A 72,089-nucleotide genomic window follows, 5' to 3' on the forward strand; every position below is an offset into this window, starting at 1 on the left:
TATTATTATTATTATTATTATTATTATTATTATTAACATCAATCTGCACAGAGAACTAAATGATCCTGCAGTGTGTCTGTGTTTCTTTCTTTTTTAGTTGCTATGATTCCTAGGATTTCTCTATCTGCCATGAGCTTGTATGTGTTTCTCTCTTGTTATATACTACTGTACCATCTATGAAACTGTATCACTGAAATTTCCCCATTGTGGGACTATTAAAAGGAATATCTTATCTTATCTTATCTTATTTTTATAGCTCATACACCAAAGTCTTGTAGAAATTTTGTGACATTTTACATTTTCCGACACAAAGCTAAGGGTAGAGCTTAGAACTCCTGACAAAGACAAAAGTGTGTTCCTTTTCCTCCCGATCCCCTACATGCTTTGCTGTGGGGTAGATATTTGATAAGTGTGCAGTGCTTAGCAGTCCTGGTTTCCATTTTCAGAAAGAGCAGCGGGGGAGGGGAGCTTCTGCTGTACAAGGTGCCTTACAGGAATTGATACATAGTAATGTAAATGTGAGTGTAATAGTGTTACTGATACATAGTAGTGTAAATGTGAGTGTAATAGTGTTATTGATACATAGTAATGTAAATGGGAGTGTAATAGTGTTACTGATACATAGTAATGTAAATGTGAGTGTGATAGTGTTACTGATACATAGTAGTGTAAATGTGAGTGTAATAGTGTTATTGATACATAGTAATGTAAATGGGAGTGTAATAGTGTTACTGATACATAGTAATGTAAATGTGAGTGTGATAGTGTTATTGATACATAGTAGTGTAAATGTGAGTCTAATAGTGTTATTGATACATAGTAATGTAAATGCGAGTGTAATAGTGTTGTTGATACATAGTAGTGTAAATGTGAGTGTGATAGTGTTATTGATACGTAGTAATGTAAATGTGAGTGTGATAGCGTTATTGATACATAGTAGTGTAAATGTGAGTGTGATAGTGTTATTGATACATAGTAGTGTAAATGTGAGTGTGATAGCGTTACTGATACATAGTAGTGTAAATGTGAGTGTGATAGTGTTACTGATATATAGTAGTGTAGATGTGAGTGTGATAGTGTTATTGATACATAGTAATGTAAATGTGAGTGTAATAGTGTTATTGATACATAGTAATGTAAATGTGAGTGTGATAGTGTTATTGATACATAGTAATGTAAATGTGAGTGTGATAGTGTTATTGATACATAGTAATGTAAATGTGAGTGTAATAGTGTTATTGATACATAGTAATGTAAATGTGAGTGTGATACTGCTATTGATACATAGTAATGTAAATGTGAGTGTGATAGTGTCATTGATACATAGTAGTGTAAATGTGAGTGTGATAGTGTTACTGATACATAGTAGTGTAAATGTGAGTGTAATAGTGTTATTGATACATAGTAATGTAAATGTGAGTGTGATAGTGTTATTGATACATAGTAGTGTAAATGTGAGTGTAATAGTGTTATTGATACATAGTAGTGTAAATGTGAGTGTAATAGTGTTATTGATACATAGTAGTGTAAATGTGAGTGTAATAGTGTTATTGATACATAGTAGTGTAAATGTGAGTGTAATAGTGTTATTGATACATAGTAATGTAAATGTGAGTGTGATAGTGTTATTGATACATAGTAATGTAAATGTGAGTGTAATAGTGTTACTGATACATAGTAGTGTAAATGTGAGTGTAATAGTGTTATTGATACATAGTAATGTAAATGGGAGTGTAATAGTGTTACTGATACATAGTAATGTAAATGTGAGTGTGATAGTGTTATTGATACATAGTAGTGTAAATGTGAGTCTAATAGTGTTATTGATACATAGTAATGTAAATGTGAGTGTGATAGTGTTATTGATACATAGTAATGTAAATGTGAGTGTAATAGTGTTATTGATACATAGTAATGTAAATGTGAGTGTGATAGTGCTATTGATACATAGTAATGTAAATGTGAGTGTGATAGTGTCATTGATACATAGTAGTGTAAATGTGAGTGTGATAGTGTTACTGATACATAGTAGTGTAAATGTGAGTGTAATAGTGTTATTGATACATAGTAATGTAAATGTGAGTGTGATAGTGTTATTGATACATAGTAGTGTAAATGTGAGTGTAATAGTGTTATTGATACATAGTAGTGTAAATGTGAGTGTAATAGTGTTATTGATACATAGTAGTGTAAATGTGAGTGTAATAGTGTTATTGATACATAGTAGTGTAAATGTGAGTGTAATAGTGTTATTGATACATAGTAATGTAAATGTGAGTGTGATAGTGTTATTGATACATAGTAATGTAAATGGAAGTGTAATAGTGTTATTGATAAATAGTAATGTAAATGTGAGTGTGATAGTGTTATTGATACATAGTAATGTAAATGTGAGTGTAATAGTGTTATTGATACATAGTAGTGTAAATGTGAGTGTGATAGTGTCATTGATACATAGTAATGTAAATGTGAGTGTAATAGTGTTACTGATACATAGTAATGTAAATGTGAGTGTAATAGTGTTACTGATACATAGTAGTGTAAATGTGAGTGTAATAGTGTTATTGATACATAGTAATGTAAATGGGAGTGTAATAGTGTTACTGATACATAGTAATGTAAATGTGAGTGTGATAGTGTTATTGATACATAGTAGTGTAAATGTGAGTCTAATAGTGTTATTGATACATAGTAATGTAAATGTGAGTGTAATAGTGTTATTGATACATAGTAATGTAAATGCGAGTGTAATAGTGTTGTTGATACATAGTAAATGTGAGTGTAATAGTGTTATTGATACATAGTAGTGTAAATGTGAGTGTGATAGTGTTATTGATACATAGTAATGTAAATGTGAGTGAGATAGCGTTATTGATACATAGTAGTGTAAATGTGAGTGTGATAGTGTCATTGATACATAGTAATGTAAATGTGAGTGTAATAGTGTTATTGATACATAGTAGTGTAAATGTGAGTGTGATAGTGTTATTGATACATAGTAATGTAAATGTGAGTGTGATAGCGTTATTGATACATAGTAGTGTAAATGTGAGTGTGATAGTGTTATTGATACATAGTAGTGTAAATGTGAGTTTGATAGCGTTACTGATACATAGTAGTGTAAATGTGAGTGTGATAGTGTTACTGATACATAGTAGTGTAAATGTGAGTATGATAGTGTTACTGATATATAGTAGTGTAAATGTGAGTGTGATAGTGTTATTGATACATAGTAATGTAAATGTGAGTGTAATAGTGTTATTGATACATAGTAATGTAAATGTGAGTGTGATAGTGTTATTGATACATAGTAATGTAAATGTGAGTGTGATAGTGTTATTGATACATAGTAATGTAAATGTGAGTGTGATAGTGCTATTGATACATAGTAATGTAAATGTGAGTGTGATAGTGTTATTGATACATAGTAGTGTAAATGTGAGTGTGATAGTGTTACTGATACATAGTAGTGTAAATGTGAGTGTAATAGTGTTATTGATACATAGTAATGTAAATGTGAGTGTGATAGTGTTATTGATACATAGTAGTGTAAATGTGAGTGTAATAGTGTTATTGATACATAGTAGTGTAAATGTGAGTGTAATAGTGTTATTGATACATAGTAATGTAAATGTGAGTGTGATAGTGTTATTGATACATAGTAGTGTAAATGTGAGTCTAATAGTGTTATTGATACATAGTAATGTAAATGTGAGTGTGATAGTGTTATTGATACATAGTAATGTAAATGTGAGTGTAATAGTGTTATTGATACATAGTAATGTAAATGTGAGAGTGATAGTGTTATTGATACATAGTAGTGTAAATGTGAGTGTGATAGCGTTACTGATACATAGTAGTGTAAATGTGAGTGTGATAGCGTTACTGATATATAGTAGTGTAAATGTGAGTGTGATAGTGTTATTGATACATAGTAATGTAAATGTGAGTGTGATAGCGTTATTGATACATAGTAGTGTAAATGTGAGTGTAATAGTGTTACTGATACATAGTAATGTAAATGTGAGTGTAACAGTGTTATTGATACATAGTAATGTAAATGTGAGTGTAAGGGTGCATTCACACTGAGTAAACGCTAGCTTATTCTGAACGTAAAACACGTTCAGAATAAGCGGCGTCTAAAGCAGCTCCATTCATTTCTATGGGAGCGGGGATACGAGCGCTCCCCATAGAAATGAATGGGCTGCTTCTTTCACTCCGTGCAGTCCCATTGAAGTGAATAGGGAGTGCCGGCGTGTACGCTCCGGCATGAGCAGAGCTTGCCGTATACGCCGGCACTCCCCATTCACTTCAATGGGACTGCACGGAGTGAAAGAAACAGCCCATTCATTTCTATGGGGAGCGCTCGTATCCCCGCTCCCATAGAAATGAATGGAGCTGCTTTAGACGCCGCTTATTCTGAACGTGTTTTACGTTCAGAATAAGCTAGCGTTTACTCAGTGTGAATTCACCCTAATAGTGTTATTGATACATAGTAATGTAAATGTGAGTGTGATAGTGTTATTGATACATAGTAATGTAAATGTGAGTGTAATAGTGTTATTGATACATAGTAATGTAAATGTGAGTGTGATAGTGTTATTGATACATAGTAATGTAAATGTGAGTGTAATAGTGTTATTGATACATAGTAATGTAAATGTGAGTGTAATAGTGTTATTGATACATAGTAATGTAAATGTGAGTGTGATAGTGTTATTGATACATAGTAATTAGAGATGAGCGAACAGTGTTCTATCGAACTCATGTTCGATCGGATATTAGGCTGTTCGGCATGTTCGAATCGAATCGAACACCGCGTGGTAAAGTGCGCCATTACTCGATTCCCCTCCCACCTTCCCTGGCGCCTTTTTTGCTCCAATAACAGCGCAGGGTAGGTGGGACAGGAACTACGACACCGGTGACGTTGAGAAAAGTAGGCAAAACCCATTGGCTGCCGAAAACATGTGACCTCTAATTTAAAAGAACAGCGCCGCCCAGGTTCGCGTCATTCTGAGCTTGCAATTCACCGAGGACGGAGGTTTCCGTCCAGCTAGCTAGGGCTTAGATTCTGGGTAGGCAGGGACAGGCTAGGATAGGAAGGAGAAGACAACCAACAGCTCTTATAAGAGCTAAATTCCAGGGAGAAGCTTGTCAGTGTAACGTGGCACTGACGGGCTCAATCGCCGCAACCCAGCTTTCCCAGGATCCTGAATGGAATACACTGTCAGTGTATTCCCGTATACCCGATATATACCCCGATACCCGTTCCAACGGTGTGCCCCCCCACCTTCACCCCAGAAATACCCTGCAAGTCCCCTAGCAATAGAATTGGGGCTATATACACCCACAATTTTTACTACTGGTATACAGTGCCATTGTCTGACTGGGAATTCAAAGAATATATTGGGGTTATAAATACCCTCATTTCTTGCTACTGCCATATAGTGCCAGTTTCTGACTGGTAATTCAAAGAATATATTGGGGTTACATGCACCCACAATTTTTACTACTGGTATACAGTGCCATTGTCTGACTGGGAATTCAAAGAATATATTGGGAATACAAATACCCTCATTTCTTGCTACTGCCATATAGTGCCAGTTTCTGACTGGTAATTCAAAGAATATATTGTGGTTACGTGCACCCACAATTTTTACTACTGGTATACAGTGCCATTGTCTGACTGGGAATTCAAAGAATATATTGGGGTTATAAATACCCTCATTTCTTGCTACTGCCATATAGTGCCAGTTTCTGACTGGTAATTCAAAGAATATATTGGGGTTACATGCACCCACAATTTTTACTACTGGTATACAGTGCCATTGTCTGACTGGGAATTCAAAGAATATATTGGGAATACAAATACCCTCATTTCTTGCTACTGCCATATAGTGCCAGTTTCTGACTGGTAATTCAAAGAATATATTGTGGTTACGTGCACCCACAATTTTTACTACTGGTATACAGTGCCATTGTCTGACTGGGAATTCAAAGAATATATTGGGAATACAAATACCCTCATTTCTTGCTACTGCCATATAGTGCCAGTTTCTGACTGGTAATTCAAAGAATATATTGGGGTTACGTGCACCCACAATTTTTACTACTGGTATACAGTGCCATTGTCTGACTGGGAATTCAAAGAATATATTGGGGTTATAAATACCCTCATTTCTTGCTACTGCCATATAGTGCCAGTTTCTGACTGGTAATTCAAAGAATATATTGGGGTTACGTGCACCCACAATTTTTACTACTGGTATACAGTGCCATTGTCTGACTGGGAATTCAAAGAATATATTGGGGTTATAAATACCCTCATTTCTTGCTACTGCCATATAGTGCCAGTTTCTGACTGGTAATTCAAAGAATATATTGGGGTTACGTGCACCCACAATTTTTACTACTGGTATACAGTGCCATTGTCTGACTGGGAATTCAAAGAATATATTGGGAATACAAATACCCTCATTTCTTGCTACTGCCATACAGTGCCAGTTTCTGACTGGTAATTCAAAGAATATATTGTGGTTACGTGCACCCACAATTTTTACTACTGGTATACAGTGCCATTGTCTGACTGGGAATTCAAAGAATATATTGGGAATACAAATACCCTCATTTCTTGCTACTGCCATATAGTGCCAGTTTCTGACTGGTAATTCAAAGAATATATTGGGGTTACGTGCACCCACAATTTTTACTACTGGTATACAGTGCCATTGTCTGACTGGGAATTCAAAGAATATATTGGGAATACAAATACCCTCATTTCTTGCTACTGCCATATAGTGCCAGTGTCTGACTGGGAATTCAAAGAATATATTGTGGTTACGTGCACCCACAATTTTTACTACTGGTATACAGTGCCATTGTCTGACTGGGAATTCAAAGAATATATTGGGAATACAAATACCCTCATTTCTTGCTACTGCCATATAGTGCCAGTTTCTGACTGGTAATTCAAAGAATATATTGGGGTTACGTGCACCCACAATTTTTACTACTGGTATACAGTGCCATTGTCTGACTGGGAATTCAAAGAATATATTGGGGTTATAAATACCCTCATTTCTTGCTACTGCCATATAGTGCCAGTTTCTGACTGGTAATTCAAAGAATATATTGGGGTTACGTGCACCCACAATTTTTGCTACTGGTATACAGTGCCATTGTCTGACTGGGAATTCAAAGAATATATTGGGAATACAAATACCCTCATTTCTTGCTACTGCCATATAGTGCCAGTTTCTGACTGGTAATTCAAAGAATATATTGTGGTTACGTGCACCCACAATTTTTACTACTGGTATACAGTGCCATTGTCTGACTGGGAATTCAAAGAATATATTGGGAATACAAATACCCTCATTTCTTGCTACTGCCATATAGTGCCAGTTTCTGACTGGTAATTCAAAGAATATATTGGGGTTACGTGCACCCACAATTTTTACTACTGGTATACAGTGCCAATTTCTAACTAGGAATTCAAAATGCGCAAGGCTCCCGGAAAGGGACGTGGACGAGGCCGTGGGCGAGGTCGGGGGAATGGTTATGGGGAGCAAGGTAGCAGTGAAGCCACAGGGTGTCCCGTGCCTACTCCTGTGGGGCAGCAAGCATTGCGCCACTCCACAGTGCCAGGGTTGCTTGCCACATTAACTAAACTGCAGGGTACAAACCTTAGTAGGCCCGAGAACCAGGAACAGGTCTTGCAATGGCTGTCAGAGAACGCTTACAGCACATTGTCCAGCAGCCAGTCAGACTCTGCCTCCTCTCCTCCTATTACCCAACAGTCTTGTCTTCCTTCCTCCCAAAATTCCGAAGCTTTACAGAACAATAACCCAAACTGTCCCTGCTCCCCAGAGCTGTTCTCCGCTCCTTTCATTGTCCCTCAACCTGCCTCTCCACGTCACGATTCCACGAACCTAACAGAGGAGCATCTGTGTCCAGATGCTCAAACACTAGAGTCTCCTCCATCTCCGTTCGATTTGGTGGTGGATGACCAGCAACCCACCCTCATCGACGATGATGTGACGCAGTTGCCGTCAGGGCATCCAGTTGACCGGCGCATTGTGCGGGAGGAGGAGATGAGACAGGAGTTGGAAGAGGAAGTGGTGGATGATGAGGACACTGACCCGACCTGGACAGGGGGGATGTCAAGCGGGGAAAGTAGTGTGGATGTTGAGGCAGGTGCAGCACCAAAAAGGGTAGCTAGAGGCAGAGGCAGAGGTCAGCAGCTTAGGCGAAGCCAGGCCACACCCGGAATCTCCCAAGATGTTCCAGTTCGTACCCAGCCCCGAAAAACTCCCACCTCGAGGGCACGTTTCTCGAAGGTGTGGAGTTTTTTCAAGGAATGCGCCGAGGACAGATATAGTGTTGTCTGCACAATTTGCCTCTCGAAATTGATTAGGGGCTCTGAGAAGAGCAACCTGTCCACCACTTCAATGCGCCGTCATTTGGAATCCAAGCACTGGAATCAGTGGCAGGCAGCAACGGCAGGACAAAGGCCGCCTGCCGTTCACGCCACTGCCACTGCCTCTGCCACTGCCTCTGCCTCTGCCACTGCCACTGCTGACTGTGCTGGCGATGCACTCCAGAGGACGAGCCAGGACACCACTTCATCTGCCTCCGCCACTTTGTTGACTTCTACCTCATCCTCCCCTGGTCCTGTCTTATCTCCTTCTCCTGCACCATCAAAGGCACCATCAGGCGTTTCTTTACAACAACCCACCATCTCTCAGACATTGGAGCGGCGGCAGAAATACACTGCTAACCACCCACACGCGCAAGCCTTGAATGCCAACATCGCTAAACTGCTGGCCCAGGAGATGTTGGCGTTCCGGCTTGTTGAAACTCCCGCCTTCCTGGACCTGATGGCAACTGCGGCACCTCGCTATGCCGTCCCTAGCCGTCACTACTTCTCCCGGTGTGCCGTCCCCGCCTTGCACCAGCACGTGTCACTCAACATCAGGCGGGCCCTTAGTTCCGCGCTTTGCACAAAGGTCCACTTGACCACCGACGCGTGGACAAGTGCATGCGGACAGGGACGCTACATTTCACTGACGGCACACTGGGTGAATGTAGTTGAGGCTGGGACTGCTTCCCAAACTGGCCCGGTGTACCTCGTCTCCCCGCCTAACATTCCTGGCAGGGACACGAGAAGAACACCCCCCTCCTCCTCCTCCTCTACCGCCTCCTCCTCCGCCACCGCCTCCTCCTCCGCCACCGCCTCCTCCTCCGCTGTTAGATTGACCCCAGCTACGAGTTGGAAACGTTGCAGCACTGGCGTTGGTAGACGTCAGCAGGCTGTGCTGAAGCTGATCAGCTTGGGGGACAGACAGCACACTGCCTCCGAGGTGAGGGATGCCCTCCTCGATGAGACGGCAATATGGTTTGAGCCGCTGCACCTGGGCCCAGGCATGGTCGTTTGTGATAACGGCCGGAACCTGGTAGCAGCTCTGGAGCTTGCCGGACTCCAACATGTTCCATGCCTGGCCCACGTCTTCAACCTAGTGGTGCAACGTTTCCTAAAGAGCTACCCCAATGTTCCAGAGCTACTGGTGAAAGTGCGGCGCATGTGCGCCCACTTTTGCAAGTCGACAGTAGCCGCTGCTAGCTTAAAATCTCTCCAGCAACGCCTGCATGTGCCACAACACCGGCTTTTGTGCGACGTCCCCACACGCTGGAACTCAACGTTTCAGATGTTGAATAGAGTGGTTGAGCAGCAGAGACCTTTGATGGAATACCAGCTACAAAACCCTAGGGTGCCACAAAGTCAGCTGCCTCAGTTTCACATCCATGAGTGGCCATGGATGAGAGACCTTTGTGACATCCTACGGGTCTTTGAGGAGTCCACAAGGAGGGTGAGCTCTGAGGATGCGATGGTGAGCCTTACAATCCCGCTCTTGTGTGTTCTGAGAGAATCCCTGATTGACATCAGGGATAACTCAGATCACACAGAGGAGTTAGGGATAGCATCCGATCCGTCACAGCTGGAGAGTAGGTCCACACATCTGTCCGCTTCACTGCGTTTAATGGAGGAGGAGGAGGAGGAGGAGGAAGAAGAGTTGTCCGATGATGTGATGGTGATACAGGAGGCTTCCGGGCAACTTCGAATCGTCCCATTGTTGCAGCGCGGATGGGTAGACATGGAGGATGAGGAGGAAATGGAGATTGAACTTTCCGGTGGGGCCAGAGGAGTCATGCCAACTAACACTGTGGCAGACATGGCTGAGTTCATGTTGGGGTGCTTTACAACCGACAAGCGTATTGTCAAAATCATGGAGGACAACCAGTACTGGATCTTTGCTATCCTTGACCCCCGGTATAAAAACAACATCTCGTCTTTTATTCCGGTAGAGGGGAGGGCCAATCGCATCAATGCTTGCCACAGGCAATTGGTGCAGAATATGATGGAGATGTTTCCAGCATGTGACGTTGGCGGCAGGGAGGGCAGTTCCTCCAGTAGGCAACCAAGTTCTCACCGGTCCACACAAACGAGGGGCACACTGTCTAAGGTCTGGGACACCTTGATGGCACCCCCTCGCCAAAGTGCCGCCACGGAGGGTCCTAGTGTCACCAGGCGTGAGAAGTATAGGCGCATGTTGCGGGAATACCTTTCCGACCACAGCCCTGTCCTCTCCGACCCCTCTGCGCCCTACACGTATTGGGTGTCGAAGTTGGACCTGTGGCTTGAACTTGCCCTATATGCCTTGGAGGTGCTGTCCTGTCCTGCCGCCAGCGTCCTATCTGAGAGGGTGTTCAGTGCAGCCGGTGGCATCATCACTGACAAGCGCACCCGTCTGTCAGCTGAGAGTGCCGACCGGCTCACTTTGATAAAAATGAACCACCACTGGGTAGAGCCGTCATTTTTGTGCCCACCTGTGTAAAGCACCCCAACATGAAACTCCATGTCTGTACTCAACCTCTCCAATTCCTCCGCATCCTCATACTCATCCACCATAAGCGTTGCACAATTCTGCTAATACTAGGCTCCCTCCACCCTGATTTCCCCCAACTCTGCTGGTTAGAGGCTCCCTCCACCCTGATTTCCACCAACTCTGCTGGTTAGAGGCTCCCTCCACCATGAATTTGCCCAAACTGGGCTGTTTAGAGGCTCCCTCCACCATGAATTGGTCCAAACTGGGGTTTTTAGAGGCTCCCTCCACCATGAATTGGTCCAAACTGGGCTGTTTAGCGGCTCCCTCCACCATTAATTGGTCCAAACTTGGCTGTTTAGAGGCTCCCTCCACCATTAATTGGTCCAAACTGGGCTGGTTAGAGGCTCCCTCCACCATGAATTGGTCCAAACTGGGCTGTTTAGCGGCTCCCTCCACCATTAATTGGTCCAAACTTGGCTGTTTAGAGGCTCCCTCCACCATTAATTGGTCCAAACTGGGCTGGTTAGAGGCTCCCTCCACCATGAATTGGTCCAAACTGGGTTTTTTAGAGGCTCCCTCCACCATGAATTGGTCCAAACTGGGGTTTTTAGAGGCTCCCTCCACCATGAATTGGTCCAAACTGGGCTGTTTAGCGGCTCCCTCCACCATTAATTGGTCCAAACTTGGCTGTTTAGAGGCTCCCTCCACCATTAATTGGTCCAAACTGGGCTGGTTAGAGGCTCCCTCCACCATGAATTTGCCCAAACTGGGCTGTTTAGAGGCTCCCTCCACCATGAATTTGCCCAAACTGGGCTGGTTAGAGGCTCCCTCCACCATGAATTGGTCCAAACTGGGGTTTTTAGAGGCTCCCTCCACCATGAATTGGTCCAAACTTGGCTGTTTAGAGGCTCCCTTCACCATTAATTGGTCCAAACTGGGCTGGTTAGAGGCTCCCTCCACCATGAATTGGTCCAAACTGGGTTTTTTAGAGGCTCCCTCCACCATGAATTGGTCCAAACTGGGGTTTTTAGAGGCTCCCTCCACCATGAATTGGTCCAAACTGGGCTGTTTAGCGGCTCCCTCCACCATTAATTGGTCCAAACTGGGCTGGTTAGAGGCTCCCTCCACCATGAATGTGCCCAAACTGGGCTGTTTAGAGGCTCCCTCCACCATGAATTTGCCCAAACTGGGCTGGTTAGAGGCTCCCTCCACCATGAATTGGTCCAAACTGGGGTTTTTAGAGGCTCCCTCCACCATGAATTGGTCCAAACTTGGCTGTTTAGAGGCTCCCTCCACCATTAATTGGTCCAAACTGGGCTGGTTAGAGGCTCCCTCCACCATGAATTTGCCCAAACTGGGCTGGTTAGAGGCTCCCTCCACCATGAATTGGTCCAAACTGGGGTTTTTAGAGGCTCCCTCCACCATGAATTGGTCCAAACTTGGCTGTTTAGAGGCTCCCTCCACCATTAATTGGTCCAAACTGGGCTGGTTAGAGGCTCCCTCCACCATGAATTGGTCCAAACTGGGTTTTTTAGAGGCTCCCTCCACCATGAATTTGCCCAAACTGGGCTGTTTAGAGGCTCCCTCCACCATGAATTGGTCCAAACTGGGCTGGTTAGAGGCTCCCTCCACCATGAATGTGCCCAAACTGGGCTGTTTAGAGGCTCCCTCCACCATGAATTTGCCCAAACTGGACTGGTTAGAGGCTCCCTCCACCATGAATTGGTACAAACTGGGGTTTTTAGAGGCTCCCTCCACCATGAATTGGTCCAAACTTGGCTGTTTAGAGGCTCCCTCCACCATTAATTGGTCCAAACTGGGCTGGTTAGAGGCTCCCTCCACCATGAATTGGTCCAAACTGGGCTGTTTAGCGGCTCCCTCCACCATTAATTGGTCCAAACTTGGCTGTTTAGAGGCTCCCTCCACCATTAATTGGTCCAAACTGGGCTGGTTAGAGGCTCCCTCCACCATGAATTGGTCCAAACTGGGTTTTTTAGAGGCTCCCTCCACCATGAATTGGTCCAAACTGGGGTTTTTAGAGGCTCCCTCCACCATGAATTGGTCCAAACTGGGCTGTTTAGCGGCTCCCTCCACCATTAATTGGTCCAAACTTGGCTGTTTAGAGGCTCCCTCCACCATTAATTGGTCCAAACTGGGCTGGTTAGAGGCTCCCTCCACCATGAATTTGCCCAAACTGGGCTGTTTAGAGGCTCCCTCCACCATGAATTTGCCCAAACTGGGCTGGTTAGAGGCTCCCTCCACCATGAATTGGTCCAAACTGGGGTTTTTAGAGGCTCCCTCCACCATGAATTGGTCCAAACTTGGCTGTTTAGAGGCTCCCTTCACCATTAATTGGTCCAAACTGGGCTGGTTAGAGGCTCCCTCCACCATGAATTGGTCCAAACTGGGTTTTTTAGAGGCTCCCTCCACCATGAATTGGTCCAAACTGGGGTTTTTAGAGGCTCCCTCCACCATGAATTGGTCCAAACTGGGCTGTTTAGCGGCTCCCTCCACCATTAATTGGTCCAAACTGGGCTGGTTAGAGGCTCCCTCCACCATGAATGTGCCCAAACTGGGCTGTTTAGAGGCTCCCTCCACCATGAATTTGCCCAAACTGGGCTGGTTAGAGGCTCCCTCCACCATGAATTGGTCCAAACTGGGGTTTTTAGAGGCTCCCTCCACCATGAATTGGTCCAAACTTGGCTGTTTAGAGGCTCCCTCCACCATTAATTGGTCCAAACTGGGCTGGTTAGAGGCTCCCTCCACCATGAATTTGCCCAAACTGGGCTGGTTAGAGGCTCCCTCCACCATGAATTGGTCCAAACTGGGGTTTTTAGAGGCTCCCTCCACCATGAATTGGTCCAAACTTGGCTGTTTAGAGGCTCCCTCCACCATTAATTGGTCCAAACTGGGCTGGTTAGAGGCTCCCTCCACCATGAATTGGTCCAAACTGGGTTTTTTAGAGGCTCCCTCCACCATGAATTTGCCCAAACTGGGCTGTTTAGAGGCTCCCTCCACCATGAATTGGTCCAAACTGGGCTGGTTAGAGGCTCCCTCCACCATGAATGTGCCCAAACTGGGCTGTTTAGAGGCTCCCTCCACCATGAATTTGCCCAAACTGGACTGGTTAGAGGCTCCCTCCACCATGAATTGGTACAAACTGGGGTTTTTAGAGGCTCCCTCCACCATGAATTGGTCCAAACTTGGCTGTTTAGAGGCTCCCTCCACCATTAATTGGTCCAAACTGGGCTGGTTAGAGGCTCCCTCCACCATGAATTTGCCCAAACTGGGCTGTTTAGAGGCTCCCTCCACCATTAATTGGTCCAAACTGGGCTGGTTAGAGGCTCCCTCCACCATGAATTGGTCCAAACTGGGCTGTTTAGAGGCTCCCTCCACCATGAATTTGCCCAAACTGGGCTGGTTAGAGGCTCCCTCCACCATTAATTGGTCCAAACTGGGATGTTTAGAGGCTCCCTCCACCATGAATTTGCCCAAACTGGGCTGTTTAGAGGCTCCCTCCACCATGAATTTGCCCAAACTGGGCTGTTTAGAGGCTCCCTCCACCATGAATTTGCCCAAACTGGGCTGGTTAGAGGCTCCCTCCACCATGAATTGGTCCAAACTGGGTTTTTTAGAGGCTCCCTCCACCATGAATTTGCCCAAACTGGGCTGGTTAGAGGCTCCCTCCACCATGAATTGGTCCAAACTGGGCTGTTTAGAGGCTCCCTCCACCATGAATTTGCCCAAACTGGGCTGGTTAGAGGCTCCCTCCACCATGAATTGGTCCAAACTGGGGTTTTTAGAGGCTCCCTCCACCATGAATTGGTCCAAACTTGGCTGTTTAGAGGCTTTCTCCACCATTAATTGGTCCAAACTGGGCTGGTTAGAGGCTCCCTCCACCATGAATTTACCCAAACTGGGCTGGTTAGAGGCTCCCTCCACCATGAATTGGTCCAAACTGGGGTTTTTAGAGGCTCCCTCCACCATGAATTTGCCCAAACTGGGCTGGTTAGAGGCTCCCTCCACCATGAATTGGTCCAAACTGGGGTTTTTAGAGGCTCCCTCCACCATGAATTGGTCCAAACTGGGCTGGTTAGAGGCTCCCTCCACCATGAATTTCCCAAAACTTGGCTGTTTAGAGGCTCCCTCCACCATGAATTTGCCCAAACTGGGCTGGTTAGAGGCTCCCTCCACCATGAATTGGTCCAAACTGGGGTTTTTAGAGGCTCCTTCCACCATGAATTGGTCCAAACTTGGCTGTTTAGAGGCTCCCTCCACCATTAATTGGTCCAAACTGGGCTGGTTAGAGGCTCCCTCCACCATGAATTGGTCCAAACTGGGTTTTTTAGAGGCTCCCTCCACCATGAATTTGCCCAAACTGGGCTGTTTAGAGGCTCCCTCCACCATGAATTGGTCCAAACTGGGCTGGTTAGAGGCTCCCTCCACCATGAATTTCCCAAAACTTGGCTGTTTAGAGGCTCCCTCCACCATGAATTGGTCCAAACTGGGCTGGTTAGAGGCTCCCTCCACCATGAATTTGCCCAAACTGGGCTGTTTAGAGGCTCCCTCCACCATGAATTGGTCCAAACTGGGTTTTTTAGAGGCTCCCTCCACCATGAATTGGTCCAAACTGGGCTGTTTAGAGGCTCCCTCCACCATGAATTTGCCCAAACTGGGCTGTTTAGAGGCTCCCTCCACCATGAATTTGCCCAAACTGGGCTGTTTAGAGGCTCCCTCCACCATGAATTTGCCCAAACTGGGCTGGTTAGAGGCTCCCTCCACCATGAATTGGTCCAAACTGGGTTTTTTAGAGGCTCCCTCCACCATGAATTTGCCCAAACTGGGCTGGTTAGAGGCTCCCTCCACCATGAATTGGTCCAAACTGGGTTTTTTAGAGGCTCCCTCCACCATGAATTTGCCCAAACTGGGCTGGTTAGAGGCTCCCTCCACCATGAATTGGTCCAAACTGGGTTTTTTAGAGGCTCCCTCCACCATGAATTTGCCCACACTGGGCTGGTTAGAGGCTCCCTCCACCATGAATTGGTCCAAACTGGGGTTTTTAGAGGCTCCCTCCACCATGAATTTGCCCAAACTGGGGTGTTTAGAGGCTCCCTCCACCATGAATTTGCCCAAACTCTGCTGGTTAGAGGCTCAATCCACCCTGATTTTCAAAACAAATGTTGGTGCCAACCTTAACTTACCACAAGGGCCAAATTCACTGCTGGTGACAAGCTCTCCTCACTGCAAGTGCCAAATACACATGTTTCAAGGTGTTTTCCTACTGTCAGAGAGGTGGTATTGAGTGTGTAAAGTGTGTAGTTGTTAGGCTGTGATGTTGGGGTAATAGAGGGTCTTTGGTGTGTTAGATGCCCCCAGACATGCTTCCCCTGCTGTCCCAGTGTCATTCCAGAGGTGTTGGCATCATTTCCTGGTTTGTCATAGTGGACTTGGTGACCCTCCAGACACGGATTTGGGTTTCCCCCTTAACGAGTATCTGTTCCCCATAGACTATAATGGGGTTCGAAACCCGTTCGAACACACGAACATTGAGCGGCTGTTCGAATCGAATTTCGAACCTCGAACATTTTAGTGTTCGCTCATCTCTAATAGTAATGTAAATGGGAGTGTAATAGTGTTATTGATACATAGTAATGTAAATGTGAGTGTAATAGTGTTATTGATACATAGTAGTGTAAATGTGAGTGTGATAGTGTCATTGATACATAGTAATGTAAATGTGAGTGTAATAGTGTTACTGATACATAGTAGTGTAAATGTGAGTGTAATAGTGTTATTGATACATAGTAGTGTAAATGTGAGTCTAATAGTGTTATTGATACATAGTAATGTAAATGTGAGTGTAATAGTGTTATTGATACATAGTAATGTAAATGCGAGTGTAATAGTGTTGTTGATACATAGTAATGTAAATGTGAGTGTAATAGTGTTATTGATACATAGTAGTGTAAATGTGAGTGTGATAGTGTTATTGATACATAGTAATGTAAATGTGAGTGTGATAGCGTTATTGATACATAGTAGTGTAAATGTGAGTGTGATAGTGTTATTGATACATAGTAGTGTAAATGTGAGTGTGATAGCGTTACTGATACATAGTAGTGTAAATGTGAGTGTGATAGTGTTACTGATACATAGTAGTGTAAATGTGAGTATGATAGTGTTACTGATATATAGTAGTGTAAATGTGAGTGTGATAGTGTTATTGATACATAGTAATGTAAATGTGAGTGTAATAGTGTTATTGATACATAGTAATGTAAATGTGAGTGTGATAGTGTTATTGATACATAGTAATGTAAATGTGAGTGTGATAGTGTTATTGATACATAGTAATGTAAATGTGAGTGTAATAGTGTTATTGATACATAGTAGTGTAAATGTGAGTGTGATAGTGTTATTGATACATAGTAGTGTAAATGTGAGTGTAATAGGGTTATTGATACATAGTAGTGTAAATGTGAGTGTGATAGCGTTATTGATACATAGTAGTGTAAATGTGAGTGTGATAGTGTTACTGATACATAGTAGTGTAAATGTGAGTGTAATAGTGTTATTGATACATAGTAGTGTAAATGTGAGTGTAATAGTGTTATTGATACATAGTAATGTAAATGTGAGTGTGATAGTGTTATTGATACATAGTACTGTAAATGGGAGTGTAATAGTGTTATTGATACATAGTAATGTAAATGTGAGTGTGATAGTGTTATTGATACATAGTAATGTAAATGTGAGTGTAATAGTGTTATTGATACATAGTAGTGTAAATGTGAGTGTGATAGTGTCATTGATACATAGTAATGTAAATGTGAGTGTAATAGTGTTACTGATACATAGTAATGTAAATGTGAGTGTAATAGTGTTACTGATACATAGTAGTGTAAATGTGAGTGTAATAGTGTTATTGATACATAGTAATGTAAATGGGAGTGTAATAGTGTTACTGATACATAGTAATGTAAATGTGAGTGTGATAGTGTTATTGATACATAGTAGTGTAAATGTGAGTCTAATAGTGTTATTGATACATAGTAATGTAAATGTGAGTGTGATAGTGTTATTGATACATAGTAATGTAAATGTGAGTGTAATAGTGTTATTGATACATAGTAATGTAAATGCGAGTGTAATAGTGTTGTTGATACATAGTAATGTAAATGTGAGTGTAATAGTGTTATTGATACATAGTAGTGTAAATGTGAGTGTGATAGTGTTATTGATACATAGTAATGTAAATGTGAGTGTGATAGCGTTATTGATACATAGTAGTGTAAATGTGAGTGTGATAGTGTTATTGATACATAGTAATGTAAATGTGAGTGTGATAGCGTTATTGATACATAGTAGTGTAAATGTGAGTGTGATAGTGTTATTGATACATAGTAGTGTAAATGTGAGTTTGATAGCGTTACTGATACATAGTAGTGTAAATGTGAGTGTGATAGTGTTACTGATATATAGTAGTGTAAATGTGAGTGTGATAGTGTTATTGATACATAGTAATGTAAATGTGAGTGTAATAGTGTTATTGATACATAGTAATGTAAATGTGAGTGTGATAGTGTTATTGATACATAGTAATGTAAATGTGAGTGTGATAGTGTTATTGATACATAGTAATGTAAATGTGAGTGTAAGGCTGCATTCACACGGAGTAACGCCAGGCGTTTTTTGTGTGTATTTTGTGTGTATTTTTACAGCCGTAAAAAGCAGTCTCCATTGAGTTCTATAGTAAAATGCTGGCGTTTTTTTACGTCCGTAAATTTACGTCCGTAATTTTACGTCCGTAAAATTACGGACGTAAAAATACAGGCGTATTTTACTATAGAACTCAATGGAGACTGCTTTTTACGGCTGTAAAAATACACACAAAATACACACAAGAAACGCCTGGCGTTACTCCGTGTGAATGCAGCCTAATAGTGTTATTGATACATAGTAATGTAAATGTGAGTGTGACAGTGCTATTGATACATAGTAATGTAAATGTGAGTGTGATAGTGTTATTGATACATAGTAGTGTAAATGTGAGTGTGATAGTGTTACTGATACATAGTAGTGTAAATGTGAGTGTAATAGTGTTATTGATACATAGTAATGTAAATGTGAGTGTAAGGGTGCATTCACACTGAGTAAACGCTAGCTTATTCTGAACGTAAAACACGTTCAGAATAAGCGGCGTCTAAAGCAGCTCCATTCATTTCTATGGGAGCGGGGATACGAGCGCTCCCCATAGAAATGAATGGGCTGCTTCTTTCACTCCGTGCAGTCCCATTGAAGTGAATAGGGAGTGCCGGCGTGTACGCTCCGGCATGAGCAGAGCTTGCCGTATACGCCGGCACTCCCCATTCACTTCAATGGGACTGCACGGAGTGAAAGAAACAGCCCATTCATTTCTATGGGGAGCGCTCGTATCCCCACTCCCATAGAAATTAAAGGAGCTGCTTTAGACGCCGCTTATTCTGAACGTGTTTTACGTTCAGAATATGCTAGCGTTTACTCAGTGTGAATTCACCCTAATAGTGTTATTGATACATAGTAATGTAAATGTGAGTGTGATAGTGTTATTGATACATAGTAATGTAAATGTGAGTGTAATAGTGTTATTGATACATAGTAATGTAAATGTGAGTGTGATAGTGTTATTGATACATAGTAATGTAAATGTGAGTGTAATAGTGTTATTGATACATAGTAATGTAAATGTGAGTGTAATAGTGTTATTGATACATAGTAGTGTAAATGTGAGTGTAATAGTGTTATTGATACATAGTAGTGTAAATGTGAGTGTAATAGTGTTATTGATACATAGTAATGTAAATGTGAGTGTGATAGTGTTATTGATACATAGTAATGTAAATGGGAGTGTAATAGTGTTATTGATACATAGTAATGTAAATGTGAGTGTAATAGTGTTATTGATACATAGTAATGTAAATGTGAGTGTAATAGTGTTATTGATACATAGTAGTGTAAATGTGAGTGTGATAGTGTCATTGATACATAGTAATGTAAATGTGAGTGTAATAGTGTTACTGATACATAGTAATGTAAATGTGAGTGTAATAGTGTTACTGATACGTAGTAGTGTAAATGTGAGTGTAATAGTGTTATTGATACATAGTAATGTAAATGTGAGTGTGATAGTGTTATTGATACATAGTAGTGTAAATGTGAGTCTAATAGTGTTATTGATACATAGTAATGTAAATGTGAGTGTGATAGTGTTATTGATACATAGTAGTGTAAATGTGAGTCTAATAGTGTTATTGATACATAGTAATGTAAATGTGAGTGTAATAGTGTTATTGATACATAGTAATGTAAATGGGAGTGTAATAGTGTTACTGATACATAGTAATGTAAATGTGAGTGTGATAGTGTTATTGATACATAGTAGTGTAAATGTGAGTCTAATAGTGTTATTGATACATAGTAATGTAAATGCGAGTGTAATAGTGTTGTTGATACATAGTAATGTAAATGCGAGTGTAATAGTGTTATTGATACATAGTAGTGTAAATGTGAGTGTGATAGTGTTATTGATACATAGTAATGTAAATGTGAGTGTGATAGCGTTATTGATACATAGTAGTGTAAATGTGAGTGTGATAGTGTTATTGATACATAGTAATGTAAATGTGAGTGTAATAGTGTTATTGATACATAGTAGTGTAAATGTGAGTGTGATAGTGTTATTGATACATAGTAATGTAAATGTGAGTGTAATAGTGTTATTGATACATAGTAATGTAAATGTGAGTGTGATAGTGTTATTGATACATAGTAGTGTAAATGTGAGTGTGATAGTGTTACTGATACATAGTAGTGTAAATGTGAGTGTGATAGTGTTACTGATACATAGTAATGTAAATGTGAGTGTAATAGTGTTATTGATACATAGTAATGTAAATGTGAGTGTGATAGTGTTATTGATACATAGTAGTGTAAATGTGAGTGTAATAGTGTTATTGATACATAGTAGTGTAAATGTGAGTGTAATAGTGTTATTGATACAAAGTAATGTAAATGTGAGTGTGATAGTGTTATTGATACATAGTAGTGTAAATGTGAGTCTAATAGTGTTATTGATACATAGTAATGTAAATGTGAGTGTGATAGTGTTATTGATACATAGTAATGTAATTGTGAGTGTAATAGTGTTATTGATACATAGTAGTGTAAATGTGAGTGTAATAGTGTTATTGATACATAGTAATGTAAATGTGAGTGTGATAGTGTTATTGATACATAGCAGTGTAAATGTGAGTGTAATAGTGTTATTGATACATAGTAATGTAAATGTGAGTGTGATAGTGTTATTGATACATAGTAGTGTAAATGTGAGTGTAATAGTGTTATTGATACATAGTAATGTAAATGTGAGAGTGATAGTGTTTTTGATACTTAGTAGTGTAAATGTGAGTGTGATAGTGTTATTGATACATAGTAGTGTAAATGTGAGTTTGATAGCGTTACTGATACATAGTAGTGTAAATGTGAGTGTGATAGTGTTACTGATACATAGTAGTGTAAATGTGAGTATGATAGTGTTACTGATATATAGTAGTGTAAATGTGAGTGTGATTGTGTTATTGATACATAGTAATGTAAATGTGAGTGTAATAGCGTTACTGATACATAGTAGTGTAAATGTGAGTGTGATAGTGTTATTGATACATATTAATGTAAATGTGAGTGTGATAGTGTTATTGATACATAGTAGTGTAAATGTGAGTGTGATAGTGTTACTGATACATAGTAGTGTAAATGTGAGTGTGATAGTGTTACTGATACATAGTAATGTAAATGTGAGTGTAATAGTGTTATTGATACATAGTAATGTAAATGTGAGTGTGATAGTGTTATTGATACATAGTAGTGTAAATGTGAGTGTAATAGTGTTATTGATACATAGTAGTGTAAATGTGAGTGTAATAGTGTTATTGATACAAAGTAATGTAAATGTGAGTGTGATAGTGTTATTGATACATAGTAGTGTAAATGTGAGTCTAATAGTGTTATTGATACATAGTAATGTAAATGTGAGTGTGATAGTGTTATTGATACATAGTAATGTAATTGTGAGTGTAATAGTGTTATTGATACATAGTAGTGTAAATGTGAGTGTAATAGTGTTATTGATACATAGTAATGTAAATATGAGTGTGATAGTGTTATTGATACATAGTAGTGTAAATGTGAGTGTAATAGTGTTATTGATACATAGTAATGTAAATGTGAGTGTGATAGTGTTATTGATACATAGTAATGTAAATGTGAGTGTAATAGTGTTATTGATACATAGTAGTGTAAATGTGAGTGTGATAGTGTTATTGATACATAGTAATGTAAATGTGAGTGTAATAGTGTTATTGATACATAGTAATGTAAATGTGAGTGTGATAGTGTTATTGATACATAGTAGTGTAAATGTGAGTGTGATAGTGTTACTGATACATAGTAGTGTAAATGTGAGTGTGATAGTGTTACTGATACATAGTAATGTAAATGTGAGTGTAATAGTGTTATTGATACATAGTAATGTAAATGTGAGTGTGATAGTGTTATTGATACATAGTAGTGTAAATGTGAGTGTGATAGTGTTATTGATACATAGTAATGTAAATGTGAGTGTAATAGTGTTATTGATACATAGTAGTGTAAATGTGAGTGTAATAGTGTTATTGATACAAAGTAATGCAAATGTGAGTGTGATAGTGTTATTGATACATAGTAGTGTAAATGTGAGTCTAATAGTGTTATTGATACATAGTAATGTAAATGTGAGTGTGATAGTGTTATTGATACATAGTAATGTAATTGTGAGTGTAATAGTGTTATTGATACATAGTAGTGTAAATGTGAGTGTAATAGTGTTATTGATACATAGTAATGTAAATGTGAGTGTGATAGTGTTATTGATACATAGTAGTGTAAATGTGAGTGTAATAGTGTTATTGATACATAGTAATGTAAATGTGAGTGTGATAGTGTTATTGATGCATAGTAGTGTAAATGTGAGTGTAATAGTGTTATTGATACATAGTAATGTAAATGTGAGAGTGATAGTGTTATTGATACTTAGTAGTGTAAATGTGAGTGTGATAGTGTTATTGATACATAGTAGTGTAAATGTGAGTTTGATAGCGTTACTGATACATAGTAGTGTAAATGTGAGTGTGATAGTGTTACTGATACATAGTAGTGTAAATGTGGGTGTAATAGTGTTATTGATACATAGTAATGTAAATGTGAGTGTGATAGTGTTATTGATACATAGTAGTGTAAATGTGAGTGTAATAGTGTTATTGATACATAGTAGTGTAAATGAGTGTAATAGTGTTATTGATACATAGTAATGTAAATGTGAGTGTGATAGTGTTATTGATACATAGTAATGTAAATGTGAGTGTAATAGTGTTATTGATACATATTAGTGTAAATGTGAGTGTGATAGTTATTGATACATAGTAGTGTAAATGTGAGTGTGATAGCGTTATTGATACATAGTAGAGATGAGCGAACAGTGTTCTATCGAACACATGTTCGATCGGATATCAGGGTGTTCGCCATGTTCGAATCGAATCGAACACCGCGTGGTAAAGTGCGCCAAAATTCAATTCCCCTCCCACCTTCCCTGGCGCCTTTTTTGCACCAATAACAGCGCAGGGGAGGTGGGACAGGAACTACGACACCGGGGGCATTGAAAAAAATTGGAAAAAGTCATTGGCTGCCGAAATCAGGTGACCTCCATTTTAGACGAATAGTGGATTTCAAATCCGGGTCATATGAGAATGTGAACTTTGTGACTATGAGACAGGGATAGCTGTACAGGCAGGGATAGCTAGGGATAACCTTTATTTAGGGGGGAATGTTATTAAAAATAACTTTTTGGGGCTCTATCGGGTGTGTAATTGTGATTTTTGTGAGATAAACTTTTTCCCATAGGGATGCATTGGCCAGCGCTGATTGGCCAAATTCCGTACTCTGGCCAATCAGCGCTGGCCAATGCATTCTATTGGCGTGATGAAGCAGAGTGTGCACAAGGGTTCAAGCGCACCCTCGGCTCTGATGTAGCAGAGCTGAGGCTGCACAAGGGTTCAAGCGCACCCTCGGCTCTGATGTAGGAGAGCCGAGGGTGCACTTGAACCCTTGTGCACCCTCGGCTCTGCTACATCAGAGCCGAGGGTGCGCTTGAACCCTTGTGCACACTCTGCTTCATCAAGCTAATAGAATGCATTGGCCAGCGCTGATTGGCCAATGCATTCTATTAGCCTGATGAAGTAGAGCTGAATGTGTGTGCTAAGCACACACATTCAGCTCTACTTCATCGGGCTAATAGAATGCATTGGCCAGCGCTGATTGGCCAGAGTACGGAATTCGGCCAATCAGCGCTGGCTCTGCTGGAGGAGGCGGAGTCTAAGATCGCTCCACACCAGTCTCCATTCAGGTCCGACCTTAGACTCCGCCTCCTCCAGCAGAGCCAGCGCTGATTGGCCGAATTCCGTACTCTGGCCAATCAGCACTGGCTAATGCATTGTATTGGCATGATGAAGCAGTGCTGAATGTGTGTGCTTAGCACACACATTCAGCTCTACTTCATCGGGCTAATAGAATGCATTGGCCAATCAGCGCTGGCCAATGCATTCTATTAGCGTGAACTGAGATTGCACAGGGGTTCTAGTGCACCCTCGGCTCTGCTACATCAGATTGCTACATCTGATGTAGCAGTGCCGAGTGTGCATCAGATGTGTAGTTGAGCAAAACTGACTCAGCACTGCTAAGTCTCTGCATTCGCATAGGAATGCATAGGCCAGCCTTCGGCCAATCAGCGCTGGCTCTGCGGGAGGAGGCGGAGTCTAAGGTCGGACCTGAATGGAGACTGGTGTGGAGCGATCTTAGACTCCGCCTCCTCCAGCAGAGCCAGCGCTGATTGGTCGAGTTCCGTACTCTGGCCAATCAGCACTGGCCAATGCATTTCTATGGGGAAAAGTTAGCTTGCGAAAATCGCAAACTGACAGGGATTTCCATGAAATAAAGTGACTTTTATGCCCCCAGACATGCTTCCCCTGCTGTCCCAGTGTCATTCCAGGGTGTTGGTATCATTTCCTGGGGTGTCATAGTGGACTTGGTGACCCTCCAGACACGAATTTGGGTTTCCCCCTTAACGAGTTTATGTTCCCCATAGACTATAATGGGGTTCGAAACCCATTCGAACACTCGAACAGTGAGCGGCTGTTCGAATCGAATTTCGAACCTCGAACATTTTAGTGTTCGCTCATCTCTAATACATAGTAGTGTAAATGTGAGTGTGATAGTGTTATTGATACATAGTAGTGTAAATGTGAGTGTAATAGGGTTATTGATACATAGTAGTGTAAATGTGAGTGTGATAGTGTTACTGACACATAGTAGTGTAAATGTGAGTGTGATAGTGTTACTGATACATAGTAATGTAAATGTGAGTGTAATAGTGTTATTGATACATAGTAATGTAAATGTGAGTGTAATAGTGTTATTGATACATAGTAGTGTAAATGTGAGTGTGATAGTGTTATTGATACATAGTAGTGTAAATGTGAGTGTGATAGTGCTATTGATACATAGTGTAAATGTGAGTGTAATAGTGTTACTGATACATAGTAGTGTAAATGTGAGTGTAATAGTGTTATTGATACATAGTAGTGTAAATGTGAGTGTAATAGTGTTACTGATACATAGTAGTGTAAATGTGAGTGTAATAGTGTTATTGATACATAGTAGTGTAAATGTGAGTGTAACAGTGTTATTGATACATAGTAATGTAATTGTGAGTGTAATAGTGTGATTGATACATAGTAATTAGAGATGAGCGAACACTAAAATGTTCGAGGTTCGAAATTCGATTCGAACAGCCGCTCACTGTTCGAGTGTTCGAATGGGTTTCGAACCCCATTATAGTCTATGGGGAACATAAACTCGTTAAGGGGGAAACCCAAATTCGTGTCTGGAGGGTCACCAAGTCCACTATGACACCCCAGGAAATGATACCAACACCCTGGAATGACACTGGGACAGCAGGGGAAGCATGTCTGGGGGCATAAAAGTCACTTTATTTCATGGAAATCCCTGTCAGTTTGCGATTTTCGCAAGCTAACTTTTCCCCATAGAAATGCATTGGCCAGTGCTGATTGGCCAGAGTACGGAACTCGACCAATCAGCGCTGGCTCTGCTGGAGGAGGCGGAGTCTAAGATCGCTCCACACCAGTCTCCATTCAGGTCCGACCTTAGACTCCGCCTCCTCCGGCAGAGCCAGCGCTGATTGGCCGAAGGCTGGCCAATGCATTCCTATGCGAATGCAGAGACTTAGCAGTGCTGAGTCAGTTTTGCTCAACTACACATCTGATGCACACTCGGCACTGCTACATCAGATGTAGCAATCTGATGTAGCAGAGCCGAGGGTGCACTAGAACCCCTGTGCAAACTCAGTTCACGCTAATAGAATGCATTGGCCAGCGCTGATTGGCCAATGCATTCTATTAGCCCGATGAAGTAGAGCTGAATGTGTGTGTTAAGCACACACATTCAGCACTGCTTCATCACGCCAATACAATGCATTAGCCAGTGCTGATTGGCCAGAGTACGGAATTCGGCCAATCAGCGCTGGCTCTGCTGGAGGAGGCGGAGTCTAAGGTCGGACCTGAATGGAGACTGGTGTGGAGCGATCTTAGACTCCGCCTCCTCCAGCAGAGCCAGCGCTGATTGGCCGAATTCCGTACTCTGGCCAATCAGTGCTGGCCAATGCATTCTATTAGCCCGATGAAGTAGAGCTGAATGTGTATGCTTAGCACACACATTCAGCTCTACTTCATCGGGCTAATAGAATGCATTGGCCAATCAGCGCTGGCCAATGCATTCTATTAGCTTGATGAAGCAGAGTGTGCACAAGGGTTCAAGCGCACCCTCGGCTCTGATGTAGCAGAGCCGAGGGTGCACAAGGGTTCAAGTGCACCCTCGGCTCTCCTACATCAGAGCCGAGGGTGCGCTTGAACCCTTGTGCAGCCTCGGCTCTGCTACATCAGAGCCGAGGGTGCGCTTGAACCCTTGTGCACACTCTGCTTCATCAAGCTAATAGAGTGCATTGGCCAGCGCTGATTGGCCAGAGTACGGAATTCGGCCAATCAGCGCTGGCCAATGCATCCCTATGGGAAAAAGTTTATCTCACAAAAATCATAATTACACACCCGATAGAGCCCCAAAAAGTTATTTTTAATAACATTCCCCCCTAAATAAAGGTTATCCCTAGCTATCCCTGCCTGTACAGCTATCCCTGTCTCATAGTCACAAAGTTCACATTCTCATATGACCCGGATTTGAAATCCACTATTCGTCTAAAATGGAGGTCACCTGATTTCGGCAGCAAATGACTTTTTCCAATTTTTTTCAATGCCCCCGGTGTCGTAGTTCCTGTCCCACCTCCCCTGCGCTGTTATTGGTGCAAAAAAGGCACCAGGGAAGGTGGGAGGGGAATCGAATTTTGGCGCACTTTACCACGCGGTGTTCGATTCGATTCGAACATGGCGAACACCCTGATATCCGATCGAACATGTGTTCGATAGAACACTGTTCGCTCATCTCTAATAGTAATGTAAATGTGAGTGTGATAGTGTTATTGATACATAGTAGTGTAAATGTGAGTGTAATAGTGTTATTGATACATAGTAATGTAAATGTGAGTGTGATAGTGTTATTGATACATAGTAGTGTAAATGTGAGTCTAATAGTGTTATTGATACATAGTAGTGTAAATGTGAGTGTGATAGCGTTATTGATACATAGTAGTGTAAATGTGAGTGTGATAGTGTTATTGATACATAGTAGTGTAAATGTGAGTGTAATAGGGTTATTGATACATAGTAGTGTAAATGTGAGTGTGATAGCGTTATTGATACATAGTAGTGTAAATGTGAGTGTGATAGTGTTATTGATACATAGTAATGTAAATGTGAGTGTGATAGTGTTATTGATACATAGTAGTGTAAATGTGAGTGTGATAGTGTTACTGATACATAGTAATGTAAATGTGAGTGTAATAGTGTTATTGATACATAGTAATGTAAATGTGAGTGTAATAGTGTTATTGATACATAGTAGTGTAAATGTGAGTGTGATAGTGTTATTGATACATAGTAGTGTAAATGTGAGTGTAATAGTGTTATTGATACATAGTAGTGTAAATGTGAGTGTAATAGTGTTATTGATACATAGTAATGTAAATGTGAGTGTGATAGTGTTATTGATACATAGTAATGTAAATGTGAGTGTAATAGTGTTATTGATACATAGTAATGTAAATGTGAGTGTGATAGTGTTATTGATACATAGTAGTTTAAATGTGAGTCTAATAGTGGTATTGATACATAGTAGTGTAAATGTGAGTGTGATAGCGTTACTGATAAATAGTAAAGTAAATGTGAGTGCAATAGTGTTATTGATACATAGTAATGTAAATGCGAGTGTAATAGTGTTATTGATACATAGTAATGTAAATGTGAGTGTAATAGTGTTATTGATACATAGTAATGTAAATGCGAGTGTAATAGTGTTATTGATACATAGTAATGTAAATGTGAGTGTAATAGTGTTACTGATACATAGTAGTGTAAATGTGAGTGTGATAGTGTTATTGATACATAGTAATGTAAATGTGAGTGTAATAGTGTTACTGATACATAGTAATGTAAATGCGAGTGTAATAGTGTTATTGATACATAGTAATGTAAATGTGAGTGTAATAGTGTTATTGATACATAGTAGTGTAAATGTGAGTGTGATAGTGTTATTGATACATAGTAGTGTAAATGTGAGTGTGATAGCGTTATTGATACATAGTAGTGTAAATGTGAGTGTGATAGTGTTATTGATACATAGTAGTGTAAATGTGAGTGTAATAGGGTTATTGATACATAGTAGTGTAAATGTGAGTGTGATAGCGTTATTGATACATAGTAGTGTAAATGTGAGTGTGATAGTGTTACTGATACATAGTAGTGTAAATGTGAGTGTGATAGTGTTATTGATACATAGTAATGTAAATGTGAGTGTGATAGTGTTATTGATACATAGTAGTGTAAATGTGAGTGTGATAGTGTTACTGATACATAGTAATGTAAATGTGAGAGTAATAGTGTTATTGATACATAGTAATGTAAATGTGAGTGTAATAGTGTTATTGATACATAGTAGTGTAAATGTGAGTGTGATAGTGTTATTGATACATAGTAGTGTAAATGTGAGTGTAATAGTGTTATTGATACATAGTAGTGTAAATGTGAGTGTAATAGTGTTATTGATACATAGTAATGTAAATGTGAGTGTGATAGTGTTATTGATACATAGTAATGTAAATGTAAGTGTAATAGTGTTATTGATACATAGTAATGTAAATGTGAGTGTGATAGTGTTATTGATACATAGTAGTGTAAATGTGAGTGTGATAGTGTTATTGATACATAGTAATGTAAATGTGAGTGTGATAGTGTTATTGATACATAGTAATGTAAATGTGAGTGTGATAGTGTTATTGATACATAGTAGTGTAAATGTGAGTCTAATAGTGATATTGATACATAGTAGTGTAAATGTGAGTGTGATAGCGTTACTGATACATAGTAATGTAAATGTGAGTGTAATAGTGTTATTGATACATAGTAATGTAAATGCGAGTGTAATAGTGTTATTGATACATAGTAATGTAAATGTGAGTGTAATAGTGTTATTGATACATAGTAATGTAAATGCAAGTGTAATAGTGTTATTGATACATAGTAATGTAAATGTGAGTGTAATAGTGTTACTGATACATAGTAGTGTAAATGTGAGTGTGATAGTGTTATTGATACATAGTAATGTAAATGTGAGTGTAATAGTGTTACTGATACATAGTAATGTAAATGCGAGTGTAATAGTGTTATTGATACATAGTAATGTAAATGTGAGTGTAATAGTGTTATTGATACATAGTAGTGTAAATGTGAGTGTGATAGCGTTATTGATACATAGTAGTGTAAATGTGAGTGTGATAGTGTTATTGATACATAGTAGTGTAAATGTGAGTGTGATAGCGTTACTGATACATAGTAGTGTAAATGTGAGTGTGATAGTGTTACTGATACATAGTAGTGTAAATGTGAGTATGATAGTGTTACTGATATATAGTAGTGTAAATGTGAGTGTGATAGTGTTATTGATACATAGTAATGTAAATGTGAGTGTAATAGTGTTATTGATACATAGTAATGTAAATGTGAGTGTGATAGTGTTATTGATACATAGTAATGTAAATGTGAGTGTGATAGTGTTATTGATACATAGTAGTGTAAATGTGAGTGTGATAGTGTTACTGATACATAGTAGTGTAAATGTGAGTGTGATAGTGTTATTGATACATAGTAATTTAAATGTGAGTGTGATAGTGTTATTGATACATAGTAGTGTAAATGTGAGTGTGAGTGTTACTGATACATAGTAGTGTAAATGTGAGTGTGATAGTGTTATTGATACATAGTAATGTAAATGTGAGTGTGATAGTGTTACTGATACATAGTTGTATAAATGTGAGTGTGATAGTGTTATTGATACATAGTGGTGTAAATGTGAGTGTAATAGTGTTATTGATACATAGTAATGTAAATGTGTGTGATAGTGTTATTGATACATAGTAATGTAAATGTGAGTGTGATAGTGTTATTGATACATAGTAATGTAAATGTGAGTGTGATAGTGTTATTGATACATAGTAATGTAAATGTGAGTGTGATAGTGTTATTGATACATAGTAGTGTAAATGTGAGTGTAATAGTGTTATTGATACATAGTAATGTAAATGTGAGTGTGATAGTGTTATTGATACATAGTAGTGTAAATGTGAGTGTGATAGTGTTATTGATACATAGTAGTGTAAATGTGAGTGTGATAGCGTTACTGATACATAGTAATGTAAATGTGAGTGTAATAGTGTTATTGATACATAGTAATGTAAATGCGAGTGTAATAGTGTTATTGATACATAGTAATGTAAATGTGAGTGTAATAGTGTTATTGATACATAGTAATGTAAATGTGAGTGTAATAGTGTTATTGATATATAGTAGTGTAAATGTGAGTGTGATAGCGTTATTGATACATAGTAGTGTAAATGAGAGTGTGATAGTGTTATTGATACATAGTAGTGTAAATGTGAGTGTGATAGCGTTACTGATACATAGTAGTGTAAATGTGAGTGTGATAGTGTTACTGATACATAGTAGTGTAAATGTGAGTATGATAGTGTTACTGATATATAGTAGTGTAAATGTGAGTGTGATAGTGTTATTGATACATAGTAATGTAAATGTGAGTGTAATAGTGTTATTGATACATAGTAATGTAAATGTGAGTGTGATAGTGTTATTGATAAATAGTAATGTAAATGTGAGTGTGATAGTGTTATTGATACATAGTAGTGTAAATGTGAGTGTGATAGTGTTACTGATACATAGTAGTGTAAATGTGAGTGTGATAGTGTTATTGATACATAGTAATGTAAATGTGAGTGTGATAGTGTTATTGATACATAGTAGTGTAAATGTGAGTGTGATAGTGTTATTGATACATAGTAGTGTAAATGTGAGTGTGATAGCGTTACTGATACATAGTAATGTAAATGTGAGTGTAATAGTGTTATTGATACATAGTAATGTAAATGCGAGTGTAATAGTGTTATTGATACATAGTAATGTAAATGTGAGTGTAATAGTGTTACTGATACATAGTAGTGTAAATGTGAGTGTGATAGTGTTATTGATACATAGTAATGTAAATGTGAGTGTAATAGTGTTATTGATACATAGTAATGTAAATGTGAGTGTAATAGTGTTATTGATATATAGTAGTGTAAATGTGAGTGTGATAGCGTTATTGATACATAGTAGTGTAAATGAGAGTGTGATAGTGTTATTGATACATAGTAGTGTAAATGTGAGTGTGATAGCGTTACTGATACATAGTAGTGTAAATGTGAGTGTGATAGTGTTACTGATACATAGTAGTGTAAATGTGAGTATGATAGTGTTACTGATATATAGTAGTGTAAATGTGAGTGTGATAGTGTTATTGATACATAGTAATGTAAATGTGAGTGTAATAGTGTTATTGATACATAGTAATGTAAATGTGAGTGTGATAGTGTTATTGATAAATAGTAATGTAAATGTGAGTGTGATAGTGTTATTGATACATAGTAGTGTAAATGTGAGTGTGATAGTGTTACTGATACATAGTAGTGTAAATGTGAGTGTGATAGTGTTATTGATACATAGTAATGTAAATGTGAGTGTGATAGTGTTATTGATACATAGTAGTGTAAATGTGAGTGTGATAGTGTTATTGATACATAGTAATGTAAATGTGAGTGTGATAGTGTTATTGATACATAGTAGTGTAAATGTGAGTGTGAGTGTTACTGATACATAGTAATGTAAATGTGAGTGTGATAGTGTTACTGATACATAGTAATGTAAATGTGAGTGTGATAGTGTTACTGATACATAGTAGTATAAATGTGAGTGTGATAGTGTTATTGATACATAGTAGTGTAAATGTGAGTGTGATAGTGTTATTGATACATAGTAGTGTAAATGTGAGTGTAATAGTGTTATTGATACATAGTAATGTAAATGTGTGTGATAGTGTTATTGATACATAGTAATGTAAATGTGAGTGTGATAGTGTTATTGATACATAGTAGTGTAAATGTGAGTGTGATAGTGTTATTGATACATAGTAGTGTAAATGTGAGTGTAATAGTGTTATTGATACATAGTAATGTAAATGTGTGTGATAGTGTTATTGATACATAGTAATGTAAATGTGAGTGTGATAGTGTTATTGATACATAGTAATGTAAATGTGTGTGATAGTGTTATTGATACATAGTAATGTAAATGTGAGTGTAATAGTGTTATTGATACATAGTAGTGTAAATGTGAGTGTGATAGTGTTATTGATACATAGTAATGTAAATGTGAGTGTGATAGTGTTATTGATACATAGTAGTGTAAATGTGAGTGTGATAGTGTTACTGATACATAGTAGTGTAAATGTGAGTGTGATAGTGTTACTGATACATAGTAATGTAAATGTGAGTGTGATAGTGTTATTGATACATAGTAGTGTAAATGTGAGTGTGATAGTGTTATTTATACATAGTAGTGTAAATGTGAGTGTAATAGTGTTATTGATACATAGTAGTGTAAATGTGAGTGTAATAGTGTTATTGATACATAGTAGTGTAAATGTTAGTGTGATAGTGTTATTCATACATAGTAGTGTAAATGTGAGTGTAATAGTGTTACTGATACATAGTAGTGTAAATGTGAGTGTAATAGTGTTATTGATACATAGTAGTGTAAATGTGAGTGTGATAGTGTTATTGATACATAGTAATGTAAATGTGAGTGTGATAGTGTTATTGATACATAGTAGTGTAAATGTGAGTGTGATAGTGTTACTGATACATAGTAGTGTAAATGTGAGTGTGATAGTGTTATTGATACATAGTAGTGTAAATGTGAGTGTGATAGTGTTATTGATACATAGTAATGTAAATGTGAGTGTGATAGTGTTATTGATACATAGTAGTGTAAATGTGAGTGTGATAGTGTTACTGATACATAGTAGTGTAAATGTGAGTGTGATAGTGTTATTGATACATAGTAGTGTAAATGTGAGTGTGATAGTGTTATTGATACATAGTAGTGTAAATGTGAGTGTGATAGTGTTATTGATACATAGTAATGTAAATGTGAGTGTGATAGTGTTATTGATACATAGTAGTGTAAATGTGAGTGTGAGTGTTACTGATACATAGTAGTGTAAATGTGAGTGTGATAGTGTTATTGATACATAGTAATGTAAATGTGAGTGTGATAGTGTTACTGATACATAGTAGTATAAATGTGAGTGTGATAGTGTTATTGATACATAGTAGTGTAAATGTGAGTGTGATAGTGTTATTGATACATAGTAGTGTAAATGTGAGTGTAATAGTGTTATTGATACATAGTAATGTAAATGTGTGTGATAGTGTTATTGATACATAGTAATGTAAATGTGAGTGTGATAGTGTTATTGATACATAGTAGTGTAAATGTGAGTGTGATAGTGTTATTGATACATAGTAGTGTAAATGTGAGTGTAATAGTGTTATTGATACATAGTAATGTAAATGTGTGTGATAGTGTTATTGATACATAGTAATGTAAATGTGAGTGTGATAGTGTTATTGATACATAGTAATGTAAATGTGTGTGATAGTGTTATTGATACATAGTAATGTAAATGTGAGTGTAATAGTGTTATTGATACATAGTAGTGTAAATGTGAGTGTGATAGTGTTATTGATACATAGTAGTGTAAATGTGAGTGTGATAGTGTTATTGATACATAGTAGTGTAAATGTGAGTGTAATAGTGTTATTGATACATAGTAATGTAAATGTGAGTGTAATAGTGTTATTTATACATAGTAGTGTAAATGTGAGTGTAATAGTGTTATTGATACATAGTAGTGTAAATGTGAGTGTAATAGTGTTATTGATACATAGTAGTGTAAATGTTAGTGTGATAGTGTTATTCATACATAGTAGTGTAAATGTGAGTGTAATAGTGTTACTGATACATAGTAGTGTAAATGTGAGTGTAATAGTGTTATTGATACATAGTAGTGTAAATGTGAGTGTGATAGTGTTATTGATACATAGTAATGTAAATGTGAGTGTGATAGTGTTATTGATACATAGTAGTGTAAATGTGAGTGTGATAGTGTTACTGATACATAGTAGTGTAAATGTGAGTGTGATAGTGTTACTGATACATAGTAATGTAAATGTGAGTGTGATAGTGTTATTGATACATAGTAGTGTAAATGTGAGTGTGATAGTGTTATTTATACATAGTAGTGTAAATGTGAGTGTAATAGTGTTATTGATACATAGTAGTGTAAATGTGAGTGTAATAGTGTTATTGATACATAGTAGTGTAAATGTTAGTGTGATAGTGTTATTCATACATAGTAGTGTAAATGTGAGTGTAATAGTGTTACTGATACATAGTAGTGTAAATGTGAGTGTAATAGTGTTATTGATTCATAGTAGTGTAAATGTGAGTGTGATAGTGTTATTGATACATAGTAATGTAAATGTGAGTGTAATAGTGTTATTGATACATAGTAATGTAAATGTGAGTGTAATAGTGTTCCTGATACATAACATTCAGGCTTTCAGCTTACTGAACTACTGGGAGGAATAAAGTTCGTATTACATAGCAGGCATTTGTAAGTGCTCAGAATACCTAAATTTGATAACAGAATAATGCAAATTTCTGAAAAAAATCTCAAAAAATATAAAACATTTATTTACACTAAGTCATCACAACAGAATAAATAAATACAGAATGTAACAGCAGAACAAAAAAGTAAAGTAATGCAAAGTATGTACACGGTAAGTCCATCAGAAGAATAGTGAGCGCAGCTCTGGAGTATAATACAGGATGTAACTCAGGATCAGTACAGGATAAGTAATGTAATCTATGTACACAGTGACTGCACCAGCAGAATAGTCAGCGCAGCTCTGGAGTATAATACAGGATCAGTAATGTAATGTATGTACACAGTGACTGCACCCGCAGAATAGTGAGTGCAGCTCTGGAGTATAATACAGGATGTAACTCAGGATCAGTACAGGATAAGTAATGTAATCTATGTAGACAGTGACTGCATCAGCAGAATAGTGAGCGCAGCTCTGGAGTATAATACAGAATAAGTAATGTAATGTATGTACACAGTGACTGCACCAGCAGAATAGTGAGCGCAGCTCTGGAGTATAATACAGGATCAGTAATGTAATGTATGTACACAGTGACTGCACCAGCAGAATAGTGAGCGCAGCTCTGGAGTATAATACAGGATAAGTAATGTAATGTATGTACACAGTGACTGCACCAGCTGAAACATTTTCTGTAGATTAGATTAGTTTCATTATATGTCCATTCTTCTGATTCTAGAATAGAGTTAATAATAATATGAATCTAGCCTTATATTATCTCCCATAAATTGAAACATCAAAAGCAAGCAATCTTTTCAACCTTCAGAAGATGAACATAAATATCTACATAACATCCACTTAACAATTCTGGTCTATCATCCCCCCCCCCCATTTCTAATTATCTTAATTATCATCTGCAGAACATAAAACAATAAATTAATACAAACAATAAATAGATATTACATGTGACAGTCACTGACAATACACAGCACAATAATGTCGTAGACTTTGGGTTGGAAATGCGTGGCAGGAGCCTCAGAGAGATTCTCACCGGCCACAGGTGGACAGTCTATAGATGGAAATTACTTCTTGATTTCTGCGTATTCTATTTCAATGTCTTCTGGAACAATTTTTGGTTTTATATTGGAGAACTTTACGCTGGCATACTGCACGTCTTCAATGTTGATATATGAAAAGTCCTCATAGTCCTCCTCCTGTACCGAGTAGATTGAATTGGTCCGAACCTCAGTAGTCTGGTTACCCTACAATAAGGACAAGGTCTAATTACAATTCTGGTATAACTGGTGTCCAGGAGGGTCTTAAAGGGGGTGATCAACAAGGGAACAAGGACATTAAAGACTTTTCCCAGGACCTGAAGATAATTGATACTGACCTCTCCGCATGGATACATCAACAGTATCAAATCTGTCAAGATCTGACAACCGGATCCGACACTGATCAGCTGGTGTGGCCTGAAGCAGACCTGCTCCCATTCAAAGGGAGCGGGATGTAGTTCCGATCACCACTTCTACAGTGTGTGAAACAGAAGTTGTATACAGAAGCAGGACTGATTCTGCCCGGGGCTGCCATATATTTTCCAGTGTAAAATATACTGGTGTTGATGAATTTACTCCAAAGCGTTTTAGGAATTTTTTGAAGGTTTAATAGTAAATTTAGGGAGCAATCCGAAATTTAAGAGAAAATCAAGGGAAGCCTCAGAAGCTTCAATCTGCCGTTGACAGGGGCTGGAGAGGATTCCCCCATGCCCATTTGATGGTCGGACATTCCTACTGAAATCGGTAAGCTCATCTTATATACATCTAATGTGTATGGCCGGCTTTAGTCTTTGACTCATCTGAGAGTCTAGTTATTAGGAGACCTGGCAGGAGAAGGTTCCAGAAGTCACCGAGAGATATTGCAATAAGGACGAAACGTTCTGAGATGGTTCTAACAATATCTGCCATGACTTATACCCTTCCTGGGGCTGGGTCTCTATTATTTCCCATCAGGTCTACTTACATAACGGTGCACGTCTGAATTACTATATATCACGCTGCTGTCCTCCGCTTTGATCTCCTTCTTGTCTTCTGGTTTATTTGACAACTTTTTCCTAAAAAGAATAAAAGGCCATTAATTTGATACAATCAAAGGTGAACCGATTTTTCCCGACTAGAGATGAGCGAACAGTGTTCTATCGAACACATGTTCGATCGGATATCAGGGTGTTCGCCATGTTCGAATCGAATCGAACACCGCGTGGTAAAGTGCGCCAAAATTCGATTCCCCTCCCACCTTCCCTGGCGCCTTTTTTGCACCAATAACAGCGCAGGGGAGGTGGGACAGGAACTACGACACCGGGGGCATTGAAAAAAATTGGAAAAAGTCATTGGCTGCCGAAATCAGGTGACCTCCATTTTAGACGAATAGTGGATTTCAAATCCGGGTCATATGAGAATGTGAACTTTGTGACTAAGAGACAGGGATAGCTGTACAGGCAGGGATAGCTAGGGATAACCTTTATTTAGGGGGGAATGTTATTAAAAATAACTTTTTGGGGCTCTATCGGGTGTGTAATTGTGATTTTTGTGAGATAAACTTTTTCCCATAGGGATGCATTGGCCAGCGCTGATTGGCCGAATTCCGTACTCTGGCCAATCAGTGCTGGCCAATGCATTCTATTAGCTTGATGAAGCAGAGTGTGCACAAGGGTTCAAGCGCACCCTCGGCTCTGATGTAGCAGAGCTGAGGCTGCACAAGGGTTCAAGCGCACCCTCGGCTCTGATGTAGGAGAGCCGAGGGTGCACTTGAACCCTTGTGCACCCTCGGCTCTGCTACATCAGAGCCGAGGGTGCGCTTGAACCCTTGTGCACACTCTGCTTCATCAAGCTAATAGAATGCATTGGCCAGCGCTGATTGGCCAATGCATTCTATTAGCCCGATGAAGTAGAGCTGAATGTGTGTGCTAAGCACACACATTCAGCTCTACTTCATCGGGCTAATAGAATGCATTGGCCAGCGCTGATTGGCCAGAGTACGGAATTCGGCCAATCAGCGCTGGCTCTGCTGGAGGAGGCGGAGTCTAAGATCGCTCCACACCAGTCTCCATTCAGGTCCGACCTTAGACTCCGCCTCCTCCAGCAGAGCCAGCGCTGATTGGCCGAATTCCGTACTCTGGCCAATCAGCACTGGCTAATGCATTGTATTGGCGTGATGAAGCAGTGCTGAATGTGTGTGCTTAACACACACATTCAGCTCTACTTCATCGGGCTAATAGAATGCATTGGCCAATCAGCGCTGGCCAATGCATTCTATTAGCGTGAACTGAGTTTGCACAGGGGTTCTAGTGCACCCTCGGCTCTGCTACATCAGATTGCTACATCTGATGTAGCAGTGCCGAGTGTGCATCAGATGTGTAGTTGAGCAAAACTGACTCAGCACTGCTAAGTCTCTGCATTCGCATAGGAATGCATTGGCCAGCCTTCGGCCAATCAGCGCTGGCTCTGCCGGAGGAGGCGGAGTCTAAGGTCGGACCTGAATGGAGACTGGTGTGGAGCGATCTTAGACTCCGCCTCCTCCAGCAGAGCCAGCGCTGATTGGTCGAGTTCCGTACTCTGGCCAATCAGCACTGGCCAATGCATTTCTATGGGGAAAAGTTAGCTTGCGAAAATCGCAAACTGACAGGGATTTCCATGAAATAAAGTGACTTTTATGCCCCCAGACATGCTTCCCCTGCTGTCCCAGTGTCATTCCAGGGTGTTGGTATCATTTCCTGGGGTGTCATAGTGGACTTGGTGACCCTCCAGACACGAATTTGGGTTTCCCCCTTAACGAGTTTATGTTCCCCATAGACTATAATGGGGTTCGAAACCCATTCGAACACTCGAACAGTGAGCGGCTGTTCGAATCGAATTTCGAACCTCGAACATTTTAGTGTTCGCTCATCTCTATTCCCGACCCCAGTTTGTGTTTTTCATTATCCCAGAAACCCCTTTAATCTGGTTTCATCAGCTCTACACCACTACCAAAACCCGAGGATGATAAATTCTGAAGATACAATAAGATACTTACTTTCTGAAATAATACAGGGCTAGGAATCCTCCAGCGAGCAACAACACAACGACAACTGCACAGCTGATCGCAACAATGATCTCAATTTTGAGTCCTGATTGAGATGGGAAAAAAACAAAACAAATCGCAGGTATGACATTGTTGTCAGAAACAGCGCCACTGATGTATACAGGTTGTGTATGGTATTTCAACTCAGAGTGTAACAAAAATAACCAATTGATTAAGGCATGGTCACAATGGGATGAACGATTTGATGTTGGAACCATTTATTTGTAAATCACATAGTTCTGTGCCAAAATTTTAAGCTGGTGTGGAAAATTCATTTTTCATGTCAATTAATATAACGCAAAGTGAATGAATAAAGAGAATCTAGATGAAATCAATATTTGGTGTGACCCAAGGACAGCCCTTTGCCTTCCATCAAGTCTTCTAACTACTAGAGATGAATGAACCAATTTATAATGACCCAATTTTGCAACAAATTTTCCCCAAAAAATTTGGGTTTGACCTAGCCTGAGATTTTTTGGGTTTTCCAGCCATTAATCAATGCAATCCTTTGGGGGTCAATGCCTCATGTTATTGCAGTGCCCTATGTAACCTCTGAGGTCAAATAACAGCCCTCAGCTTTACCTCTGGGTAACCAATGTCAACCAGGAGATGAGAAGAGCCAGCATGGTGTTGGAGGAAGACGAGTATGACTATTAACTTTCCGTATCTCCCATGGGCTTTCGATTATTATACTCAAAGCATCTCCATTTCAGACCAAACAAGATATGAAACAAAGCTGGAAGGTGAACCTCGTAGATACTTGCAAAACAAATCTCATGAGTCCTGGAAGTGATGATCCGGCTCCCACAGATATAGCCCTGGATCTTATCATCATCAGTCTGTCTGGGATGACATGAAGAAACAGAAGGATTGGAGCAAGCAACATCCACAGAAGATCTGTGCTTAGTTCTCCAAGATGGCAGAAACAACCTTCCTGCCGATTTCCTTCAAAAACTGTCTGCATGTACTGAGAAGAACTGATGGAAGGCAAAGGGCAAAGGTCACACTAAATATCGATACATTTCTCTTGTATTCATTTGTTTCCTTTTAGTAATTAGTAGAGATGAGCGAGCAGTAAAATGTTCGAGGTTCGATATTCGTTTTGAGTAGCCCCTCAATATTCGACTACTCGAATCGAATATTGAACCCTATTATAGTCTATGGAGGAAAATGCTCGTTTCAGGGGTAAGCAACATTCAATCAAATTATACTTACCAAGTCCATGAGTGAGGGTCGGGCTGGATCCTCCGAGAAGTCTTCTCCATGCAGCGTCTTCCGGCAATGAATTCACTCTGCCAGGCATCAGACCTGGACAGAGCCGGCTGCGCATGCCCGCACTACAAACGGACATGCACAGTCGGCTCTGCCCAGGCCCGATGCCTGGCAGAGTGAATTCAGAGCCGGAAGACGCTGCGGGAAGCTGCACGGAGAAGACTTCTAAAGGTAGGAGAAGAACCAGCATTGATTGGCCAACTGTATAGAATTCGGCCAATCAATGCTGGTTCTGCATCGAACTTTTACATTCGAATAGCGAGTGGTACTCGATCGAGTACGAGTATTTCAAATACCGTAGTATTCAATCGAGTACTACTCGCTCATCTCTATTAATTAGTAAGAATTAACTATTAACGCTTCCATTTTCAAAAACATTCTTCCTGTGCAGCATTTTTTCCTCAAGTCTAAACCTTTTGGACAATTCTTTACATGCGAAAAGCCAATTTCACATTGCAAATCTGTAGAAACATTTTTAAAAAATTGAGATTGCGTTTTCGGGAACATTTTTTGCCCGATAATGTTGAGGTTACGGGAAATTAATCCTGATACTTACTGTTCTCAAACAATAGGAGCTCAAGCTGTCCGTACTCATTGGAGCTTATGCAGCGGATGGTCCGGATATTCATCTGGCTCGGATTACAGGTCAGCGTGCTTGTGGTCATTGCTTTCAATGTCTTGGTGGTAACACTAAGTTCTTTATCCTGATGACTGGACGGATATATTTTTTCATTAATATTCCATTCAATATTGGCCATTGGAAATGACTGGATTATACAAGTGCACTCAAGGAGACCTTCGTGCTCCAGGCAAGTGGAATTTCTCCCTGTAACGGTTCTGGGTTTATCTACAACAAAAAAATATAATATTTTAGAATATTTTTTAAAAAAATGTATGTCGCTTTTGTTATAGTAGCCAAATTTGTCATTCCGAAGGCTTTTCCTCCATCCCACTAGGATATGCCATGACTTCCAGATTGTGGGGATAAAGGGTCTCGTTGCCACCAATCTCATGATCGGGAGATACTGTACGGTACTTCAGTATCAGAATATCCAATAACTTTTTCTTCCATGGCTCTTTGACTTATCAAACACCCAATTATAGTTATAGATGGACGTGCCAGTCCTTTAAAGTGGACCTTTGACTAATGTCACTAATTCAATTTATTGGCATCCATTAGTCGGTGCTGCTCCACTGAATCCAGTGCAGTTGAAATTTTCTCTAGCTCCCACCATTCATGAGCAATGAGTCTTGTTAGTTACAGGACCCAATATGATAAATAGCTTCCCTACTGTCAGATGGGAGGTCCTGGGCTGGAGCAGATAACCTGGGACCACCAATCTGACAGTGAGGAACCTATGTAGTCTGCTGGGAGCTAAAGCTAAAAGAATGGATTGCTCAGGGATGGTGGGAGCTAGAGAAAAATTCTAAAGAAAAGAGTTGGAGTTGGTGGAGATGGTGAAACATTCTCTAAGTTAATTAAGTAGGATTATCTATCTATCTATCTATCTATCTATCTATCTATCTATCTCCTATCTTTCTATCTATCTATGAATTTTCATAAGGGTCCAGTACACAATAGAACATTGGGCTGGCCTAACTCTTCGATTTTAGCAGCACTGACTAACTATTTTATACTCATGGGGTCCTCTTGACTCTTCCTTCAAAATAACTGTAGAAAATAAGGATGGGGTTTGTTTAATTTCAAGATCTTTACATTTTCAACAGAGATAAGTTGCCATTTGTGTTGACCAGCCTTAAAATTTTTTGCTGAAACAAAGTCATAGTCATCTTAGTGATTCCCACCACTCTGGTTGTGATGCTTTTTGGTCTTCTGCAGACCATTCCAGGTCATCACTGATTGAAATGGCAAAACAATGCGGTCAATGATTATCTGCAGTGGTTACGTGTCCGTTTAGAGATGTCATGGCTGAAAAAGTAGAGAAGCAGAAACCAGTAGGGGGACACCGGAAAGGAACCAGGGTGGTGGGAGGCCAATTAGATGAATAGGACTTTAGTATTTTTTTTAGCATAGAAGTCTTCTCCGCGCAACATTCCCGCGTCGTCTTCCGGCAATGAATTCACTCTGCTAGGCATCGGGCCTGGGCAGAGACGACTGCGCGTGCCCGCACTACAAGAAAATGGCTGCTTACAGTCAAAGCGGCCATTTTCTTGTAGCGCGGGCATGCGCAATCGGCTCTGCCCAGCAGAGTGAATTCAGAGCCGGAAGACGCCGCCAATCAATGCTGGTTCTGTATCGAGTTTTTCCATTCGAGTAGCGAGTGGTACTCAATCGAGTACGAGTATTTCCAATACCGTAGTATTTGATCGAATACCTGCTCGATCGAGTACTACTTGCTCATCTCTAGTCATAACATTTAAATGTTTAGGTATTGTGAAGGGCCAGAGACCCAATAAAGGAGTAATAAGGATGGATTATATTTATTATATGGGCTAACAATTGAGAATTCGCAGTGAATCACAGAATCATGAAAGAATTTGGCCACAATTTCCAAAAATGTACTTACAGGTTACTTTGATATTGACCAAGGCTCCTGACTGTCCCCATTCATTACTGGCTATACATTTGAACTGTCCTTCATCACGGAGAGAAACATTGGTAAAAGTGAGACGACCCTTGACTCCAATCTGGGTCGCACTCCAAACAAACTTTACCCAGGACAATGAAGCTTCTGGGAGGCTTTCAGCCGTGCAGAGTAAAGAGAATGTGGTGTTCTCCAAGACGTAGATCACACGCTGAAACGTGTCTATTGCACAATCTGTAGAAAGAAAACGGAATGAATATGCTTTGTATGGTAAGCTGTCTATACGCTGGAACCCAAACAGGTAAAAACTTCTCATTCTGTTAGGCGAAGGCCCCATGAGACGTCCCACAGCAATAAAGTTCTGCGAGAAAAAAACGCGGCAGCAACGCAGCACAATTTTCCCGCAGCACTTTAGACAGAAAGATTGTGGAGTTTTCCTCCGGGGACTGTTACAATTATACCTAGGGGGTGAAACCTCCAACGTTTCTGTAGAAATAATTGACATGCTGTGATTTCCAAAACCACAACGGTTTTGGAAATCATGGTTTGGTTTTGACCATTAAGTGGGCATGCGATTCACAGCATTTCCACCTCGTGGGGCCCCGGCCTAAACTGATAAATAGTGGAAACAAGGAATGGACTGGATAAAAGGAAGTCCAGGTAGAAATGATGTAACTTTTAGGCCATCTTATTCTGTAGGTAGAATCGTAACTTAAAGACCTGGTTCCCAACACAAATTCTGTAGCAGGTCACCCATCTACTATGTTCCCCTTTTTAATAATAGTATCTTTTTATGTGGCAGAGGGGCTTTAGAACCCCCTTGGGCTGAATAGGCCAAGTTTAACCTTTGCCTCTGCACCCAGACCAGTTGGACAATCAGACCCTTCCTTTGAGAACAGTTATGAATTGGGCAGCCTTCTGTTACATTGGAGTGTATGGGTGGTAAGGATGGGGTAAAAGCTATAAACTCAATTCATTTCATAACTTTTAGGAAGAAGAAAAAAGTGAGCATGGTTCCATAAACAACAAATTAAAGGGATAATTAAAAAAAAAAAAGATATTATTGTACCTTTAGCCATTTGACAGATTATATTTGGTGTTCGTGGGGGATCTGGAGAAAAAAAAATCAATATAAATATGTTAATAAATTTACTATGATGCAACAGAGTAACAAGTATATCGATATATTCTACATGGCTAGTCCATAGAGATCACTTGATTCACTGCAGGACTCCAAACCAACGTGGTTACTCCTTGGAGGCCCAGAATAAATCCCTCAATTGGTCGACCAGCCAAAAAGGCTAAAACCAGACTGTGAAGAAGTCATTATCTGCCCCAAATTAAATGGATATATTATCAAAAAATGCCAACTATTTAATACAGATTATTATAAGGATTTTATGATGTCCATAGTACAAAAAATATATATATATTGCTGTTTTCATGTTAGCCACTGTAACATACACTATACACATTCTATATACACACTATATCATATTTCTTGTTTTCCACACCTTATTTTTCAGCTTTGCTGTGTAGACCTGGACACAGTCAGCAGAGTCATCTCACTATTATTAGTAGATACATTAACTAGTCTCCTCCTCTTGTTAGTACTACACAAAATCACTGGAGTCCTCTCATTATCATTAAAAGGTGGGTCAGTAGAGTCATCTTATTATTAATAGAGAGCAGGGGCAGCGGACTCATCTCATGCAATCATACAATCCATGACTAATCCATCAAGGACTATGATCTGGGGATTTCCTTCAATGAAGTCCAAGATTATTCACCATTAACTTCTCCACCTTGGTTTAAGTGGCCCCAAGCAGATTGAGGTTCACTTCATGTTGACAAACAACTGTATCTACATTACCTGCAGTAAGATGTGTAATGGTGCATATAACACACTATACACACAGATAAGAGTCAGTATGCAGCTCCCCTGCCACTCCTTAGACTCGGGATTGGGGCTGTACACCATGGCTTCCCAGAGACCGTATTAGTCTTTTGATACCTGCCTTCATCGCAGATAACATAAAGCATATACAACCTAATATACGTAATACAGGAAGGAAGTGAGAGTCTCCAATATGGCCGCCTCCAGGGAACACATACAGTATATTTTATACCATATTTCTCTTTGCACGGTCCATGTCTTGTTCTACTTACAGTGAACAATCACTTCAATGGTCTTGTTAGAGGTCCCATGGTCATTGCTCCCCATACACAAGTATGTTCCTGCATCTCCAAGACTAAGTTTGTTGAGACGGTAGACAAGCGAGCCTCCATGACTTGGTCCTTTTTTCATTTCATCTCCAACAAACCAAGTTATTTGGGAATACGGGTTACTGTCCACCACACAGTTCATCATTTTGTCTTCTCCTTCTTTGAATATAAAAGTATAATCTGTGGCTGAAAAAATCATAAACAGAAATAAAAAATTGGAGAAATATGCAAAATGGAAATTGGGGATTGGCCATTAATATCAGATTTGACTCTTGCCCTTGCGATCAGCTGACTGAAGAAGCCGAGCCTGGGATTGCGGCTCAATACCATTCTGTTGAATGTAACTGAGCTACTGTGAGCTGCAGTACCAGACATGGCCACTACCCATTGTATGGCACTGTGCCTGGTAAACAATGAAGGGCTAGAGTGATATAGATGTTACAGTCAGCTGATCAACTTCAATGCCAGGATTTAGACCCCCATCCATCTGATATTGATGGTCTATCCTAGGTCATTAGTATTAGGTCATTGATATTGTGATCGGCCATAAAAAGTATGTTGTTCACGACTGAGTGTATATCCGAGGGTTATCTGTTTTCATGGATCGCTCATAGGCTTCAGTCTACTGAAGAATCTGTGAAAATGGCCCCCATGGACCATTAAAAAGGTCATGTTAATTCACTATGGGGCTGTTAAAAAAAAGGCTAGTACATGGCTGTGCAACTCGGTGGTGTGAATAAGCACTTACAGTCCTGGAAAATCCAATTAGCGTATATACTCGAATATAAGCTGACCCGAGTATAAGCCGACCCCCCTAATTTTACCACAAAAAACTGGGAAAACTTATTGACTCGAGTATAAGCCGAGGGGGGGGATTTCAAAAATTAAAATGGTTTTTGGGTGCAGTAGTTGCTGCAAAAGGGAAGGGGGTGTTTTGGTTGTCTGTCTGCCCCTTCCCTGAGCTTGAGGACTGTTTTTTTTTTTTTTTTCCCCACTTGGAATTCAGCCTGGCTGACTATAGGGGATCTGCAGTGCTCCTATTAACCCCTTCCTGACAGAACAGGAGCACTGCAGATCCCCTATATTCAGTAGACACAGGATACCTAATGTGTTTGTGTTTCACAGTCATTTTCTACTTTTATATGTATTCTAGGGAAAGGAGGGATTTACAACTTTTATTCATTTTATTTTTTTTATTATATTTTTTAAAGCTTCCTCTTTTTTTCACTATTTTATGGGAGATTCTATACATTAATATTGCAGCTGGTGATAGACCAGCCGCAATAGTAATAGACTATTTGCTTGACTCGAGTATAAGCCGAGGGGGGCTTTTTCAGCACAAAAACTGTGCTTATAAATTCGGCTTATACTTGAGTATATACGGTAATAAAATATAAAATAAATGTCTAATATTAATATACGGGACTCACAATATTATTACTATAAAGTCAACTTTATAACAACCTCGAGAACAAAAATCTATGTAAAAGAAGAAGTACAAAAATTTGGAAAAGTCAAAAACATCATTCAGCTCTTTAGCTGTATAGGAAAAATTATTTTATATGTTTGTAGTACGAGTATTTATTTATTTCAAATTTAGGGAAAGTCGGGTGATTTTAATTTCTTTTTACATTTTTAAACATGTATTTTTATTTTTTGAACTGTTTGAGTGGCCTCCCTAAAGGGCTCGAATCTTTTGATTGCTTTTCCCATAGACTGCATTACAGCTATGGAAGATTTACTATAAAATATGTATATGAGGCTCCTCCATAAAACTGCAGGCTGTCATAGAAATGGGGGCAGTGGGGATCGGTACTAGTGGGATTTCAGTAAAACAATACCTGCGATCAGAGTGAATTTGGATCACGGACATTAGAGCTGGGTCTCTACTATGTAATAGAAGCCGCCATCTTGAATGACCCGGCTTCTTACATCCTACTATTACGGCAGATGATGGGAAATGGTTAATCAGCAGAATGTGTCTCACCATGGACTCTATTGTTGTATCCATAGAATCCATGGCAAGATTGAGCAGGATGCCTTGGCTATGGGTGGCAGAATCAGGGCAGAATACACCTGAAAATCAGCCGCAGATTCCAATGTGTGAACATATCCTAATAAAAACATAATGATAGGACTGTGGAGATCCAAGGAACATGTATTGAGATAGTCAGGACCTATAAGTATCTGGGTGTGCTCCTCAATAATAAACTAGACTGGGCTGATCACCTGGAGACGCTGCACAGAAAGGGCCACAGCAGACTCTACCTGCTCAGGAGGCTGAGGGCCTTCGGAGTCCAGGGGACACTTCTTAGGGCCTTCTTCAACTCTGTGGTTACTTCAGCCATCTTTTTCGGTGTGGCCTGCTGGGGGAGCAGTATATCAACCAGGGACAGAAATAGACTTGACAGGCTGATCAGAAGGGCCAGCTCTGTTCTGGGGAGCCCCCTGGACCCGGTACAGGTGGTGGGTGACAGAAGGATACTGTCTGTGGTGACCTCCATGCAAGAGAACAAATCCCACCCCATGTATGGGACCTTGATGAGACTTAGCACTGTAAGTGACCGTCTGCTTCACCCCAAGTGTGAGAAGGAGCTATCGCAGATCCTTCCTTCCAACCGCGACCAGGCTGTATAATCTACATCAGACCAAGTGAAGATCACTCCGCACAGAGAACTAATGATTATGACCATGAAGTCTTCCTTCTTTCTTCTTCTGTTACTTAGCTGCTATGGACTCCTAGTATATCTTCTCTTCTCAGCTTATGTGTGTCTATGTCTGTAATATATTACTGTGTATTATCCTGTATCTGTATTACTAGGCTGCTGTAACATACTGAAATTTCCCCACTGTGGGACTATTAAAGGATTATCTTATCTTATCTTAATATAAATAATAAAAAATAACAAAAAAAATCTTAAAATTTATAAAATACACTAACCTGCATGGCCTGGGGGGCCTGGCTGGGCTGGAGAGAATCCGCTCAAGGATCCTAAGACAGAACATCAAGTAAGGAAGTTAGGAACTCTTCAGCAAGAAACTTGGTGCATATCCTGAATGGGCCCCTATTGTTCAGACCAAACAATTTGATGGAAACTGCAGGAGAATTTTATGACTTTTAGATGGGAGACACTACAACCAGTGCTATGGAGTCAAAGTTGGGGAGGTGAAGTAGGAGTTGCGGTGAGTTTTTATATTGTATTATAGGGGCCACTGATCATATTATACAATCATTAATATTGTATAATTAATTAGATACATAGCTTGTTACATAGTTACTTTCATAGGAATTCAATCACTGGCTTCTTTTGAGAATTTAAGGAGCTCTGTCGCTTCAGAATGACCATAGAGGAGTCAGAATTAGTCAGGACCGGGCTTTGAAAGAATAAAGAAGTAAGAGTTGGCACTTAGCCTTCTGACTCCACAGACCTGACTACAGATCAGGAAAATGGTGAGGAATTTGGTGTGGAATTTCAGCGCTGAAAAAAAAAAGCCTCCCATTGACTTCAATGGGTTCATTTTTCTGCTAGGCTGGGAGGCTAACACCACACCACACCAAATTCCTCACCATGGACCTTACAACTCTCAGCGCCTCCACAAAATCAGATACTCTTATCTGAAATCTATAGATTTCCCTCACAGTGGCCACTAGAGGGGAAATGCAGTATTACATGCTGGCCATTCATTGGATCTATGAACTCTGACCTGGATGGGGTCAGAATGGGGTCTAAAAATGACAATTTTATGGATTTCCCCCTATATGTTATTTTTGTTGAGATCACCCCATAGGTATTGGTGTAATATGTTGTTACCTCCAACGGTGATGGTCATATCGGGAGGGTCTGCAAGAGAAGAATAAAAACACATTTTTGTTGTAACATTTGGTAGAATAAGGTGTCCTTTATAACATTACTAATACATTGGGGAAAAAAGTATTTGGTCAGCCACCAATTGTGCAAGTTCTCCCACTTATAAAGATGAGAGGCCTGTAATGGACATCATAGGTAGACCTCAACTATGAGTGACAGAATGAGAAAACAAATCTAGAAAATCACATTGTCTGATTTGGAAAAAAATATTTGCAAATGATGGTGGAAAATATGGCTAAATGGAAATTTGTATTGAGTACTACTCATTAACTTTGACTACGGAGCTGCACTGGGGCTGCAGTTGTACGTGCTGTCACTAGACTGAGTATGGTAGGAGACTATGTGTGGTAGACTATGCATGGTCATGACTAACCAAGAGGACTTGACATAGACCTCCTGGGAGTCTGCAGAGGGAATAAGTCTCACTGCTGGCTTTTATACTTTATACATCATATTCTGATTTTAAGGGGGTTATCTAATTTATCCCTTCAGTACCTGGAGGTACCTTGTCCTATGTCAGTATATACTGTGAGTTATGCAGTTCTACAAAAATCCTGACTATCAAGTCTCATTACTACATGACCATCATTGGCACTCCAACCATCATCAGACTCAGGGAGGCATCTAACTATGATGATGTGTCCTGGAGATTTACTACTACCACCATAATAAACCGTGCAGGCCCACTCAGTACTGCACCAGCCTAGGAGGAGGGCTGGAGGATTTGGTCGAGATCCTTGGCAACTTCATTATTACCACTACCAACCTCATGGCATTCCCTACACGGGAATATTTTTTACACTGACTGCCAGATTGGAGTCGGGAAGGAATTTTTTCCCCTGAAATGGGGCAATTGGCATGAGCCTCATGTTTTTTTTGTTTTTTTTTGCCTTCCCCTGGATCAACACTGTAGGGATTGTAGGGTCATAGGTTGGACTTGATGGACTATGTCTTCATCCAACCTCATCTACTATGTAACTATATACATGTTCATGAAAGTATCAGTCTGGTACTTATGCCTGGCAGAAGCTTCAGGTTGGAGACTTTGGCCAAAAGTTGAACTGTCCAATTTTTTTTCCCTAAAAGTTTCCTGTAAATCGGGTTAATTGAAGGACCATATTATAAAGAAACCTACACTCTACATTCAGGTTGATCCTCTGGTTAGTTGTAGCCGTGTTTCCGAGGAAGCTGACTCGACACACCAGTGGTAATCCGTGGTCTTTCTTGGAAGGTGTGAATGTAATGTTGGAAAAGTATACACTGGTGAAATTTTGATACTTGTTGTTAAAATCATGAATTTTTCCAGATCTTCCATCCCATTTGATGACAGGTGCGGTTCCAGCACATACACCAGGACTTTTGCAGGTTATCGTGGCTTCTTTCCCAGCAACCATCTTCCCTACAGAGATCTCAGGTTTGTCTGTTAATCCTAAAAAGTGTTGCAGAAAAGTATATTAATAAGGGAGTAATAAAAGTCCAGAATGCCTGTGTCTTAAAGGGAAGCTGTCAGGCCAATCTGGAACACTAAGGGTCCATTCACATGGAGGAAAATGGTGAGGAATTTTGTGTGGAATTTTCCACGCTAAAAAAAAAAAGCCTCCCATTGATTTCAATGTTTTCTGCTAGCTTTTATTTCCACTAGCGGAATTTTCTACTACGGTGCTACTATGGTACTACTACTACTACTACTACTATGGTACTACTACTGCTACAGTGCTTCTACTACTACTACTACTACAACAACAACAACTACTACTACTACTGTTACTACTACTACGGTACTACTACTACTACTACTACTACAGTGCTTCTACTACTACTACTACTACTACTACTACTACAGTGCTTCTACTACTACTACTACTACTACAGTGTTTCTACTACTACTACTACTACTACTACTACTACTACTACTACAGTGCTTCTACTACTACTACTACTACAGTGCTTCTACTACTACTACTACTACTACTACAGTGCTTCTACTACTACTACAGTGCTTCTACTACTACTACTACTACAGTGCTTCTACTACTACTACTACTACTACAGTGCTTCTACTACTACTACTACTACTACTACTACAGTGCTTCTACTACTACTACAGTGCTTCTACTACTACTACTACTACTACTACTACTACTACTACTACTACAGTGCTTCTACTACTACTACTACTACTACAGTGCTTCTACTACTACTACTACTACAGTGCTTCTACTACTACTACTACTACTACTACTACTACTAAAGTGCTTCTACTACTACTACTACAGTGCTTCTACTACTACTACTACAGTGCTTCTACTACTACTACTACTATTACAGTGCTTCTACTACTACTACTACTACTACTACAGTGCTTCTACGACTACTACTACAGTGCTTCTACTACTACTACTACTATTACAGTGCTTCTACTACTACTACTACTACAGTGCTTCTACTACTACTACTACTACTACAGTGCTTCTACTACTACTACTACTACTACTACAGTGCTTCTACTACTACTACAGTGCTTCTACTACTACTACTACTACTACAGTGCTTCTACTACTACTACTACTACAGTGCTTCTACTACTACTACTACTACTACTACAGTGCTTCTACTACTACTACTACTACTACTACTACTACAGTGCTTCTACTACTACTACTACAGTGCTTCTACTACTACTACTACTACAGTGCTTCTACTACTACTACTATTACAGTGCTTCTACTACTACTACTACTACTACAGTGCTTCTACTACTACTACTACAGTGCTTCTACTACTACTACTACTACTACTACTACAGTGCTTCTACTACTACTACTACTACAGTGCTTCTACTACTACTACTGTTACTACTACAGTGCTTCTACTACTACTGTTACTTCTACTACGGTACTACTACTACTACTACAGTGCTTCTACTACTACTACTACTACTACTACTACTACTACTACTACTACTACTGTTACTACTACAGTGCTTCTACTACTACTACTGTTACTTCTACTACGGTACTACTACTACTACAGTGCTTCTACTACTACTACTACTGCTACTACTGTTACTACTACTACTGTACTACTACTACTACAGTGCTTCTACTACTACTACTACTACTACTACTACTACTGTTACTTCTACTACGGTACTACTACTACTACAGTGCTTCTACTACTACTACTACTACTACTACTGCTGTTAAAACTACTACGGTACTACTACTACTGTTACTATTACTACGGTACTACTACTACTACAGTGCTACTACTACTACTACTACTACTACTACTACTACTACTACTACTACTATACTACTACTACAGTGCTTCTACTTCTACTACTCCAGTACTACTAATACTATTATGGTACTACTGCTACTAGTACTATACTATTACTACTACTATTACGGTACTACTATTACTACTACAACTATCATACTACTACTATTACTACTACTACTGCTGCTACCATGGTACTACTATTACTACTACTATGGCACTACTGCTATTACTACTACTATGGTAAAACTACTGCTACTACGGTACTAGTACTACTACTACTGTACTACTACTACAGTACTACTATTACTACTACAACTATGATACTACTACTACTACTACTATGGTACTCTTATTACTACTACTACTATGGTACTACTACGGTATTACTACTACTATTACTACTACTACTACTGCCACCACCACTGCTGGTATTCTTACTACTATTACTAAAGCTAATATTACTACTAATACAATTAATTCTACTACAAGAACACTACTTTTACTACCATTAGAACCAGTACTGCTATCATTATACTATTACTATTACAGCAACTTCTACTTTTACTATTACTTTTATTACTACAAATAATATAAATGTTACTTCAGCTAATACTACTACTATCACCAATTTTACGACTTCTACTATTACGAGTTCTATGCTGCAGCAACTATTACTATTTCTACTACTTCTACTACACATATTGATACTACTATTGCTACTGCAGCGCCTATTACTACTTCTAATACTACTGCTATTACTACTTACACTACTGCTACTACTACCAATACTACTAGTGCTACTACTACCAATACTACTAGTGCTACTACAACCAATACTACTAGTGCTACCACTACCAATACTACTAGTGCTACCACTACCAATACTACTAGTGCTACCACTACCAATACTACTAGTGCTACCACTACCAATACTACTAGTGCTACTACTACCAATACTACTAGTGCTACTACTACCAATACTACTAGTGCTACTACTACCAATACTACTAGTGCTACTACTACCCATACTACTAGTGCTACTACTACCAATACTACTACTGCTACCACTACCAATACTACTAGTGCTACTACTACCAATACTACTAGTGCTACTACTACCAATACTACTAGTGCTACTACTACCAATACTTCTAGTGCTACTACTACCAATACTACTAGTGCTACTACTACCAATACTACTAGTGCTACTACTACCAATACTACCAATACTACTACTACCAATACTACTAGTGCTACTACTACCAATACTAGCAATACTACTACTACCAATACTACTAGTGCTACTACTACCAATACTACTAGTGCTTTTATTACAATCGGCAGCTACTACCAATTGTATTTGTTGCTGTCTTCAGATGTAGCAGTGCAGATCGTCAGTTCTCACAGTGCACAGAGTTTAATGACTAGTTCAGCTCTGCTACATCTGCAAGTGACAATGTAACATATTAGTTATACATTTCTGAATATATTACCTGTCACTCTCAGGTAGGGTCTGTTATTATAATAACTGTATAAATGCGAATCTTCATAATCTTGCAGTCTGAATTGATAATAGTCACGATCCCCGGTCTGGACATCATTGATAAATAGTGAGCAGTCTCTTTTTGAGACATCTCCAGTAAAAAACATTCTCCTTCTCGGGTTGTCTGAATTTGAGGCCACAAGCTCGACAAATGACTGCGGTCTGTACCAAAATCCTTTGGCTGATGATGTTACTGGTCTATCACTGGGTACAGTAAATCTGCATGGGATGTGAACACAGAGCCCATGTTGTGCGGTGTTGTCCGTGGATACATGTACTCTATAGTCCTCATGTTCACAGCCGATATCTGCAGAAAGAAGAAGTAGTATCTGATCAAGTATCTTCAACATGAAGGAAGAGGGTATAACTGGGACCCAGTGCAAAATTCACAACAGGGCTCCACAACAATTACATGTCAGTTATGTAACGGTTGTCCACTAATGTGAACGAAAGGTCAATGGACCTCCTTAGGTACCTGCATAGTGGTGTCACTGTAACCTTAGGACTCTCTATGTATTGGGTGCACTTTCTTACAGTATATGGGATACACTCATTGATAGGGTTGAGCCGATCTTGAAATTTCAGGATCGTTTTTAAAATCCGATTTTCGATCATTTTACAGCCGATCCCAATCGAGATCGTGAAATTTGCTCAATCACCGATCGGGATCCGATCTTTCCCAATCCCGATCGCTCAACCTTATTAATGATTTATACATGAATAGGATTGAGCCAATCTAGAGATAACCTCCGGCCTCAATCCCACCGGAAAAGAACGGGATCGGAATTCCAATCATGATCCTGAAATTTACTCGATCGTCGATCGGAATCCGATCTTTTCCAATCCCAATCGCTCAACCCTACTCATTGACAAAAAATAGAAATAATGCACCAATAATTGGTTGTTGTATTGGAATGAATGCAGTGATTATACGTATATGGACGTGATCACGATATTACAGCTGAAGGAGAAGGTTACTGGGGAAAAGAACAATTGAGTGCAAGCTCTAGGATCCTGTTGGGCACCTCTACCTGGACACCAGATAAGATACAGTATGGTTGGGTATAGAGGTATACAAGTTCTGTATGGTATCCTGTGGCACATTCACCTATGGATGGAACAGCAAGGCCTAGATCCTGCATACTTGTAGATTGGTGACATCCCAGCTGGTCCGGTAAATGATGGATTGGTGATAAAACTGGTGACCTGGCAGGACCAGGAAGTGTTGTAATCTAGTGGATAGATAACCACACCAGCAGGGGGCAGTAGGTCAGTCTACGACAAAGGCAGGAATGAAGAGCTCTCCAGAACGCCTCCATACTCCAACCCAACCATCGTAGGATTCCAACCAAGACCTAGAGTCATGGCTAATAAAAATGTTACAGTTCGAGTCCAGGAGTCCAGATGTCGTAACCTCGACATCACAGCAAATGAAATACAGCAGGTCACATAATGGTGTGGTGATGCCAAATTTCCTTTTGCTAAGAGCCTATAAATCATTGGGGACAGGCAAGGTGGGTGTAATGAACGCACTGTCTGGTCGGTGGACTGTGCTCGTACTTGTCGGCAGATAAAACAATATTCTCTACTGAAGATGTGTCTGGGCTGTCCAGAGCCTATTTGTTGTGTGTGTCTTTGTATAACCAACGTGCCCAATAACACCTAACCCCTAGGTTAGTATGGCCTAGATGGCGGGCCATACTTGCCCCCAGGCTCTGGACCATTATACGTACTTTCCATGCTTCTTACTGCAGGACGGCTCCTCCTTCTTTACTGATTCTTCAGGCGCAACCTCTTTTCCAAGCGCTGCTCTGCGCACTGCTGCCGATAATGTATCTCAACTGCGCAGCTTCCGCGCATGCACAGTAGATGTGGATAGTCACTACAGAGCAGCACTGGGAGAAGAGCTTGCAACTGCTGTATCAGTAATGAAGAAGGAGCTGTCCTGCAGTAACAAGCATGTCAGGTAAGTATAATGGGGTCGGGGGTTGGGCTGAGTAGGTAGGGAAGTTTGGTATAGCTAGAGAGACAGGGAGGGGGTGTATGAGAAGGAAGGAGTGAGGAAGGAGGGTGGGGGTGAGGTTAGAAGGGTTAGTGTGGAAGTTACATAGGAGGAAGCAGAACCATGTAAATGCAGGAGATACTCGGAGCTCCCAGAGACACTCACGTATCACTTAAAACACAATTAAAGGTATATGGGTGCATTTAACCCATTAATAGCACTTGCAGATATTTTTTAGAAAAACATATTGTGCCCGGAAAGCCCCTTTAAGGAGTGTATGTCATGAATAGGTTCACATGCTACTTTTGTGTTAAACGAGAAGGGATTGTATTATATTAGAGTCGGCGAACCGGCCATTGTAATGCATTGGAGGGCCCTGTGCAAACTTTTTGAAAGTTAGGTTACAGTTAAAGGGATTTTCTGGGACTGAAATATTGATGACCTATCTTTAGGTTAGATGACCAGATAGATGGAGATTTATCACCTAACACCTCCGCTGATCAGCTATTTGAGACCTCTTGCTTCACGTTGATGAGTCACCAAGCTTGTTTGCAGCTGATTCCCAATCAAATGAATGAGACTGGGCTGAAATATCAAGCACAGTCACTATATAATCTATGGCACTGTGCTTGTTAAATAGTGAAGAGGAACCAGTGCTCACTCGAATGCTTCAGACTCTTCAGACAGACAGCTGATCGGTCGGGGTGCCAGGTTTTGGACCCCTACTAATCTACTTCCTTTACATGGAATTAATAAGTTGTTTTATATCAGTTTATGCAATACTTACCTTGTATCTGTAGTATCAGGAAGGTAAGAACCAAACACTGAAAGCTACTTATGGTCATTGTGACGTCTAGGTGTGGTTATTCTGATCCACTAGAGCCCCATCTGGCACAACGTCACTGCAACAGAATATCGAGATTAATAATATAGATATTGATAAAAAATTGCAATAGAATAGGTATACTATAGAAATAGAGACAATGCCAAAAATTAGGAAGATCTGCTCTTAAAATGAACACACATTCTGACTAAGATTAGTTCTTAAATGGTCACTAAAGTCTCAGACAATTTAGTCACATTTAATAGATCATGTGATTCTGGACCAAAATGTAATGCACTTTGTTTAAAAATGTTGCACTTTTCTGCCCAAAAGACCTATCTGCCACCAGGTGTCCCCCTTCTTGATAATTTTCTGCTCACTGCCTGTTACCAAGAACATTCTGTCTTTAGAAACCATCAGGCTCAAGACAGAACACAGTGAGTGGAGGGAGGAGGCGCTGGTCTCTCTTCAAAACATCTGCATATTTCCATACAGTTTTCCCCACCTGTACTCTGCACAGAGAGGAGTCTGCAGGTACTCACAGCTCACAGACAGCATAAGAAGGGTCTATATTGAACTTCTAGCTAATACTGATGGAATGTTAGTCATAGATAGTAAGCAGCTTTCCTTATTGTCCTCAGACGTCTCTTTTTCTATGTCTGGGATCTTTTTAGCTGCATTAATACCTGGTTTTGCAGTACACTGTTCCTGGATCTCCTATATTATGGCCGCTTGGGCTTTTCCCAGTTGTTTTATACAGTTATACAGCTATTTTACAGTTACTTCTGGCAGAATTACATGTAAAGTAACCAGTAGTAGTAACAATAGATATAGGAGTGGACAGAATACTCTATATTGTATACCCCCCCCCACACACCACATACACACCAGAGGAATGTAAAATGTGCTGCAGCCATAATTGAGCTATTACCAACAGAAAACTAATAGGACACCATGTATGAAGGCGTATACAGCCAGAGAACAGACTGCCCAGCAAGACCCTGCAGATAATTCAACTCATATAACTTTTATGTCAATTTTGATTTCTAAATCCTTGGGTTTTTACATTTCCTTCTGGGACTTTCCTTTCAAAATTTATTTTTGGTATTAATGATTTCTTACAAAATTGTAGCAAAAAATAGCAGTGAGATGTTCTACATGACACAGCAAGAACTGAAACCGCCAACTGGCTGGAAATTTCAGCCTGAGCCTTCTGCAATAGCACAACATTGAGAATTAGCTCTTCCACCACGTGCGTGTGCTCCGTGGCTCCACGTTGCCAAAATGCAGCTTTTTTTGTTGCAGATTTTGGAGCCAAAGCCAAGATTGGCTACAAGAGGAATAGGAAGTATTTAGGAATCTCTTTTCTTCTTCCTTCTACTCATTCCACTCCTGACTTTGGCTAAAAAAAAATGCAGCAAAGTCTTCATTAAAAAAAGCTATGTAGCTATGCTTCCGCTATGTAGGGCCTCAGCCTACGGGTGAATTCACACTGAGTAAACGCTAGCTTATTCTGAACGTAAAACACGTTCAGAATAAGCGGCGTCTAAAGCAGCTCCATTCATTTCTATGGGAGCGGGGATACAAGCGCTCCCCATAGAAATGAATGGGCTGCTTCTTTCACTCCGTGCAGTCCCATTGAAGTGAATGGGGAGTGCCGGCGTGTACGCTCCGGCATGAGCAGAGCTTGCCGTATACGCCGGCACTCCCCATTCACTTCAATGGGACTGCACGGAGTGAAAGAAGCAGCCCATTCATTTCTATGGGGAGCGCTCGTATCCCCGCTCCCATAGAAATGAATGGAGCTGCTTTAGACGCCGCTTATTCTGAACGTGTTTTACGTTCAGAATAAGCTAGCGTTTACTCAGTGTGAATGCACCCTAAGTCTGTAGATCCCACTGCTCAGAAATTTGCCTTTGTACCAATGCTCTCTGCCACAGAAATAAATAACTGCACTCAGATAGAAATATCAGGAAAAAAAATGGCAAGTTTACTAGAGGCTACTTTTGGGTAGTGTACCACTTGGTGAGCGCTTTCTGACTGCCTACATGCCTTTATGATTTACTTGAAGACATTTTGCCCAATGGACAGTTTGAGAGGAGGTGCAAGATGGTCTTTTTAACAAATTGACCATCATCTAGGCCATTCTGACCTAGCTGTTAGGGGGTGTTGAGAGTATTGCTTACAAGAGGGCATAAAGACATGGTGAACGGGCTCCGTTCAACACAGACAGACTTTTTTTTTCTAATTTCGCTGTAATCCTTGTATTATAATCCCACAAATCATTATAATTGTGCTCGTAACGCTTCATTTGCCTCCAACAACTTCTGCTTGGTAAGTGGTTATATTTTTATTGAGTTTCCTCTTAGTCTTTGTTGTCCCCATATGATCACACTTTCGCTCGATCTCGATATTTCTCAGCAGGTTCTCTCTCACTTTTAGTTTCCATGTTGTTATAATCTTGCATAGCGGCGGTTTTCGTTCCTTTTAGCAACTGGATCTTTCTCTTATATTTACATGATATGTCATGGTGAGATATTATAGGTGGGGTAGAAGAAGGTGTCCTCCCAAGTGGCCATAGGGAGTTTATACTCCTCTTCACTTGTCAGTAGGGTTGAGCGATTGGGATCGGGGAAGATCAGATTCTGATCGGCGATCGAGCAAATTTCAAGATCGGGATCGGCTGGAAAATGATCGAAACTCGGATTTTAAAGACGAACCCAAAATCTCAAGATTAGCTCAACCCTACTTGTCAGATGTCATGGACCACTGGGGCACAGGTCATGCACCTACTAGGGAAGAAAATGTAGAGTGATGGGATGCTATGGATTTATCTTTAGGCTAAACCTGAGCTTTCTCTGATATTCACCCAGTGAAGAACAAAATATTGCACTGGACTCACCAGAGGATACCAAGAAACTCTACAAATTCAACAGGTAGAAGATGTATCCAGGTCCAAACCAAGACTATGGAACAGAAGAACATCTTCATATGTAACCTAAAGAACGTTACTGCTCAGGCACAAGTAGATGATCTGTATAAACCCTATGACAAGAGGATATTAGATGAAGAACCGGTACATGGGCCTACACTGGTCCTTTAAGATCCAGGAGTCAACATGAATACACTTGGAAGGTAGCAGCAGAAGAACTAGGAGAAACCTATAGGCAAGGAAGATGTCAGGCCTGGAGGTCCTGGCAGGAAAGCAGAAGATGCTGGGCATGAAGGACCTGTGACGCAGGTGGCAGAAGAGACATGGACAGTGGCCCAAGTTTAGCCTGGTGTGACAATTTCACTGTCTCTTCCACTGGTATCTTCTTGGCCACCAACATCTGGCTGAAGGCACCAATCCGGCGTAACAATTTGTAGCACAGTTGGCACCCAATGAATAAAAATCCCCAGACGTGTTTACATATCGATGGTCTTTTCTTAGGTTTCTGCAGAAACGCGGCGGTGAACCTGACATCTGTGATTCTCGATAACTCTGCTTAGTACATTACATAACTATATATAAGTCGTGGTCCTGATTTACTTCACCACGACTCGCCATCTGGTACTTTCTCTTGTTGGCTATGGATGGGATGACGCGATCACCCGAAGTTTCAATCACTAATCAAAAATAAAAGCTCTGCATCGTTAAAGGAAAATATTTCGACTCATTGACCCTGTGGGTTTGTTAACCCCTTCCAGCCTTTGTATAGTGTTTGCTTGGTAGTCTTATTCCTTCTAATACACCATGTTAAAAAACACTGAGAAAATTTGTAGATTTTTTTTTTTTTTTTTTTTTTACACATCGCCCTTCCTGTTTCTCAAGATCGGCTCAACCCTACTTGTCAGATGTCCAAAAATGTGTATGGCCTGTTAGACACAGAATCATTCCCTAGCTCCACAGACATGAACAGAGCTAAACTGCAATACCACACACAACCTGTGACCAGGTGTGGCACTGTTTTTTGGAAGAAAGCAGTCATATTTTCTAATTCAATACAATCCCAAGTAACTTCTCGATGAAATACTCCATAATAGTATTACGGTACAGACACGAGTCCACAAAGTCTTTATATACAAATACTGATGTAGGAAAGTGACCTTGAATTTCTATGTTGTGATAGCTTAACGAAGAAGACAACAAAAGCCATTGAAAAGCCAATGGAAGGGTCAAGGTGACATTCTGTGCCAGTGTTGTGTCAAGTTAACTTTGCTACATCAGTGTATTATTATAAAATATGGAAATTCCACGAAAAAAAAATATTAATATTAAAAATGTTGTAAAAAATTTTGAAAAGCAATATATAATTTTTTAACGTACATGGGCAGCTTCATAACTTTAGCGACCTCTTCTCAAAATCTGTTACGTTATTTAAACAGGTTTTCCCATGAATATCACTTATCCCCTATGAACAAATACAGAGCAAATTGATGGGAGCCTGCACAGACAAGGGAATGAGGGCACCTTGTACCTCCCTCAGAACGGAGCAGCGGTCACACATTCATTTCTATGGGATAATAATGCAACCTCTGTCTCACTATCTTCCCCATATTAGTGATCTGTGGGGGTCTCTGCAGTTAGCGTCACACCAATCTGCAAGTCATCCCCTATCCAATGGATACAACTTATCCCCTATCCAATGGATACAACTCATCCCCTATCCAATGGATATGACTCATCCCCTATCTAATGGATGCAAGTCATCCCCTATCCAATGGCTGCAACTTATCCCTTATCCAATGAATGCAACTTATCCCCTATCTAATGGATGCAACTCATCCCCTATCTAATGGATGCAACTCATCCCCTATCCAATGGATGTAACTTATCCCTTATCCAATGGATGCAACTCAACCCCTATCCAATGGATACAACTCATCCCCTATCCAATGGATACAACTCATCCCATATCCAATGGATACAACTCATCCCCTATCCAATGTATACAACTCACCCCATATCCAATGGACACAACTCATCCCCTATCCAATGGATACAACTCATCCCCTATCCAATGGATGCAACTCAAGCCCTATCCAATGGATGCAACTCATCCCCTATCCAATGGATACAACTCATCCCCTATCCAATGGATGCAACTCATCCCCTATCCAATGGATGCAATTCATCCCCTATTCAATGGATACAACTTATCCCCTATACAATGAATGCAACGTAACCCATAACCAATGGATAGAGGATAAGTTGCATTCGAGATCAAACCCTTAAAGGTAATTGATGAATGATGCAAAAATAAATGAATAAACAATACAAAAAGTTTAGCATACAATAATAAAAGAAAGAAACAACAACAACTAGTCTCACAAAAAACAAGACCCCACATATGTATGGCAGTTTTAAGCTGAGGCCCCATGGTGCAGAAAAGCAGCTTTTTTTGGTTGCAGAATTTGCTGCAGTGTTTTGAGCCAAAGCCAGGAACAGATTGAGCAGAAGGGAGAAGCTTAAGAACTTCCAATGTATTTCTTATTCCTTTTTTAGCCATTCTTGGCTTTGGCTCAAAAACTCCACAAAAAAAAGCAATGTGGGGCCCCGGCCATAAAGGGTTATTGAATTTTTTGGAGAAATCGATAGAAAAACATAGAGAGGTGAAATCGCTTGCACAAATGCCAAAGTCCCTTCAACCAGCTGATCAGCAGGGTGCCGAGAGTCATCCGCTTATATAAAACTGTTGTCCAATTTATTTTTTCAGACAAGACCATCAATTTTAATATGTTGGACATTAAAGAGTTAAGGCTTCACAAGGAAAATCAAGTTCTCCTTTGAATGATCCATTAAATCCTGTTAAGAATGTTACGCAATGGATTGCACTCCGGCAACGAGACCAGGAAGGACTCTTTGTATGTTATATGTGCAACTGAAACCTGATACACGAGCGAGCAGGAAGCCCAAAAATATCAGCAACGTGAAGGATCACCTGTGATGAACTTACACTAAAGTATCAAGAAAGGGAGAACAATAGATTCCTTAAAGAGCCCCCGTCTTAAGAAGAGAACCTCAACGCTTCCTTGGGCAGCTGGAGATGTTTGGACATAAACGTTGCGTCTAATCTGATGGAGCTTTTAGTCATTGCGGTTCAATTAGGAACCAAAATTGGGCCCTGTCTGAGACCCCACCTGAAAGTCACCGTGGGAAGTGTCTACATGAGAGTGACTTCTGCTGAGGTGGACCAGAGCTGACCAGATATCGAATGGTCAAAGGTGGAATTCAATGGTCATCATGTAGTGACCACCACTGGGAAAATATATGGTGAACCTTAGAAGAAGGATGAACAACCAGCTTAGGAGCTTACCTAAAAATAACAAAAAGCATCGCCCGAAAAATCGCCATAAAAATTTCCCACAGCTGGAGCTGGGCACAATAAGGACAAATGACTTAAGTAGAAAAAATAAATAAATAGAAAAATAAATTAATCAAAATCAGAAACTCCCAAAAACATGTTAAAAATTCACTAATATAGAAAATGCTCAAAAATACTAAAAATGTTCCAACAATAGAGAAAATGAGAAGTAACTACACAAGTGTTCAGAAAGATACTCTTACTATCCCACCTACTCATCAAATAAAATCCTCAATTGTTTACCTCTATTTATTCCAAATCTTAATGTCCCCGAATGTTCAGATCTCAAACTGTTATCTCCTCTTGCTCTCAGCACATCTCTAAGAAGTTCTCTGTCTGCTCCGGAGACGGAGACGCTGTGGCCATAAGTAAGAGAAGAACAAAAGCAGAAGTTCTACTTAAAGGAAGGAAAAAAAACAGAAAAGCAAAAGTCTGCATATCAATTTACATATCATTGTTCTCACTGCTGCCCCTTCCTCCTACTAACACAGCAAATACTTGTACATAGGAGCAGTATTATAGTAGTTATATTCTTGTATATAGGAGTAGTATTATAGTAGTTATATTCTTGTACATAGGAGTAGTATTATAGTAGTTATATTCTTGTACATAGGAGGTAGTATTATAGTAGTTATATTCTTGTACATAGGAGCAGTATTATAGTAGTTATATTCTTGTACATAGGAGTAGTATTATAGCAGTTATATTCTTGTACATAGGAGTAGTATTATAGTAGTTATATTCTTGTATATAGGAGGTAGTATTATAGTAGTTATATTCTTGTACATAGGAGCAGTATTATAGTAGTTATATTCTTGTACATAGGAGTAGTATTATAGCAGTTATATTCTTGTACATAGGAGTAGTATTATAGTAGTTATATTCTTGTACATAGTAGGTAGTATTATAGTAGTTATATTCTTGTACATAGGAGCAGTATTATAGTAGTTATATTCTTGTACATAGGAGCAGTATTATAGTAGTTATATTCTTGTACATAGGAGTAGTATTATAGCAGTTATATTCTTGTACATAGGAGGTAGTATTATAGTAGTTATATTCTTGTACATAGGAGGTAGTATTATAGTAGTTATATTCTTGTACATAGGAGGTAGTATTATAGTAGTTATATTCTTGTACATAGGAGCAGTATTATAGTAGTTATATTCTTGTACATAGGAGTAGTATTATAGCAGTTATATTCTTGTACATAGGAGGTAGTATTATAGTAGTTATATTCTTGTACATAGGAGTAGTATTATAGCAGTTATATTCTTGTACATAGGAGGTAGTATTATAGTAGTTATATTCTTGTGCATAGGAGTAGTATTATAGTAGTTATATTCTTGTATATAGGAGTAGTATTATAGTAGTTATATTCTTGTACATAGGAGGTAGTATTATAGTAGTTATATTCTTGTACATAGGAGCAGTATTATAGTAGTTATATTCTTGTACATAGGAGTAGTATTATAGCAGTTATATTCTTGTACATAGGAGGTAGTATTATAGTAGTTATATTCTTGTACATAGGAGTAGTATTATAGCAGTTATATTCTTGTACATAGGAGGTAGTATTATAGTAGTTATATTCTTGTGCATAGGAGTAGTATTATAGTAGTTATATTCTTGTACATAGGAGTAGTATTATAGTAGTTATATTCTTGTACATAGGAGCAGTATTATAGTAGTTATATTCTTGTACATAGGAGCAGTATTATAGTAGTTATATTCTTGTACATAGGAGGTAGTATTATAGTAGTTATATTCTTGTACATAGGAGCAGTATTATAGTAGTTATATTCTTGTACATAGGAGGTAGTATTATAGTAGTTATATTCTTGTACATAGGAGCAGTATTATAGTAGTTATATTCTTGTACATAGGAGTAGTATTATAGTAGTTATATTCTTGTACATAGGAGCAGTATTATAGTAGTTATATTCTTGTACATAGGAGTAGTATTATAGTAGTTATATTCTTGTACATAGGAGTAGTATTATAGTAGTTATATTCTTGTACATAGGAGTAGTATTATAGTAGTTATATTCTTGTACATAGGAGCAGTATTATAGTAGTTATATTCTTGTACATAGGAGTAGTATTATAGTAGTTATATTCTTGTACATAGGAGGTAGTATTATAGTAGTTATATTCTTGTACATAGGAGCAGTATTATAGTAGTTATATTCTTGTACATAGGAGTAGTATTATAGCAGTTATATTCTTGTACATAGGAGGTAGTATTATAGTAGTTATATTCTTGTACATAGGAGGTAGTATTATAGTAGTTATATTCTTGTACATAGGAGGTAGTATTATAGTAGTTATATTCTTGTACATAGGAGCAGTATTATAGTAGTTATATTCTTGTACATAGGAGTAGTATTATAGCAGTTATATTCTTGTACATAGGAGGTAGTATTATAGTAGTTATATTCTTGTACATAAGAGTAGTATTATAGCAGTTATATTCTTGTACATAGGAGGTAGTATTATAGTAGTTATATTCTTGTGCATAGGAGTAGTATTATAGTAGTTATATTCTTGTACATAGGAGTAGTATTATAGTAGTTATGTTCTTGTACATAGGAGGTAGTATTATAGTAGTTATATTCTTGTACATAGGAGGTAGTATTATAGTAGTTATATTCTTGTACATAGGAGTAGTATTATAGCAGTTATATTCTTGTACATAGGAGGTAGTATTATAGTAGTTATATTCTTGTACATAGGAGTAGTATTATAGCAGTTATATTCTTGTACATAGGAGGTAGTATTATAGTAGTTATATTCTTGTGCATAGGAGTAGTATTATAGTAGTTATATTCTTGTACATAGGAGTAGTATTATAGTAGTTATGTTCTTGTACATAGGAGCAGTATTATAGTAGTTATATTCTTGTACATAGGAGGTAGTATTATAGTAGTTATATTCTTGTACATAGGAGCAGTATTATAGTAGTTATATTCTTGTACATAGGAGTAGTATTATAGCAGTTATATTCTTATACATAGGAGGTAGTATTATAGTAGTTATATTCTTGTACATAGGAGTAGTATTATAGCAGTTATATTCTTGTACATAGGAGGTAGTATTATAGTAGTTATATTCTTGTGCATAGGAGGTAGTATTATAGTAGTTATATTCTTGTACATAGGAGGTAGTATTATAGTAGTTATATTCTTGTACATAGGAGGTAGTATTATAGTAGTTATATTCTTGTACATAGGAGCAGTATTATAGTAGTTATATTCTTGTACATAGGAGGTAGTATTATAGTAGTTATATTCTTGTACATAGGAGCAGTATTATAGTAGTTATATTCTTGTACATAGGAGTAGTATTATAGTAGTTATATTCTTGTACATAGGAGCAGTATTATAGTAGTTATATTCTTGTACATAGGAGGTAGTATTATAGTAGTTATATTCTTGTACATAGGAGCAGTATTATAGTAGTTATATTCTTGTACATAGGAGTAGTATTATAGTAGTTATATTCTTGTACATAGGAGCAGTATTATAGTAGTTATATTCTTGTACATAGGAGTAGTATTATAGTAGTTATATTCTTGTACATAGGAGGTAGTATTATAGTAGTTATATTCTTGTACATAGGAGCAGTATTATAGTAGTTATATTCTTGTACATAGGAGGTAGTATTATAGTAGTTATATTCTTGTACATAGGAGCAGTATTATAGTAGTTATATTCTTGTACATAGGAGTAGTATTATAGTAGTTATATTCTTGTACATAGGAGCAGTATTATAGTAGTTATATTCTTGTACATAGGAGTAGTATTATAGTAGTTATATTCTTGTACATAGGAGCAGTATTATAGTAGTTATATTCTTGTACATAGGAGGTAGTATTATAGTAGTTATATTCTTGTACATAGGAGTAGTATTATAGTAGTTATATTCTTGTACATAGGAGGTAGTATTATAGTAGTTATATTCTTGTACATAGGAGCAGTATTATAGTAGTTATATTCTTGTACATAGGAGTAGTATTATAGTAGTTATATTCTTGTACATAGGAGCAGTATTATAGTAGTTATATTCTTGTACATAGGGGGCAGTATTATAGTAGTTATATTCTTGTACATAGGAGCAGTATTATAGTAGTTATATTCTTGTACATAGGAGCCATATTATAGTAGTATATAATCAGTATATAATCTTAGTGCATTATGGCACATTTAAGCCACACCCCCTATTTCTGAAAATCCTCACCTAGATGCTTCAGGATGTGCCAAAGATCTTCCATATTTATGGCAATCTCTAGTAGATGTGGTCCTATATATTGATAAGTACGTAGGTTTTGGACTTATGTCTTTATAGATGAGTAGTATAATGTCTAAGTCTAGCAAGTACATAGAGATCAGCCTTGACATGTGTTTCCTCTAAAAGAGGGAACTGTTAAATTGCATTTGCAGCTAATTTATTTGCAATTCATCTGTCTATTTAGCTAGAATAGAGTAAGTCGAGATACTTTTTTTTTTTTTTTTTTTTTTTTTGGGGGGGGGGGGGTAGGAGGGGTAATGCTCTTGGAAGAAGCTATTTTTTTAACAAGCAGCCCAAAAATGATTCCTCTGTTAGGAATAGTTTTAGACTTTAGTTTTTTTGTATTTACCTTGTGCAGAGTTGGGTTCCCAGCAGCAGCAGTACAATAAGGAACATGCTGGACTAGGCAATTGTAATGCTTTCCACTCTTATGGAGGCCGATTGTGTCTTCTTTATTTGGTCTTCTTCATTGCATTGCTGTGCTGAGTGTCCTCTCTGTCAGTGCACTAGAAAGTACAGTACATTGAAGGGAAACTGCTCCAGTTCCTTCCAATAATCCAATCTGCTCCATAAGTTCAGGACTGAAGGTATCTGCTAGAGTAAAGGCAGAGGTAAGATACAATCTTATTGTTCAGGTTGTGCATATCTGTTTGAAAAAGAAACTGCTGCATTATGTGTCTGCCAATTGTGGTGTTGCTGTTTCTGCTACTTTTTTTAGAAGTAGTACTAGCAGAAGCTGTAGAATGGTGACTGCGGGGATTGGAGAAGGGTCTTCTGTTCAGACATGTGGTCAACAAGAGTCTTCTCTGCGAATACTGTCGCAAAATGGGTACAAAAGGTCTAAATAGTGGTCTAAATAGTCATCCTTTTGCTTGATGCTAACAATATGCCAATCATTGACTGCTTTATTCTGCTCATACAGACAGTCAAACACACGCAAGGTGCAATTCCAGCGCAAGCAATGGAAATGTAGACCATTTTGTGGTTACAAGTTCAGGAGGGCAGACTTAACCACATAAAGATGGCTGAAATGCACAAACACTCTCCAGGAAATGGTCAGTACGTACTTCAAGCCATGATATGATGTATACATCTGTTATATTCCCTAGCTAGTAGCGGAACAAAGAAGCAGATTCCGCCTCTGAATCAGCCGCAGTGTCCACGGCACAAGGCTCCCTCACGATTAGGCCCATTCATTTGGATCTAATCCACGGTGGAATTCCATGATGGGATGCATTGCAACTGGCATCCCGTCGCGGCTAGCCGTGTTATCACACACGGAATGCAAATTCCACTGCGTGTACATAGCCTTTCTGCTGTCGCTGACTGTGCTGCCCAGTTGTAGTTGACAAGGAGACACAACACCAACTCCAATTTGCTGCTTGTTGCTTGGCCACGTGCCACGTGTAAAGGAGCAAGCAACTAATCCTTAGGGATGTATATACAACTCATGTATATGGGGTAATTCTGACAACCCCAATGTTGAAGGAAGTAAAATTTATGTTCGTGTCATCTTTCCTCCCCGTTAATGTCAGCCATCACGATTATTTTTCGTGGTCGCTATTCTTAGATGGTATATCTCTTAGTTCCCCTTTCTGGCAAATCTGCTTTTCTTCCAGATTGGCTGACGACACCTGCTCGGGGGAAGATAAACCATGATCTTGTCACTTGTACTTACAGAAGTTCTCTGGTACTAGTAATGTTATGTCTGATCTCTCAGATGAGTCCCACGGGGATATTTGTCTCATTGGAACAGTTACAGAGAATTTCCTCCTAGAGATACCTGGAAATATACAGTCAGCAGCCGACTATAAAGTATCACTGTTATGGGGCTCTATAGAATGACTCGGTGGCTGCTGTTGTAGGGGGGGAGGGGATAGCAGGTATTGGTGTTAAGCCAGGTTCACACTGGGTTTTTTGGCAGAGGCCGCCTCAGTTTCCAGACCAAAAAACGGGTAGCTGTGACTGGATACTGGTGCGGATTCGCGAGGCGAGAATGAGGATGTCGCTTCTCTTTTCCGGAAGCTGGAACAAACGGCTCCCGGAAAAAAGAGCTGACTGATTTCAATGGGAGCCATCTTTTTGATCAGGATTTTGAGGCGGATTCGGCCTCAAACTCCTGACCAAAATACCCCATGTGAAGTCAGCCTTTTAGAGCAGATATTCTCTCTTACTTGGCTTATCTTCCAAGATGCAATATGGTCTGTGACTGTCCTATAATAGAACGGCCTTCTCACACTGATCCAGCAATGGCTTCCAAATGACACCACTCTGGATCCCTTGGCCGCACCCTCGGACTCATTGACACTCTCATAGTTCCTTCACTGCTCCAGTCTAGGCAAACCCTACTGGGAAGAATTTACTATTCCCCCATGCCATAAAATATAGGCAGCAATAGTTGGTACACAGTCCTCTTTAGGACCCTCTCTTCCTGCGCCATACTCACAAATTATTACAAACATTGGTGGAGCGGTGTGGGTCAGGGACACCTCGGTCCTACAAATTTACTATAACTCATGCCAGAAACCAGTTCCAGTTCCAGCTCCTGACTGGCATAGAATTTGATTCTGGTGCACAGGTGTATATCTGAATTATTTAGAAGCTCTCTGTCTACACCCACAGGTACAGCTGATCACCATGTGGCTATCACGTGGGGAGCGCACTACAGGTTTGGTACTAGGACAGTATACACACAATGGAAATTTCTTCATTCACCCTTTCTTATGAGGAACTTGTGGTCATTGGCTTATATTGGTAAAAAGAGAAGATCTTTGCAATCTCAGAAGGGACTCCTTCAATTTACTGTCCTGTGGTTATATATATATGAAATCAGACAACAATGGAGCATTGTCACTTCCATAAAGGCAAACCCCAATGACAAAGAAATTATAGAGGGCGAGAAGAAAATTGTGCAATGACCAAAGACCGTCTCAAGAGTGACTGTGAGTAGGGTTGAGCGATTGTGTTTGGAAAAGATCGGATTCCGATCGGCGATCGAGAAAATTTCACAATCGCGATCAGAATTCCGAACATGATCTTTTTAGGTGGGATCGAGATCGGTACTATTTCCCACAATGCTTTGCTTAGCTTCCACACTGAGTATATAGTGTATACTCAGTGTGAAGGCTTTGCTGCGGTTCCATAGAAATGAATGGAAGCAGCCGGCACACAGCCTTAGCCCCCTGGGCACCAGCTGCCTCCTTTCATTCTCATGGGAGACTAAACTAACATCTCTAGTAGCTACCTATCTCCAGAGAGGTAAGGTGTTCCGGTGCCCGGAGTTGTTCTTCGCCTCGTTGACGCTCCACGCTGCTCTTCTCGCCTCGCTGCCGCCGCCTCCCAGGTTAGTGTTTAAAGAGCTATGAAGGCGGGGCTTGTGGCTTAGGAGAGTGTGGGCGGGTACAGGGCGGGGAGACGTGACGTCTCCCCTCCCAGTACCCGCCCACACTCTCCTAACCCGCCCACACTCTCCTAACCTGGGAGGCAGGGGGCAGCGAGGCGAGAAGAGCAGCGTGGAGCGGCAGTGAGGCGAAGAACACCGGAGCAGCCATCTCTGCAGGTAAGTGGACACCAGGGGGGACTAAGTAGCCAGAGGATTTAAAAAAAAATCCTCTGGCTACTTAGTGATTCACTACACAGCGTGGATTCTAACAATTAAAGCGTTCAATTGTTAGATTCCATGCTGTATAGTGAATAGGATTGCTTTTAAAATCCGATCTCCGATTAATAAAAAAATCCCATTGACTTGCATTGGGATTGGAATTGGGATCGAGATCGGGTTCGAATGAAAAATGATCAGAAATCGGATTTTAAAATCGATCCTGAAAAGTCAAGATCGTCTCAACCCTAACTGTGGGCTGTATAGACAAGTTTCCCTAATGACATTCATTCTAGAAATCGCCTTGAGGCTGGGGCCCCACATTGCGGAAATGCAGCTTTTTTCGGTTGTAGATTTTGTTGCATTTTTTTGTGCCAAATCCAGGAGTGGATTGAGCAAAAGGTAGAAGTACTTTTTAAATATTTCCTATTCCTTCTGTAGCCATTCTTGGCTTTGGCTCAAAAAAATGCAACAAAATCTGCAACAAACAACGTGGGGCCTTAGCCTAAAGGGGATTTTCAGGATTATAAATTAAAGCATGCATGGGAGGATTAGATTATTAAAATTTACTGATACTTGACAAAAAGAGACACACAGAAGTCTATGGAGAGGGGAGGCCACTGATGTAACTGATTTATTGCCTCATTCTTATCTAGAAGGTACAGCAGTGTTAGAAGAGCTCTCTCATGTATCTTCTCCCGCCTTCTCCTTCTCTCTCCATAGACTTCTATCTAAAGAGCAATTAATAATAGAGCAACTGATAAGTAGAGAAGGAAACATATTTTGTTAATAAGATATATTACTAAGTGTGTTATACTAGCCTGTGCCTGCCACTTCGTCTGCGTGTTGTTGACGTCGATGATCCACCTATATTCAGCAAATTGCTGCCGTCGATGGTTTGCCTACTCCAGCATTTCGGCAG

General features: G+C 39.6%; 1 protein-coding gene across 1 annotated transcript; it reads right to left on the reverse strand.

Annotated features, from left to right (window-relative positions):
* Positions 1 to 36,332: 36,332 nt before the first annotated feature.
* LOC142210173 (sialic acid-binding Ig-like lectin 16) lies at positions 36,333 to 56,954 on the reverse strand. The gene is made up of 12 exons (XM_075279198.1): positions 56,897 to 56,954; positions 54,058 to 54,414; positions 50,415 to 50,708; positions 49,223 to 49,252; positions 45,354 to 45,596; positions 44,254 to 44,295; positions 43,167 to 43,418; positions 41,195 to 41,485; positions 41,071 to 41,099; positions 39,319 to 39,509; positions 37,270 to 37,360; positions 36,333 to 36,512 (listed from the first exon to the last, which is right to left on the reverse strand). Exons 1-12 carry the CDS (start codon positions 56,952 to 56,954, stop codon positions 36,333 to 36,335), a joined length of 2,058 nt encoding a protein of 685 aa, XP_075135299.1.
* Positions 56,955 to 72,089: the final 15,135 nt, after the last annotated feature.

This window comes from Leptodactylus fuscus, chromosome 6, assembly GCF_031893055.1.
Source record: "Leptodactylus fuscus isolate aLepFus1 chromosome 6, aLepFus1.hap2, whole genome shotgun sequence".
In the NCBI taxonomy this organism is placed as follows: Eukaryota; Metazoa; Chordata; class Amphibia; order Anura; family Leptodactylidae; genus Leptodactylus; species Leptodactylus fuscus.

What these genes read in the sequence shown, in the direction of transcription:
- LOC142210173 (XM_075279198.1), bottom strand. Translation starts at nt 56,954, where the DNA reads ATGACCATAAGTAGCTTTCAGTGTTTGGTTCTTACCTTCCTGATACTA. An exon ending in GGTCAATATCAAAGTAACCT is followed by an intron (nt 41,486 to 43,166) that starts GTAAGTACATTT and finishes TTTTTGTTGTAG; the next exon opens with ATAAACCCAGAACCGTTACA. An exon ending in GCCCTGTATTATTTCAGAAA is followed by an intron (nt 37,361 to 39,318) that starts GTAAGTATCTTA and finishes TATTCTTTTTAG; the next exon opens with GAAAAAGTTGTCAAATAAAC.